The 71,257-nt window shown below is 44.4% G+C and overlaps 3 protein-coding genes and 1 long non-coding RNA gene across 6 annotated transcripts in view; 2 read left to right on the top strand and 2 right to left on the bottom strand.

Annotated features, from left to right (window-relative positions):
• Positions 1-8,028: 8,028 nt before the first annotated feature.
• Positions 8,029-37,652, top strand: itpkb (inositol-trisphosphate 3-kinase B). Of its 2 annotated transcripts, none has more exons than XM_068577022.1 (12): positions 8,029-8,526; positions 14,004-14,186; positions 14,603-14,768; positions 15,802-16,098; positions 16,943-17,911; positions 27,852-27,951; positions 28,072-28,109; positions 28,633-28,808; positions 29,332-29,536; positions 33,146-33,247; positions 33,613-33,684; positions 34,152-37,652. In XM_068577022.1, the coding sequence occupies exons 2-12, from the start codon at positions 14,140-14,142 to the stop codon at positions 34,359-34,361; spliced, it is 2,382 nt and encodes a 793-aa protein (XP_068433123.1). In that variant the 5' UTR covers positions 8,029-8,526; positions 14,004-14,139; the 3' UTR covers positions 34,362-37,652. The 2 variants fall into 2 exon arrangements, with proteins under 2 accessions (XP_068433123.1, XP_068433124.1); XM_068577023.1 differs by having other exon boundaries at positions 14,606-14,768.
• Positions 37,653-39,793: 2,141 nt separating this feature from the next.
• On the top strand, positions 39,794-55,564 carry coq8aa (coenzyme Q8A, genome duplicate a). 2 transcript variants are annotated; one of them, XM_068577218.1, is made up of 17 exons: positions 39,794-40,049; positions 44,598-44,697; positions 45,413-45,495; positions 45,624-45,916; positions 46,017-46,194; positions 46,289-46,355; positions 49,157-49,231; positions 50,003-50,128; positions 51,267-51,352; positions 51,469-51,609; positions 52,014-52,095; positions 52,236-52,329; positions 52,884-53,025; positions 53,209-53,316; positions 53,403-53,468; positions 53,593-53,679; positions 53,770-55,564. In XM_068577218.1, exons 2-17 carry the CDS (start codon positions 44,604-44,606, stop codon positions 54,064-54,066), a joined length of 2,019 nt encoding a protein of 672 aa, XP_068433319.1. In that variant the 5' UTR covers positions 39,794-40,049; positions 44,598-44,603; the 3' UTR covers positions 54,067-55,564. The 2 variants fall into 2 exon arrangements, with proteins under 2 accessions (XP_068433319.1, XP_068433320.1); XM_068577219.1 differs by lacking the exon at positions 39,794-40,049 and adding an exon at positions 40,327-40,471.
• A 2,849-nt stretch (positions 55,565-58,413) lies between these two features.
• Positions 58,414-62,990, bottom strand: LOC137785895 (uncharacterized). The gene is made up of 2 exons (XR_011077539.1): positions 62,330-62,990; positions 58,414-60,955 (listed from the first exon to the last, which is right to left on the bottom strand). It is a non-coding gene; the product is annotated as an uncharacterized lncRNA (long non-coding RNA).
• A 503-nt stretch (positions 62,991-63,493) lies between these two features.
• Positions 63,494-71,257, bottom strand: part of stum (stum, mechanosensory transduction mediator homolog) — a 9,741-nt gene continuing 1,977 nt past the window's right edge. The window contains exons 2-3 of the mRNA XM_068577511.1: positions 64,551-64,733; positions 63,494-63,549 (exon numbers count right to left, since the gene is read on the bottom strand). Coding sequence (XP_068433612.1) covers positions 63,494-63,549; positions 64,551-64,733 — 239 coding nt within the window. The remainder of the gene's footprint in view (positions 63,550-64,550; positions 64,734-71,257) is intronic.

The following is a 71,257-nucleotide window of genomic DNA, read 5'->3' on the forward strand; positions in this document are numbered from 1 at the left end:
TATTGACAGGTTAATTAAGCTGTTAGTTAGTTTTTGTCTGCTTTGACTTTGATCCTGGTATTTTCTCAGCCAGTTCAGATCTTCAAATTCCTCTCACACAGTTCACAGAACACACATCAGCGAATAATCTACAACATAAACAGTTTATCCCCAATGTGGTGCCAACACAGCATTTGAGAGACGCTGCAGTGCGGTGATATGAATATGTATGGCCGGTTGTCTGCTGAGACCCCTTGATGAAGCTACTTTTGGAAACCACTAGATAGTTCTGAAAGTCACAGTATATAGAGCAATTTTAATTGAAGGCTGATGAAAGAAAAAAAATATATGCATAATATATAAAAACGTTATAAAATAACAACTGATGCTAAAAAACTTCCTTTGAAATGCACACCTAAAATCTTTGATGACAACAGGACACATTAACTGTTCATGTTAATTACTTCTTCCACACTGCTTCTTTCTCTTCTGAACTCATTCCTACTCGCACGCAAAGGACACACTTGTCATTGCATAACATAAGGCATGGCTTCTGCCACTACACACACGCACACACACACATGCGCCTCTAACATACTGTATGCACCAACACCCCCATCCAGATTAGAGAAGCTCAAGTAATTGGCTTATAGCGTAAAGCAGCGTGGAGATTGGACATCTATGGAAGAGGAGGAGTAAACAACCGCATAGGAACGTCATCCATATACTAATACAAAGAACTGTAGGAGAGAGTGAGGGAGATACTAACAAATACAAATACTCTTTCAAATCTTTTGTGACAAAAACTGGCAACAGAAAAAGACCATTTTGACTGGAAGCTGAAAGAATCACATCGTGCAGCAGGTAGCGTGTGTTGCAGGGGACTCACCATCAGTAGAGCGGCATGGATCCAGCGGTGACGCCCAGCAGACACACAAACACAGAGAAAAAAAGAATATTAGACATCACATTGGCATGTTTCATTCATGCATCTGCTACAGTTTTAATTGAATAATGACAGATTTTGATATAATGTGATGCAATTACACGACAGAGATGAAATAGTTTGGTCACGGTTAAATGATGCCTGCATGAGTCTGAGCATCCAGACCAGTCATAAAGAGAGGAAAAACAACAAAAATATGCAGCACATCTCCTCTCTGGTACGACGGCGTTCAGGTACCAGAGGAACTTTGTTGACACAGTTAGGAGGGTGAAAGGAAACACACCCACACTGGTAGATTCAATTACGCAAATAATACAGGTCTGATTGAATTAAGGTCTCCTCCCTCTGTCCCTGAAGTCTTCGACCCTTTTTTGGCCTCACAAGTCCTGAAATTGAATTGCAACCTTCTGAGGAGGAGGCACAAAGAACGGCCTGACCTGTTATCAGTCAGTTTCATAATAAAATCAACACAGAAGGGTTGCATCATTAGCACTGAAGAACGTGAAAGCCGTTTCGAAAGCAACACCCGAGAGAACAAAGGAGACTCGAATCAAAAACGTGATAACGGACTGATTATATCAGCGACCACAGAGATTTACCTGTGGAGCACTGATGTCATCTACGAGTCAGCGAGTGCATCCTCACCAAAGCGTCTCATGCTTCTCTTTACTTTACCGCCCATTCACAAAATGTAACATTTAAAACAGTGATTATAGGACACAACAAAGACACAAATGTGCCAGAAACATGAGGCCACTAGAGAGCCATAGCATGCTTGTCTTAGATCTCTATCATGTTTGGAGAAAAAAAGCAAAGAAATTCAGAAAGGTGTACCTGATTGTCAAAAGTCCCATATTGCAGAAATAGTTCCCACACTGAGATCAAGTCTTGACCTAATCAGCCTTATCTAAGATCTCTCTCTCTCTCTCTCTCTCTCTCTCTCTCTCTCTCTCTCTCTCTCTCTCTCTCTCTCTCTCTCTCTTTCTCTCTCTCTCTCTCTCTCTCTCTCTCTGTCTCAGCACACACAAAAGTTGCCTCCTTGCCTTAATGCTGAAACCGCTTCGCAGTGTCCTCCTCGCCCTCCACCAAAAACAGATTGACCGACGCGTGGGTCAGAAACGCAGCGTCCTGTGCAGCCGGAGGAGCCTCAGTGGAGGGCCGGCTGTGCGGTTCCTCACGCAGGCATGAGATCAAGCCAGTGCAGATTCTCTGGAGGATTAGCGGCGAGCCCTTCTGAAGGGGAATTACAGCCATCTGGACAGCACAAACATTGCCCACTGGACCAACTCTACCTGCCAAGTCTGTGCCCGGGTAGAGCAGGCATATATTGCCCGGTCATTCTTCTGGCCCTGACCTGAGAACCTTGTATACCCGCTTTGAACGAAGTGACTCAAAGCTGCATTTCGTGTGTGAACTAAGCTCATTTTTGGTAATGTTTTATGTCGCTTGTACAGCCAAAAAGGGAGTTATGTCATTTTTAGTTTAGGTTTTTTTTTCTGACTAGGTCAAATTATTCACAAATGGAAGATACATAATAATTAGAATTCATAATCAGTCTGATCTCTATGATAAGATGATCTAAAGTGACTTTGGTCAAATTAATAAAGTGCACAATGTTATGTTTTTTCTGCAGTGAGGATGTTTGTGTGCAGGCATTTTGGTCTACACAGTACCTACCGACCCACACACTGTAATGTTAGACAACCTGGTCAGTATTTTGTGGGCGGCCTCGATCATGAAATGTTGTGGGATTCAACAAGTCATTCACATTTGGCTCCTAGTCCTCAGTCATTATAGCCTGAGAACTACCTTTGCAAAGGTGCGCCATATTTTTCTCGCAAGCCAATCTGAGCAGACCGGGCTTTTCCGTACCAGGCTCTTAAAGAGACAGGCTCTTAAAGAGACAGGCTCTTAAAGAGACAGGCTCTTAAAGAGACAGGCTCTTAAAGAGACAGGCTCTTAAAGAGACAGGCTCTTAAAGAGACAGGCGCCAAAACAGAGCGTTTCAGACAGAGGGTAAAAACAGCTAACCTGAAAATAAGTGTGATATGCCCTCTTTAAACTTTTGTAAAACATCAGATTTACAAGGTTCATTATTAAAGTAATGCAACCAATACATGTCACATTTTCAATCCATAAGAAGTCAGCTGAATTAAAACACAATTAGACAACTCTGCTCTTACATGAACACGACCACGCCCTCACTGCCCATTAGCCAGTTTACTGGAGTGAGGTCTATTTCTGACTTTGTGATCAGTGGATCAAAAGAGCAAAATATGTATTTTATTTCACTATCAACACTGTGGTGTGGCAAAGAGGTTTACTTTGCACAAAGAAACACATACTGTACATGTGGTTAATCATGTTCAACAGAAGCACATTTAAACTCCACATTCCTGCAGTTTGCTCCTTTTTCTGACATAACTGCAAACTGATACTAATGCATGTGCTATTATCTGAATGCATTATTACATTATGAAAAAGATCTTGCATTGCACTGCTGCCCACACAGCATTCACTGACACTCAGACACACATTACACCCCATGCCTGCCGACATGCACACACACCTTTAACCCCTGGGCTAAAAACATACATATACAACACACACTTGAAAACTGTAGTTTACCTGACAACCAATTTATAATCAGCTGGAACAAGCCGCCTGACTGGACTGAGCATTTCCTCGTTTGACTCCGCTTCCTTCTTGTGTGTCGCACAAATGCCACAGGACACTGAACAAACACTACTCTCTCAATTCACACCTGTTTGTTTTATGTAAAGTCAACCATCTCTCTCTTTCTCTCTCTCTCTCTCTCTCTCTCTCTCTCTCTCTCTCTCTCTCTCTCTCTCTCTCTCTCTCTCTCTCTCTCTCTCTTTTGTCGTAACTCTAACCTCTAGGATCAGGTGTCTACCATGACAAGAGGAAGAGAGAACATATTAAAGAGAAGCCACCCGGTCAGAAAGAGGATGAATGTTGAGAGAAGAGGTGGACGCGGAACAGAGGGAAGCGGCTCGTCTTTGCAGGGTGCACCCATGGGTGGCACCTCCTCCTTTCCCCTGGCAGCAAAAGAGACAGGGTGATACAAATGTGACTCTGAAACTACGGTTCTTCAACCATAATACACTTTGTGCCGCAAGACTATCCCCCTTCAATTGAATGTGTGTGTGTGTGTGTTTGAGTTAATCAGGTTCAGAGTAAAGCTGAAGGGAATTCATGTCAGGCAGTTCAACGTCCTCCTGTATGACAAAAACAACTGTGTGTTTGTGTGATAGAGTAAACAGTCAGAGGCGTGTCTTTACTTAAGAAAGCTTAAAATACACAAAAGTGTGTTTGTTTTGGCACGATCACATGCGTGAGTGTCCGGCACCTCAAACCAACAAACCTGTAATTGCGAGCGTCGTAAGTCTGAATCATACGATTACACGTGAATTAAGCGCCAACTAAAAGGAAGCAAACCACAAGCTGGAGCAGTTTCTCTGCCCAGTGACGTTGTGACCTGAATGCACCACAGCAGAAGAGTAGTGTACAAGTATGTAGTATAAAAGTAGTATGTAAATGCACACAAGTTTTAGCATTGAACTTTACTTAAAGTACCACAAATGCTCATTCTGACATATGGCCCATTTTGGAACAGTAGGATTAGGATTATTGATTCATTAATACATAATAATATATCCATCTATCCATTTTAATCCACTTATCCGGCATGATAATAATGATAATATATGAATTCATAAAATGGAGTTTTTTTGATTATTTACATTTGTGTTACACCTACGCCATCCAATTCAATATGGCTTCAAGTAAATTTAGCAAGTTTATAATAAATATATGTGTAGATTTAGGTCTTACTTTCGACCCTCCATCACACACAGTTGTTGTAAGAGCAAGGAATTATCAAAAAGTATCAAATATAAAATAATTAAAATATTTCCAGTACTATAATAACCAAATAATTTATAGCAACAATGTTTTAATAGCAAATTGTAATGATGAAATTATCTAATAATAATCTATTCATTACATTAAATGACGTAGATCAGTCTAACAAAGGGCCTTTAGCCATTTGGTATGTTTTATTGGATAATGTTGATTATTTTTAATGTAATAATCTTTCACTGTTTCTTTCTGTTTCCTCATACAAACAGTATAAACTATGATACCGACTGACCACTAGAGGGCAGCAGCTCCTCTTCGCAGCTTGAGCCTCATCTAAATCCATCAGGGGGGAAAATGATGATGATGTCCGTCCTGCAGAGAGCACATGATCTTCACTTTAGAAACAAAGATTTGAATTAATTTGTCTGTGAGAAGAGCCGTGTTGTGCTCAAGCGGTAGACCACTAGATGTGGTTTATGTTTCCCTTCTCTCACACAAAGTCACTCAGTCATAATCTGAGCCTTCCCAGAAAGAAATGTGAGGAATTTTGTGTATTTCATACCAAGAGAGTTCAGATGAAAACACACCTCACCCCCTGATGAACAGCTGATCCCTGCACAAGTCACAAGATGACCCAATTACTGACTTAAACTGTGGTGGAATTTAATCTGAAGAACATCGTTAAACCGATTAAATGACGCTATTATGTCACAGAGAGAGGTTCATGACTGATTACTTGACACTTCTTTGACAACACCACTGACTCACATCAGTATATGATGCATAACCTCTTCCCAGCATGCATCACTTCATTTCAACTGACATGTTTGAAGAACGTTTTTCTAAAGTTACAGTTAAAAAATTCCATTTCTCCAAAAGTTTCCATCCTAATGTCAACACATGTCGACACAATTATCACAATCTTTGCTTTGCTGATGAAGGAAAGATTAAGAATAGCTGGAGGATATTTCCAGCAGTTTTTCTAGCTTTATATTCGAGCTCTCCAGACTCGTTGTCGACACTCGGCCCCCACACGTCTCGGGCAAAGTGTTTCCTTTCTCTTCCTCCTGTGTCCATGGTTACTAGCTCGTCCAGGTTTTGCAACTTCCACAACCAGGAATGAATTTTTGTGTCTTTGGGTTTTGATATTCTGCTGAAGCGGCGGTGTGGTCTCCCGACACTTAGAAGGACATTTCTCTGACATCCTTTTATTGAAAACACAATCACCACCGCCCATATCGAGAAGCTAGAGAGTGTTTCCTTGAAGTGTTCCTGTAAGCCACAGGCCTACATCCACACCCGTGGTCAACATTTCTCCACCCTTGATAAAAAAAACACCGCCAGGACAAAGAAATAACCTCGCCTTCCTCCTGACATCCGACGGTGCGCCGGGACCTAAATGAGGCCAAAGTCCTTTTGTGTGGCCTTCCCAAAGTACCTCCAGCCATTCTTTATATACCGGTGTACAAACAGAGTACAGACGGTAAATCATGGACACGTGGCCACAGACACAGGAATTCAGTGACTTTTTGTACGTTTTTTCGGTGAATATTGTAAATGTGATTTGTAATACAACAGCTTTAAGTGTTTTCTATGTTGTTTACATTTTCGTGTTTGGATAGCTGCTGGATTAACAGTTCAAAAAAAAAAAGGGGACAGCAGATGAAAACAAGCTCCTTTAAAATCAGCCTTCCCCTTTTAAAATCTATTTTATTTCTTTTTAGCACTATTACTCCCACATTTAAGTCGTTAAACTATTTGTCTTCCCGTCGTATATTTCCTTTAATTGATGGCCTGTAACGACTTGGCCCTCGGGCAAAAAGGGAGATAATTGGAACCTGGTTAGAGGTCTAATTAGCCAAAGTGATTGAAAACACCTGTGTGACGGAAGTTTAATCACTTTTCCACAAGCAGCTCGCCAACCAGTGAAGCCGCCTAGCTTATGACGTTTGTGCAGTGTTGTCGCTTTTAGCGTTAATACACGTGTTGTTTTTTATTTTTACATTCTTGCATACGGAAAAAGTACATTTACTCAACCAGTCAAGTTGTACTAAGTATATATTTATATGAGCGTAAATGTATGTGCTACTTTCCATTTTGGATGGGGTTTATTTGATGATTAGCTTTTCAGATTATAACTTTACATGGGAAATGAATCAGTTTATAAAACATTTAATGGGGTATATTGGTGGAAATGGAACATCATATTTATTATTATCTTTTCTTTAGCGTATAATCACCTGAAAATAAGAATCGTTGTGTTTTTGTTGCCTTTGAATGAGTTGTTTGTATCCACATCGTCACGGAACCGGTCGCCATGTTTCTACAGAAGCCCAGAACGGACAAACAAAACACAATAGACCAATGCATGTTTTCACCTTAACCACAGTCTAGTTCTCCTACATGCTTGTGGCACATGGGAGAAGTTTTAGTTGGCTGCAATCTGCAACCTCACCCCTGTTTGGCGCCAAATCCACACAGTGTACCTTTAAACGACTGACAGCATATACAATAATAATAATATTAATGCATATTATTTATAGCACTTTACAAGTGCTATAATTCACTAAAACATAAAGTAGTAAACTTTTCCTCAAGCTGCTGCAACATCTAATAGTGTTACATGTTAATACATCTGTAATCCAATACATTATAAGCCTACATGCCTTTATCTAGTGATTGAACACTTGGAGGGAAGTAAATCTGCTTAATGAGCACTTTTAGATACTTACATTACATGCCTAAGTAAATTCTGCCAATAATAGCCCACTTGTAATGACGGACAATGGTGTATCCCTATAGGGGTACTCAGATCTTTTACTCAACAGCAGGTGTGTTTCAAATGTGTTTTTGTCATTGAAAAAAAATAAATAGGCTACTTAAAATACTCCAAATAAAAAGTAGGCTGCTCGTCATGTGTGACCCATTTCAGAAAGCCACGTTATAATTAACTGGAGATGCATTAACGTGCACCTGGAAAGTAGCAGACTCTTTTTTCTCTCTATACGCCAAGAAGAGCGCGCGGAGCTGTGAGGGCTTCCCCCGCACTGCACGTGCACGCTCAAACTGGCGACAAACAAAACTAGTGCGCGTGCACGGTTTTCCACACAGAGAGAGAGAGAGAGCGAGAGAGAGAGAGAGAGAGAGAGAGAGAGAGAGAGAGAGAGAGAGAGAGAGGCTGTCTGGTCGCTTCCGGCTTCAAACTCGCAGACAAACAGCGCTTTACTACGAGCACAGTGCTGTCGAGCGGCACACATGACTGACTACACAAACCTCCCGAGGAACTATGTATCCAGCGGCGGGCTTTGAAGTTGTTCTCCTTGAAATAACCTGAGAGAAAAGACTTTTTTTTTTTTTTTAAATCTCCTTCTTTTTCTTCTGTGGAAGAGGAGGAGGAGGAGGATTTTTTCTTTTTGGTTGAAAAGGTGAAGAAGCGATAGAAAAAAAAGATCCGTCGGCAGCGTCGAAGGAGTTCGTTTATGTAGAAGAAGAAGAAGAAGAAGAAGAAAGAAGAAGAAGAAAAAACAACACACACACACACACAACTCAAGAGACGGCACGTTTTGTTTCTGGTGCACAAGGAGCCGGATCGTTGCGTGTCACCGACCGAGGAGAGCCATCCTCTCGGTTTCTCGCTGTTTGTGTCCGTCTGAAACCCTCAAGACAACACAACGTGTCCCGGAGGAAAGAACCCTTGGAGAGCACGAGACAGCACGGAGGTAAGAGGGGGGGGGAGAGAGTTTATTACACTGTAGTTACACCACCACCTCCTCCGCTGGAGATGGAGAGGTAACTGAGAAAGTTGTGAGGACTGCAGGCCTCGAGTCGCCCGTTCAGTAGCTGTGGAAATCCAACTAGTGAAGTAGTTTTCATTCCTATTGTCTCGTTCAAATGTGCATGAAGTACTCGAGGTACGTGGTCTTCTTGAGACTTACTTCTGTAATATATGGGTTGTGTTTACAGATGCACTCATTTTTAAATAGCAGCTGCTTTAATGACATCTGCTGTCCTCAGATGCAACACCAGCTTCCCACGGATGGGTGTAACACAGTGTTATTTATGCAGAAGATATTAAACTCAAATATTGGCATCCATTTGTAGGCTTTCTGTCTGTACAAATTTGCCCTTCAGCTATTCCTGAATGTTTTGTGCATCACTGTTTGCTTAAGCCAGCTGGAGGCGACAACACATCCGTTACACTTGGGGCTTAATTGACTATTTTTCCAGCTTGCAACCAGATCCAGCACTCTTCGTATTAATTAGCATCATAGATCACAAGACATGCAGTTGCTCAAAGGTTATTTCTCGGGATGCGGCTTGCGTCATCTCTCAGTCTGCTGAGTATCTTCTCCGTTGATCCATTCATTGTTTGGTCAATAAAATGTCAGGTAACAGTGACAAGCTTATGTTGTTCAAACCTAAAAAAAATATTCAGGGAGCAGGTTTGTAAAAGAAAAACAAAAGAAAAACACACTGGAAATGACGTGTCTGCCAATGTTTTGCTTAGAAAAGTACTTAAAACCAATAATCTATTATCAAAATAGTTGCTAATTAATCGCTAATCGGCTAATCAACTAGTTGTTGATGCTTTACTTCTATGTAATGGTGTTTATAAGCCCCTCGAGGCCTTCTCGAGGCCACTTTCCCTTCTGGGAACCATGAAGTATTAAGTGTGCTGTGTCCCATCTGCTGTGGGATCACAGTATTGATTGTGAGAAAGCGAAGTTTCCAGAAAGCTCTGTTGAAGGATATTAAATGACAGATTGGGCGGCATGTGTTAAATACCTGACAAATAAAGTCCCATTATAATGACACAAAACGTTATATAAAAAAATCCAACCTTACCACAGACTAGTCCTGCTCGTTGATGTGTGACATTCCCCACAATGACCTCCTACAGAGATATTAAATGGATTTCAACAGCATAAATAGTAGGACTGGGTGATAATTAAATATGATAATGTATCATCCTTATTGCAAGGAAATGTCCTATATTATTATATTGTGATACACAACTACATTGTTGGTAATAACAAGCACACATTTCTCAGAAAATCTCAATATTTCTGTCCTAAAGTAAAGCTATTTATCACAGATATATATATATATATATATATATATATATATATATATATATATATATATATATATATATACAAACATGTAGATTTTTCTAATAGAATATTTAACTATTGAATTACCAGTACACATGCTATACTGTAATATATGTATATATTGTCATTGAGATATGAAATGACCTACTGTGTAATGCGACAGAAAACCTGAGAAAAATATCTGACTCATTGTATAATATCGTCATATTTCCCTCCCTCCTGCCATCTGCTTTTCTTTTGCATTTCAAGGAACCACCGGCATCAGCATCTTTGAAACTTTCCCTCGGCTGAGTGGCGCTCAGCGTTCTGTACGTGGGTTTATTGCCCACTTGTGTAGGCAAGTGGACAGTTTGAACACTCAAGCAGTCCCACTCACTCTGACACGAGGCCGCGCTGAAACACAGACACACACCGCGCTCTCCACAGCCCGCATTTCTGTGCTAAATGCTGCATTTTCTTTGCGGTGCAAAGTCATTTTTCGGTCAATAATTGTCCTGTTTCTCTGCCGACACATTCTCTGGACAGAGAGGTGGACACAAGTGGGTGTCAGAGTGGGATCCAGGAGACAAAATGTGTTGCGTAAAGGCCTTTTTTTTTCATCCCGAGAAATCTACTGCGTTTGTTTTAAGCAGGTCAGCAGGGGGATGTCCTCCGCCATATGCAGTCCTTCTGCTCGGGCCTTTTTTTCTTCTTCTCCTGAAGCCACTTTGAAAGCAAGCCCACGTCAAATACACTTAAATCAGCCCGGGGTTTTCTACCTTTTTTCATACTTTCATACGCGACTAGTCGAGCCTGCAACTGTCCTTTAGAGCAAAAAAAAATAAAGAAAGGAAAGGACAAGTCTTCGGGATGCAGCTGACCATGTTCAACATGCAGTGTGAAAATCCTTTCCGGTGCCCGGCGCCGCTTCATTACAGCAGCTGAGCCGTTTCACTGAAAGTAAATCCGCTACTTCTGCATGAAAGAGTCAGAATAGACAACTGAACCAAAATAGCCCGTAAACACCTCTTTCTTTCCATCCTCGCTCTTCTGTCTTTCTCTCTCGGTCCCTGTCCTGCACTGTGTCCTCTCTCTCTCTCTCTCTCTCTCTCTCTCTCTCCCTGTCTATGTTATCGACTCTCTGGCCTGAATCGTGCTGTTTTCACTGAAACGTTAGTGTCCAATGAGCAGAGGGAAGTGATTATACAGTGTGAGAAAGCTGCACCGGCGGTGAGTAAACTACTCGAGAGAGAGAGAAGCCATTAAGAGAGTTTCCTGCCTCTCTCTCTCTCTCTAACTGCGTCACTCCCCAACAAGGAAATCCCACGTTTGGCCCCAGCCTTCATGGCCGACGTCTCAACTTATCTGGCAACGCATCCCCGGGGCGGTTTCTGGCGGGTCAGCACACGATGGCTAGCATACCTGCGTGCTTGAATGAGACTGAACAGCTGTTTCGTCTTCCAGATGTCGGAGCTTCAGTTGGGTGTTGTTGGCCGTTCTGCAAGACAGAAGCGATCACATGGTGTGAAAAAAATGTTAGAAATGTGTTTTCGTTCTCCACGACACACGCAGATACACTACAGGTCAAAAGTTTCTTTGCAAGTTCTGGCATGTCATAGCCTTCATTTCTAAGAACGAGAACAGACCGGAGAGTTTCACATGAAAGTTCTCTTTTTCTGGCCATTTTGAGAGTTTAATGGAACCCACAAATGATGCTCCAGATACTCAACTAGCTCAAAGGAAGGCCGGTTTTATAGCGTCTCTCACAAGCAGAACTGTTTTCAGCTGTGCTAATGTACAAAGGTACTAATGCACACAGGGTTTCAAGGGTTCTCTACTCATCCATTAGTCTTCTAAGGCGATTCGCAAACACAATGTACCATCAGAACACTGGAGCGATGGCTGCTGGAAATGTAGATATTTCATTAAAAAACAGACAATTAAACCTAGAATAGTCAAATGTACCACATAAACAATGTATAGAGTGTATTTCTGATTAATTTAATGTTATCTTTATTGCTTTTCTTTCAAAAAATTAGGACATTTCTAAGTGACCCTAAAACTTTAAACATTAGTGTGTATTTATGTCATACTTTGTTAATCCTGAAGGTAGTTATTGTGCAACAGATGGATAAGGAAGTACAACAGAAGGATAAGAAAAGAACAGTAGAGTAAATGTATGAACATTTAAAATACAATATAGTCATAGATTACGTAATGCTAACACAAAGTGCTAAACCGAAGTAAGATGAATTCAGTAAAATAAATAAGCTGAAACAGTCAAGTCATATTCTGCACGATAGTTAAAACGTAATAATACGCACATTTGCACCTCATATACTGGTAATAATATAGCACAATGTTGAAAAAGTAACATTGCATGATCTCTTGATATCATTGTCCTCAGTGTCCGATGTTTCAGTCGTCCTTTCCTGCCGGTTCACTGACGTATGAAAGGAAGAATCACTTGATATTTATGTGTAAAACGATCGCTTGGCATCTAAAATGTATATAAAAAAAGGAAAAGAGGATTTGCCTGTAGTTCAGAAGCCAGTAACGACCGCTCGTGCTTATCTCACGTGGTATACAAAGCAGACTCTAAGTCCACCAATCAAACCCTCGGCGCTGGAGTTAAGGGGCGTCTCTACATTTTGCATTTTCTAGTCTTCAAAAGTGACAATAAGCACGGACACATTCCGCAAATCCGCCGTTGTGACATTGGACATTTCTGCAAGTGTTGCGCAGTTTTCCGACACGAGCAGCTCCCCCCCCCCCTTCCCCCTTCCCTCTCCTGTTGCACAGCGAGGCCTATTTGCATGCAGCTCGTTTCGGTTGTCTCTACCTGTCTGGAGCTGGACGTGAGGCGACACGCTGCGTTAAAAGGAAAGCATGATCGACATTTGGCTGCATCGTGAGTGGAAGCCCGAGGGTCCATCCAATAAATCACTCAAAACAGCCGTTCGGAGAGGAGTTCACCTCCCAGCCGTCTGGGTTCAGGAAGGAGTGCTAAACCCTTGCCGTGTTGCACGGCTGAATAAAGTTCATTTTCAATTCAAAATGATCATATTATTTTGATAGAAGCAGAGAACAACCGCTTTTTTTTATTTGGTTATACGTGTTGGAACAAATTAGTCTCCTGTGACGTCATAATCACTGTAAACACTGTCAATCAACTAGGAAAACAAGACCACAAACATGCTGCAGTAAACATGTCTGTCTTCTGCAGAGAGAGAGAGAGAGAGAGAGAGAGAGAGAGAGAGAGAGAGAGAGAGAGAGAGAGAAAAGCCCTCATTGGTTGACTCCGGGTGTCTCTCCACACGTCTCTTATCGACATCCAGAAGATCCCACAGTTGTCTTTCCTCCATGTTTCTTTCCAGCTCTCCTTCTCCGACTGTGTTTGAATCTGCTGTCTCTTTTACTCTCTCTACCTCCTCTTGCCCTTTCTTTCTCTCGCCTTTTCTGAGTATCTCTCACTCACGTCCCTCCCTGAAAGAATGTCACTTTAAAGAAGCAGATTTGGAATAAACTGCGAGCAAAATATGGTCGTCCGGCTGGACATTGGCCACCGCGCTGCTGCTTCTTTTTTACGACAAAAGACGAGTTGTGTGCGTGAACAGTTGAATATGTGAGACTCTTAAAAGGTTTTTTAAAGACATTCGAGTGTAGATTTATTTATAGACGGAGCGAGGGATTGCAATAAAACTGGTGTTTGATTCAAATTAGCCTTCTAAAAATCTCAGTTTCTGTGAAACATTAACAGAAGAAAAGGCAAACTATTTACATTCCCAATTGTCTGTCTGTCTGTCTGTCTGTCTGTCTGTCTGTCTGTCTGTCTGTCTGTCTGTCTGTCTGTCTGTCTGTCTGTCTGTCTGTCTGTCTGTCTGCCTGTCTGTCTGTCCCCTTTCCACTTTCTTTTCTTACTTTTAATCCCAGCTGGAACAATGATATATCTTGTCTTGCGTTAACAACAGCACTCCATGAATCCTTTTCTTTGTCCGTGATGACGTCGCTCGGGACGGAAAATCTAATTTCCAATGTCCCCTTTTTTTTCTTTTTTTTTTTAAACGGAGGCTTTCTTGACTCGTTTCCTTTTTCCCCGGCAGTGTGGATCTGCTTACTGCATGCGGACGAGACCCTGAGCAGACGTTCTCCGGACCTCCCTGCAGCTTTCGGAGGGGGGTGGGGGGGACGTTGTCAGATGTGTACCCGGCCCTCAGAGCCCCTGGCCCGGCCGCGGGGATGGCAGCCTCTGCCCTGAACCTGAACGGCCTCGGAGTCATGAACAGGTCGGTGTTTTCCTTTTCGCCACATTCGGGCTCGTGTTGCTTTTAAGCCGAAGCCGCTTTCCTCGAGAGTCGGAGAGGAAATGCATACTTTAAAAAAAAAAAAACGTGTTTGGTGGGTATTGTCTGTTGCAGGTGGGAACCTGTTCGACCGGACTGTTCAGATTGCTTTTTTATTTTGTCTACATTACAGAAAAATGTAATCAGATTACCTGTAATTACCTTCCAGTGCAAGTTGTTTTAGTATGTCACACTCACCTCATGTAAGTGTCTGATATATATATAGATATATATACAACCAGCTACTCAATGATATTTCTGGGTGTGTTTTTCTAACTGGAAAGAGGCCACTGAATGCAACACTTGTAACAGTTATAGCCTGAATACACACAAATCAACCAACCCTCTCCTCTCCGCAGCAGTAATCAGTTTCACTCCCAGCCAGGCTCCTCTAGTACCACCTCTCGATCTAGAACCAGTCCGGTGGGTCGACCTGTGCTGCAGGTTCCCGATCGGAGCACCTACTGTCAGCTGCTGGGTGGTGGAGCGCCGGGCGGAGGTCTCTACAGCACCACCAGCCCCACGGTAAACTACGTCTGAAAAACACTGGACATGTTTATTTGTTAAAGTTCAGTATCTACACTGGAACCTAAACAAAAAAAACACAAACATAACACTCCAGTGAGGGAGTTCTTTGTAGGGCGTTTCCAGAAAAATGTGAGTTAAATGACAAACAATGATATATTGCCCTGTCAAGCAAGCCTATCCAACGTTTGAAAGAAGAAATAGCACATATATTCTCTTGCAAACGATGCAGTTGAAGTCATTATTACATTTCGAGGTGTTGCTGGTATAACCAGTTGCTTTTTAAAGATAGTGTTATGTAACTCGTAACGTGTTAGGATTTTACGCTGGTGGGCATGTGACTTAAGCATGACTACAAAAGCACAACTAATAACTCCATCAGCTGACGGTGGACTCTGCCATCTCATAACAGATCTGTATTCAATGCGATGTCCGTGCACTATTCGTGTGGCTCCTCTGCACAGCCCTGTCTCTGCCGATATCCATCATGCCATGCAGCCTAATAACATGAGTAATGCTTATAATCAGTTATTAATCAAATAGTATAAATAGACGCATCAGAAGCATTAGAAGGCATACAGCGCGTCATTGTTGATGAACTAAAGAACTGAAAGAGGAACTTAAATGCCACAGTGTATCATTTCTTCCATCCGTGCTTTAAATAGACAACAAATGTATTCTTACACTGTTTCAGTGTGTTTGAGCGTTCATGGTAACGTGCTTATCTCTTGTGGCTAAAGTTATTAACATTAAAATATCTGGACGTATTAAGGGGGAAATAGCATTTATTTGTACTGGTCATTTTGGCTTATTTGTTTCCTCAATTAAATTGAATTCAACGCAACGCTCCATCCATCCGATCCACAAAGGCAGTTTAATTGAAAAACAGACAGGAACCAGACATGTAGGAGCTGTTTAACACCATGTTTGACTGAAATAAAAGCCATAAGTAAACAACAGAAATGTGGCTCTTCCACATGTAAATAACCCTCCCTTGATAACCCCCGACTTGTGTGTGTGTGTCTGCTCCTAGACGAGCCCTCGAACCCCGGGTCGAGCCTTCGTCTTCCCCCTTTCGCCCTCGCCGTCGTCCTCGCTCTCTCCCGGCCCCGCCCCCGGCGCTCGCTCCCCCTCCCCGCGGAGCCCCGAGCTCCTGGGGGTCAATGTGGGCCAGCGGGTCCGGCGACTGAGCTCGTCCGGCGGCGAGGAGCGAGGGGAAGGAGAGGGGCGGGAGGAGAGAGCAGGGGAGGCGGCCGAAGGAGAGAGGAGGGAGGAAAGGAGACGCCAGGCGCAGCTGCTGCAGATACACAGAGAGCTGCAGAACGTCGAGGTGACTCTCACATGTTTCTGCCTCTCGTCCGCTCTCTGTCTTTATCTGGGAACGCCAGAGCCGCCGCGCATTCAAACCCTGAAGAATTTCACTTGATTATACGTTTGCTGTGCACGTCAGAACAATGGCAGTAAGAAGTACACCAAAGTCACTCCGCTCCGTTGACCCTGAAACGTTTGCAGTTACTCAAACTGTGAAAGCCGAGCAGCGCAAAAGCAGAAGAGGGAAAGAAAAACCCTTTTTTTTTTGCTTGCATTTTGATAACGATGGAAAATTGGACTTCCAGTTATTGTCATTCTGAGAAAAGGGCTTTTAATTTGATAATATAATCTTGTAATAATGTTTCTCAGCCTCATGCAAAATTAGCGTCTCCCGCCGTCATGGTCCATCATCCCCAAACTCAGATTGTAATCTCTCCAGTAATCAAGTTTGTGAGTCCATGTGACGAGTGAGCTTTTGTTTTGCCTCGGACTGTTTGTATCTCTTAATGTAAAAAATATGCATTGATTAAACTAAAGATAGACTAAAATGTGATCATCAGCTTCAGACTACTACTGTTCTCTGCAGACGGCAGGCACTGTTTTTCCTTTCACAGTTTAGTCAGTTTAGTGCCAAAAATTGAGAAATTCTCAAAAAATCCTTCCTTTTTCCTTTTCATAACACTGGCAGGAGATTGTGATGATATTTTGTGATATTTTGTCGTCACTAAAGTGGACACCAGTGCACCTGTGAAAGGATTAGCGCCCTAAAATATGAAGAAATACATCAAAGAAACGTGCTTATAAATAAACCAAGGGAACAAACTTCACAACACTCGAGCCTTTCTGTCTTCTCTGTCTTCCAGGTGAGGGGAAAAGTGGGAATTTTTGAGGCCCACATTTCCGGAATTCGTGCCCAAGTGCTGAACACGGAGCTCCAGCGGAGCCCTCGCTCCCCGCGACGAGCAACCGGCCAAGCCCCTCCTCATCCCGGCCAAGGAAACGCAGCCCTCCAATGCCCGATGACCCACCCACGAGAGAGTAGAGCTCTCTGGGTCGTCCAAAATGGACAAGAACGGGAGGAAGAAACTACAGAGGGAGAAGGGAGAGACGGAGGGCGGAAAGAAGATGAAAGGGACAACAGCGCTACGAAAACAAACACAGAAAACAAGACTCCGGTCGGTCAAAATGGCTGCCGGTCGGAACCAACGAGGCAAACCCCCGGTTTAGACGAAGCGTCTGCCGCTCGGGGTTCCCTCGAGACATTGAACCAGAACGCAACAACAGACGGAGAGGAGAAAGGGGGAGAAAAAGACGGAGGGGAGGTAGAAAACAGACACATTTTGGGAGGTGAAAGCGAACGGACAGAGAGAGAAGTGACGGTCGAGAGAGAGGACCGGGCGTGTCTTGAGACGCCGCTGCAGACGGAGGCCGGCAGGTTGGAGGTTCACCCCGAAATCGCCGCTTCTCCTCCGACACGGAGCGCGGAGAGCCCGCCTTGTTTGCCGGACACCGATGACACCCCGAACCACGCTCCTTGCATCCCTCCCTCCATCCCCGCCGTCATCATCACCGACCACGGCCTGGAAGGCCAGCCTCAAGCTCCCGAAGGCCTCGGGTCCGACCGAGGACTCGGCTGCAGCCCGAACGCGGGTTCGAGCCCCGCCCCCGGGCTGAACTTCTCCACCCACTCCCTCAGGAAACTGTCGTCGTCCTCGGCGTCCTCAGCCGGTTTCTCCTCGTCCTGGGAGGAGTCGGAGGAGGACATCTCGAGTGATACCGAGAAAGGGGAGCAGCTTCTCAACCCGGCGGTGCTCACGTCGCAACAGAAAGCAGTAAGTGAGAGCGTCTGCTGGTGTGTGTGTGTGTGTGTGTGTGTGTGTCTCCAGTGTAGACCTTTTGCAGTTGTGAATGGCAATGACCTCCGGAAACTGCTTCAGCCCGGATTGCCGAATATCCCTCTCAAAGGGAAAGTTAGACAAATAGATGGTCTGGGAAGGTCAAGGGGCAACTGGAATTGGACAAAGTGTCACGATCCAACAAAATGTTCTTGGATTGGATCCAGTCTGAAGTAGCTGGAAAACAGGTCAAATGTTTCATCCATTCTGTGAAATATAGGTTGCAGCGGAGGCTAATTGCCCGTTGACAGCTGGGATTGGCTCCAGCGCCCCGCGACCCCAAAGAGGAGAAGCGGTTTGGATGATGGAAATATTGTATTTGCTAACACGGCGGAGGACTCAGACGGTGAACCTCGGCATGTTTAGAATTTGAAACGCTCTGAACTGGTGATTTGGCAACGAATCTCGCTCAGATCTGGGAAAGAGTCCGTCTGTGGGTCTCAGTTAACGACCGTGCCTCAAAACGTGTGTAAGTGTGATTGTGTGTGAGTGTGTGTGTGTGTGTGTGTGTGTGTGTGTTGTGTGTGCGTGTTCGAATGGGCCCGTGCATGTTGCTGGGTGCTCCTGTGTCAAATTGGCCAGAGCTCTCTGCCTTAGTAATGGTTGACATTCACAGCAACAAAGCTAGCTCTGTGCCCCGACCTGTGTGTGTGTGTGTGTGTGTGTGTGTGTGTGTGTTTGTGTGCGTGTGTGTGCAGGGGTTTTATTCGTGTGAGGGTAACATGAGGGTGTGTGTGTGTGAGAGAGAGAGAAAGAAAGAAAGAAAACAAGGGTGATTGAAAAAAGGGAAAGCGAGAGAATTTGCCAGTCACACACACTTAGGCTCTGCCTGCATTTGGACGCCGTTCAAAGAGGAGGCTGAGGCCTGTTTGTGTGTGTGTGTGTGTGTGTGTGTGTGTGTGTGTGTGTGTGTAGGTGGGTGGATGTGTTTTTGTTTGTAGCCAGGATGAGTTCACAGGGCCATTTCACTTCTGCTTTGAAAAAGCGATTTAATGAAGGATTGTGTAACTCATTACATGCCAGCTTCTCTGCAGCGATGTCCCAGAAGTGTTTTTCTTGAAGAAACTGCCAAAAAGAAAAAAAAAATTTTTTTTCCTGCGGCTTAAGGACGGTCGTGCTCGTCATGTCGACTTCGTATCAGTTGAACTGTCGTGAATCATCTGTGAGCTCTGGAGCTGAGAGGTGACCATCAATGCAGCACCTGCGCGCTTCCAGACACACTCTATAGATCCGCGAATCCTCCAAACCAAATAATCCACGTTCGCGTTCATCATGAGAGGCAGCCAGCAGAAATAAATTCAATATTCATGTCACGATGCCATCTAATCGATTGATCCCCTCCCCCCTCTCCTCCTCCTCACTAAACTAATGCATCCGGCCCTCTCAGGTGACATTGGGCTCCAAACTATTTGTTTAAATGAATTTGGCTGATTGGATTTGAATAGTGTTTGTGTTGCTCTTTGCATACTCGTGGTCATTCTTTTAAGAAAAGGGACCGAAGCTCTTGATCGAAAAGCCGACTGAGGTGCCTGAGGGCTCACTGCTGGCTGGCAAACAGTCTGGATGCCACACAAAGACGTCAACCAAGCTCTCGTCCGTAGCCTCGCGCAGTTTCTGGGGAAAAGCCGGCGCAATGTATGCAGGAGGCGAACATGCAGGGACACATACACAGCGTGCTAGCTTTGTGTGGGAGGTGTGTGGGAAAGAGGAGAGGAGTGATAGCGAGAGAGGACAAGAGCTGCAGAGTAAGACTGTCAGAGCGAGAGAGAGAGAGAGAGAGAAGAGAAGCATGGGAGGATAAATTGTGTCGCAAACTCTAGCCAGGTCCCTTTTTCTCATTGCGATTGACTGCAGGAGCGACTTGACTTTGTTTGACACTGAACTCTCCACCTAAAGGACGTCACTCACACTCAGATGTACGCTCGGACGTAGACGTGTGACTCTCGACACACTGGAGAGAAACATGAGAATAAGGACTCCCCACTCATCATTGCTTCTTTGTAGTTATTCAACCCGAGTAAGCGTGACGTTTCAATGTCCTGTATAAACACATCTGCTCTGCCGCGGTCATCAGCTTTTTGGATTATATCAACTCATTTTTTTTAAGGAGTGTTACACGCTTAACAAGTAGAGGCTGGAAGCTGAGCAGAGCCATATATAGACTCTATCTGGCTGATCTTTTGACTGCTGGGCATCTCTCCAAGGCTGGAAGGCACAAATGTACTGACAGGCTTTCCAGAGTAAATTGGCAGAAAAAGGGCACCTGCAACAGATTGGTATCTTGTTCTTTTTTTTTTTTTATTATTATTATTATTTCAGTTGAGTCCTGGGGAAAGGATCGGCCCGCGGCGGAGTTTCTTCTTCGCTGAGGTGAAACCCGGTTGTTTGCTTTCCGTTTGTACTTTTGCCTTTAAGCATCGGCTCCACGCCCATCAGAGGAGTTTCAAAGCAAACACATGAAACCTCGTGGAGATGCATGAAAAAGCTTCTTTGTCAAGAAGATATCCAGAGACTTAAAAGGGTTATGAAAAAACAACTCGCCAAGTAGCATTAACACATAAGATAATGTACACAAATACCACTGAATCCCCTTGATTTCTTACTAACAATAAGTCTTCAGCTGCAGAAGATTAATGATTAATGCAGAACTCACTTTGATAATTGGGTCAGTAGTTTGACTGGTTTATCAAACGCAAAATGCAAAACATGTGTCGGCTCTTGTCTTTGAATTATGATCATTAACTGCTTTTCTATTCTGTTTCACAATAAGATGAACGGAAAAAAGAGATCTGACGTTGTTTATATTCTAAAGATAAATACATTCGCTTATGTTCTAAAAGAAAAAAAAGATTATTTGAAGCATTTTCAACCCGCTTCGACTGCCACTTTTGAAAATGTTTTGTACTCATACTCGCTGCCAAAACTTGGCGGGAGCGGCTCTTAGGCCTGTACGTCGTATCGAAAAGAAGAAAAAAAAAACCACAATCATGTTTTCAGCTGTTCAGAAAGATTGATGAAAGAAACCCTGAGCTAGAGCAGCACGGAGGCCTCACCATGACACACACACACACACACACACACACACACACACACACACACACAGCATGTGATGCAGGAGGCACTGCGAGTAAAGCTCGGGGCCCATCTGGACACATTTTGATACACGTGTTGTTCATCATAATATGCGTCCATTATATAAACAGATTTGTCTTTTGGAATGCGGACTGCACCCGTGCTGTGAAACACACACACACACACACACACACACACATATCTGCATATAATGTAGACACACCCTCTGCACACACCACATTGCAGCACAGTCACTGTTCTCGAACTGCCGTGCTGTCACCAACGCCACACTGACTCACATCCCTTTTTCTCTCTCGGGGACCCGAACGTGAATCTTCACCTGCGCAACAAAAGCACCGCTTGTTTTGAACTGGAAGAAAACGCTTCTTTTTTTCGCTTCTTCATAATGTCCTGAACTGTAACTCGAGCGGGTCGGCGCACACACGGACACACATGCACGCACACATACCGACACACACACACATAAACACACACACACACACACACACACACACACACACACACACTGTGTTTGCGCTGCAGTGGAAAATCTTCGCTACCACAGCGGCCGGTTGCGTAGCAACTCTGTGACGTCAAACTGAGTTTCCCTCTCACAGCTGTGTGTGTTAGTGTGTGTGTGTGTGTGTGACAAAGAGTCTGTAAGTTTATGGATGTGTGTCCAAGTTTGTGAGTGTGTGTGAGCGCCTGCTTGGTTTATTGTGTAAGGGGAAACACGGGTCAATTCTGCATTTGGTGTTTCTGTGTGAGTTTTCTGGTGTATGTGCATGTTCAAGAGAGAACACACACTCTCTCTCTCTCTCTCTCTCTCTTTCTCTCTCTCTCTCTCTCTCTCTCTCTCGCCCCGGTTAATGAGGAGCGAGGTCGACCCGCAGTGGCTGAGACTGACATTTTGGGTGAAGGAGTGTCTATTACTAGCATGGCATCCAGTGCATATGTGTAAAAGTGCGGTTTCACATGGTTTCAGAGCTGTCAGAGACACGCTGGGGGAACCCTGCTCTATGCGTGCATGCAACCTGTTTGTGCAGAAACAGATAACAAATAACAACCTATATTTGTATATATATATATATATATATATATCCGAGTGGCTGCATATTAACACGACCTGGGTCCTTCTGCTCGTCGGTTTCATTTGGAGTGCTCTGACTTGCGGCTCGATCTAGTCAGACGTGCTCTTCAATGTTCCATACGGTGACCTCAATTTGGAAACACGTCCTCCTTATCATCGCACAACAGTGTGTAGCTACTGCGTGAACTGATCCGCCACATCACAAACATCTCGCCACGTCTTATTTGTTTCTTCCTTCAGGTGTCCACTGCTCTCGCCTTGACGGTAGCCATCACTTTATTTATTTATTTTTTTCCCGCGAAGCCATTCATTACTTTTCCCACTCGTCGGCCTCGGCTGCTGAGTGATTTATCGTGCGCTCTCCGAGCCTTTAATGCACCTTGTTTAGCCTGCACCACCCTAAGGGCAGCTTCATGTTGTCTGCATGCATGTGTGTGTGTGTTTGTGTGTGTGTGTGCTTGTAGACGTTGCAGACTTAAGACAGTAGCAATATTTATATCTGCAAGGGGACCTTGTGGTGAGTGATATCAGGCTTGTTGTTTCCGAAGCACTTCTCCGTTGAAAACAGAAGCCAGCATCAGTGTTTCCCCTGCTGCTGCTGCTGCTGCTGCTGCTGCTGCTGCTGCTGCACGCGACACATCTGTAACCCAGAGTCACCCTCTGCTCAACCCTCTGCATGCCGGTGCGCGATGTCTGGTTGCCTTACGTTACACTAGTTATCTCGGTGAAAGCAAAGAAGCAACAACACGTGTGCGTTTCCTCACGCGTTGGTGGCGACGCCGTAATCGCACAGTTTAGCAGACAAGTGTGCCGTTAAATGAATGAAGTCAAATAATCTGGGGATGTGGGCGCTAATATTCGGCTGGTCGATGGTAAACTCTACGCTTCAGGGCCTCCGTGCTCTCTCTCTCTCTCTCTCTCTCTCTCTCTCTCTCTCTCTCTCTCTCTCTCTCTCTCTCTCTCTCTGTTGTTTACGGAGGGCAAGGCCTTTTTTCTTTCTTTCTTTTGTTTGTAGTCAGCGGCGGCGGATGTGGAAAATACTGTCGCTGAGGCAAGCGGCACCCCCCCCCCCACTTCCTGTCTGCAAGAAGTTCCTTCTCTTACCATTTCCTCTCTCTCTCTCTCTCTCTCTCTCTCTCTCTCTCTCTCTCTCTCTCTCTCTCTCTCCCTCAATGGAAACTTTGCTGTGTTTTTTTCTGATCTCCTCTTGTCATCCGACTGGTCTGGGGACAGAGATAGGAGGGACAGAAAGAGACCGCCGGAGAGCGACGAGCCAGAAAAAGATGAGGGAGGCTGACATCGAGGGAAGTTTTTGGCAGAGACAGAGAGGTTTAAAAAACAAAATTGTATCCCAGTTTTGGGTTCATGTCAAGCTTTGCTCTTTGAAATCTTTAAGTCCATTATAACACATAAAATACAAATGAGCTACGTTACAAATAAACCAAGGTGACTGACTGATAAACACGCCAATAACTGAGATCTGAGGGAGTAACTTCTGGTGGAAAACAGTGCACACACTGATGGACAAACACACTGGCAACACCAAATGAAGGCTTATGTTTTGTTTAGACGGATCATCAAGTAAAAGCAAATTTAAATTAGTTTCATGCGTTACACATGAATAAACAGCAGCAAATGACTTCTGTAAAGTAGTCGTCGCTCCAAGAAGATATTTTGCATGGAAGTCTAGAAGATTATAAAAAACAAACATTAGTATATTCCCTTCAATTCAATCAGGTGCTCTCATTGGCTGGCTGGACTTAGCGGTGGAAGACACAGTGTAGTCTGCATTGTTGATTTCCACACATGGTTTCCTGCTTTGCATCTGTAGATATTTATGTATTATTCATATATGTATAAATGTCTGTTTTTCCATCTTTTGAGCATCCTAACCTCACAGCTTTGCACGTTCCTAAAATGCTTCCACAACCGCAAAAAAACATTTTTTTCCACACAAATCACCTCTGTTTGAACACACTTAGCGAGTGTCTGTTATCAACCTGTCACACGTCGAGACACGTTCATTTCCACAGACACACAAAAGGCCGTAGTCGCCCCGGCTGTGAAATGATTGTCTCACGAGCTAAGAATCCAGATGTGCAACGGCTCCATTTTCACTTGACAGATGTTGCATGAAGTCACCAGGAACAACGCCGTTTAGGACGTTTCCATTTCGTCTGTTTGGCTGCTTGTGTTGTAACTTCTGTCACAATATTTCTGCTTCTCACATTCACGACAAACACACACATGCAGGTTCCACAATGTAGAACAAAAGAAAAGTGTATGAAATGTACATGCTTTGTCCTCGCAGTCTGTCCATTTTCCCAGCACACGGTGTGCATTCACACTTACTCACCCACTCACTCACACAAAAGCACACAAACACACACACACACACACACACACACACACACACGCACACATATGCATGTCATGGGGACCCATGACTGATAACAGCCTGGTGGGACCCGCCCTTTCTGAAGTGTGTATAGTTATGGTTTTTACTGCTAAAATCACACACACACACACACACACACACACACACACACACACACACACACAGACACACACACACACACACACACACACAAACACATGCACACACACACTTAGCTCCATCTGAGTCTTTCGAACCCTCTCACTTGTGTGGAGATTTGCGTGTCTATATTATGTTTGTCCCCTGTTTTGCCAATCAAATGATGCACAATTGCAAACACACACACACACACATGTGTAAATCTCGTGGTGCACACGTAAAAAGAGGAGCATGCGTGCCTGAGGCGCTGCGTTCCTTAAAAGCGCCTCGGGAGAGCCGGTCGCCCCGTCTGACGGACAGAGAGCCCGTCGGCCACCATGTGGTCTGCGTGGCTGTATTCGGTGTGGAGCGTTGTTGTGTCAGCGGGAGCCATCTTTATCATCACCTTCATCCACCTCCGCACCAGCCACCTTCAGGTACTGTCGAAAAACCCACGCGGAGCAGCAGAGCGCCGCTTTCATTTCCCTCCGCGTCGCGTCGACTGAGCGCAGGAGGCTTTTCATCCCTGGATTTAGTCCTTGTTTAGGGGATGTTTGACAGCTCAACTTTCAGGAGTTTTGATTTTATTGAGCAATAATATATCCGGTAAATAGCTGGAGTCATTTTTATTTCATCGCACATAAACCAAACTTCTCCTCCTCCTCCTGATTGTGTTTTAAATGTCTCGAGCTCCTAAATCTACACACTTTGACAACGTCTGTTATTACTCACACGTGAGATAGACCAGACCTTTCTTTCTTTTCGCTCTCCATCTCTTGCCCTCAACAACTCTCTCACACACACACATGCACACACACACACACACTCACACACACACACACACACACGCCAGCTGTAAGTGGGCATTGTGGGAGATGGATGACAGCCTGAGTTGACAGAGAAAGTGCAGACCCTGGCTACTTCCCAAGCTGTAGTCTGATACTCTTGAGCTTTCTGCTAACTGGCCAAAGATGGTAGAAAAAAAGTTGAGAAGGGAGACGAGGTGGGGGTAAGAGGGGGGGGGGTCAACGTTCAGTTTGACTTTTACCTTTCTGGTGGCCTAAAAAGCTTTATCTGTATCGTGTTAATGTGTAAGGAGAAGCCGGGAGCCGCTGAGGCAGATGCCAATCTACTGACAAGTGGATCAGAGAGCAAAATGCAGCAAGACGGAGAGTTTTATTTCAAAGTTTCTGGTCGTATTCTCCGCGAAGAATCACATAACAGCGTCAGTCACTTGAGAGATCTGAGTTGAATCTTTTTTTTTGTTTTCTGAAACCGCAAAGGCAGCATTGTGTGTTTTTTTGTCCGAGCTTCAGCGAAGGACAGAAACAGTTCAAAGATTTTTGCCCCAAGAAATCAATTCAGTCGACTTCTCGAAACATTGAACTCTGCGACCGAACTTTCCATTGTTGCACTTTCGAAAAAGGCAAACAGCAATAATCCTGATTATATCCTGGTTTCAAGCTCTCTCTCTCTCTAATTTCAGATGACCTGCTGCGGCAGTTAGTTTCCACCATGTGACCTGTGTGTGTTTGTGTGTGTTTTGCTTTTTGCAGAGTTTTTTTTCTCTCTCTCTCTCTCCTTCAGTGGTGCAGAAAACCCTTCATGTGACTCTTCTCCCCTTAGACAGAAACAGAAAGAGAGAGAGAGGGGTGAGAGAGTGTGTTTCTGAAGGCGCGAGTATGTATGTGTGTGTGTGTGTGTGTGTGTGTGTCTCTAACCATAGATAGTCATGCTATCAACTGATGGATTTTCATCAGGTCCAGATTATGTGACATGGGTTATAGATCTCCTTCTATGGTCCTCTTCTCTCTTATCTTATCCATCCTCTCCTCCTCTCATCTCTCCTCTTCTCTGGTTATCTGTAGACATAATATTATTTCTCCTGGTATTTGCCGACCAGAGGAAATCTCCCGTCTGTGAGCTCACACCGTTAACGTTCACGTTGCACCTTACACACGGTCCTTTCAGAGAGGTTTCCTCGTCCGTCACAGCATGACCTGGTGTCCGTTTCCATGTAATGTGTTTTTAGGAGGACGCTCCTCAAAACATTTGGGCTTTCTCTCATATTTCTCCGTCCTGCTGCCTCCACTTGTATCTCTTTTCCGACGTTGCACAGCCGAGCATTGTTCCAACCCACGGAACGAGACATCTGGAGTTTTTCCATCTGATGTAATGCTGCAGGCAGGAAAAAAGAAATTCATAAAAAAAACACTGTGTTTTTTTTGGGATTTGATGGTATTCAATAAGAGTGATTTACTGCAGCTTCAATGAGGCGCTGCGACATGTAGCGAAATAATAAAGTGGAATCTACTGACAGGATGAATTAGGAGGATCAAGAAGTTGTGTAGTAGCTTGTTTTTTTTTTGCTCATCCCAATATTTAAACTTGTACGTATCCAGTAAACATGAAAGGTAACATTCAATTTAGAGATTTTAAAGTCAGATATTAATGTCTGAGGAGCGACAGAAAACTGCTCTGAACTTGGAAACGGTTGATGTTGAAAACAACTCGCACTGTGTGTGTGTGTGTGTGTGTGTGTGTGTGTGTGTGTGTGTGTGTGTCTGTTGGAAACAGCGTGTGTCCCAGTTTGTCAATGAGTTTGTTTGTGTGTGTGTGTGTGTGTGTGTGGCAGGATTCCCGCGGTTCAATGCCTCTGCCAGGGACAGGGAGAGCCCTTGGAGAAACTCTGTGTGTGTGTGTGTGTGTGTGTGTGTGTGTGTGTGTGTGTGTGTGTGTTACCAGGGGAAACCCCGGCCTGATCCTGCAGAGTTTGGTTAAAATGTCCTAAAACAGCAGGGCAAAAAAAAGAGTGTGTGGGAGTGGGGAGTGTCAGGGATGCCTTTATAATGTGTGTGTGTGTGTGTGTGTGTGTGTGTGTGTGTGTGCGCGTGTGTGCGCACATGTGTGCGTTTTTTAAAGACTTACAGCTACTTAACAAAAAAGCGCCGCATCAGCCAAAAAAGCTCCAGAGGAGAACTTGATCTCTGGGCGATTTTAAAGCGAAACTTCTCGCTGCCATCTGAGGCGTCGGGCGTTGAGTACGCTCGCCTAAGTTCACCTTTCAAGTTCGTGAAGCACGTCCATGGCCCAATGCTACGTAAATATCTGAAATGAAAAAACAAAAGGCGAACATCGAAATCAGCGTGTCGATGAAACCTCATTGCGAAGGATAATCACTTTGTGTTTGTGTTTCGCAGCACAAGTCATGGAAGAAGATTAAGAACATGGTCTACTGGTCGCCGTTTGTCATGTCCTACAAGAAGAAATATCCCTGGATACAACTGGCTGGGCATGCAGGTACGTGGACACATGGTCCACACACACACACACACACACACACACACACACACACGGTGTGCAGTTTGTGTTAAAAAGAAGATGCGAGCTGCCTCCCTCTCATTGTGTGTCCTTTCACAGGGAGCTTCAAGGCGGGGGCCAACGGACGCATATTAAAAGTAAGACGCCGCCTTCCCACTCGATCCCGCCGTGTCTTGTCGTTGCGGAGGAAGTCCATGTTGAAGCGTTTGGGTTTCTAGAGGCGCCGCGCGGTGTTGGCGCTGAATCAGTGCCGCTCGGGGGGTTTAAAGTGTTGCGGTGCACCGACACACACATCTGATATCAGGCCGATACTGACTGGTGTAGCTGTGTGTGTGGTATCGCTGACAATGGGGCCGATCTATTGTTTCACACGGTATTTAATACCTGTTAATCCAATTCTTAAGTTTATTTCGGTTTTGGCGAATTACCGCATTCAAACATGGTTTATCCTTGAATTGTAGTTCCTTTTTTACAAGTCGATTGATATCTATGTATTAATTTGTTACATTTTCTTTGACAAAGTTAGGAAAGCAATGTTCAAGTCCAGCCTGATGTTGTCTCACACATAAATGAATGATCCCAGTCGCTAATTGATCAAACACCCGGGAGCTGACCGATGCTCGGACGGTATTTATCGGCTTTGTCGCCTTTTCCTTTCAGAAACACTGCGACTGCGAGCAGCGCTGCTTGTCGCTCCTCATGAAGGACGTGCTGCGTCCGTACGTCCCGTGTTATCACGGCGACGTGGAGAAGGACGGCCAGAAGTACAACCAGATGGAGGACCTGCTGGCGGAGTTCGACTTCCCGTGTGTGATGGACTGCAAGATGGGAGTGAGGTGAGCAGCCACGTGACACACCGGGTTCGCTGGAGATTTTTATCCCTCGGGAAACTGTTATTTTTAACGCTTCGGCCACCATTTTTACTCGCATTTATTTTTGCAACAAACCCGAGGGTATTTGGAGTTTAAAAAAAAACGCCAAAATGTCTGCAATCATCACTCACAGTGGAGCCAGGAAGTCCTTTTCTTTACACCCACGGGTGTTTACGTCTGCCTGTTTGTGTCGTGATTTTTTCCTTTCCCCCATTTCTTTTCTCGTCCGTCTGATCGTCTCACCAGACTCCTCGCCGCCGCCGCCGCGTTCCCAGATCTTATCGCACTTAACAGCTGAAGAGACGTCTTCTTCACACCTTTCGCCGTCACCCTCTCTCCTCCTCATCTCCACTTCGTCCTCCTCCCTCTCTGTGTGCTCACGTCTGTCACCCGCACCGCCTCCTCCTTCTTCTTCCATCTCCTTCGCCGCTTCACACTCCTTCTTACTCTTCTTATTCTTCTTCTTTTCTTTTTCTTCTTTCTTCAGGACCTACCTTGAGGAAGAGCTGACCAAGGCTCGTAAGAAACCCTCCCCGAGACCCGACATGTATCAGAAAATGGTCGAGGTGGATCCTGAGGCGGCGACGCCGGAGGAAGTACTCCTGAAAGTGGTGACCAAGCCCAGATACATGCAGTGGAGGGAGACCATCAGCTCAACGGCCACCCTGGGATTCAGGATAGAGGGCGTCAAGGTAAGACTCACAAAGAGAAAGGTGTGTGCGTCTGTGTGTGCGTCTGTGTGCGTGTGTGTGGGGCCTTCCTTCCATTCTTTCTTCCAGTCATCTCTCTGTGTTTGTCTGTGTGTGTGTACGTGTGTGTGTGTGTGTGTGTGTGTGTGCGTGTGTGTGGGGCCTTCCTTCCATTCTTTCTTCCAGTCATCTCTCCGTGTTTGTCTGTGTGTGTGTGTGTACGTGTGTGTACGTGTTTGAGGGGAGTGAGGAGGGCGTCCTTCAAGGTCATGATCTAACTTCCTGTTTTGAACAGAAACTTCCTCTGATATACGTTTGTGCATCAGCTCCTTTGTCACACATGAGGTCTGTCCGTGGCAGCTCTCTACGCCTTGGCATCTGGCACTGACATTGTACACAAACACACACACACACACACACAAATCTCTGCTGTCTTTATTTGAGGGTTGTGGCTATATAAGGACATTTGCGGCCTCCCGGTGGTCTGTTGCCATGACACTGAGGGTTATCCCCAGAAACAGAGATGTGTGTGTGTGTGTGTGTGTGTGTGTGTGTGTGTGTGTGTGGGTGTGTGGGTGTGTGGGAAGAAATAAAAAGTGTGGATGTGCAGTTCATGCGGTTCATGTGCAGTTCTAGATTGTATGAGCTCGTATGTATGTGAAAAGTGTAATTGTGTGTGTGTGTGTGTGTGTGTGTGTGTGTGTGTGTGTGTGAGAGAGAGACTTAGTTTTAAGACGTGAACCTTAAAGGGTAAAGTAGTTGTGTCTCCAAATAGTATCTCGTTGCTTGGCAGCCAGCAGAGTAAGAAACGCTGATTTATTTCACTCTGGACCGACCAACCGGTTGATGACACTGCTGATACTCTGGAAGCTACTTCCCTAAAAATACAGCAAAACAAAACAAAAACAGCAACATTTAACATCATGGAAGTACAACTTCCTGGTCCGTCACGCGACGCCATGAGGCCCCATAGACTCACATTGGTAAAGAGACATCAGTAAATCTATATTTAACTCAGTAAAAACACTAACTAGCCCTTTATTAGTTGGAATGCTGCAAGCATTCCAACTATTGTTCTTCAAATCTTTATTAAACTTATTATTATTATTATTATTATTCTATTTCTTCCATCCGTATTTTGGACCTCTTCAACTCTTTCATATTTTCAGCTACAGAAAAAAGTTCAATTATAAAAATATTCAGTTACCTAAGGACACGATGGCTGAGACCTTTCATATTTCTGACTTTTCAAATCTTTGAATTATTAGGCTTTTTATGATTTTTTTTATAATGGGACCCAATGGGGAAATCTTCAAATCATCTTCAACTTCAAACGTTTACAGTTTCTTCATACGTTGAGCTTTAGACAATATTTAAAATTCCACATGTTGACAAAACCTTCAGCTATTAATCTACGCTTTTACATTTTTCATATTTCCTCAAATTTTAAAATTATTCAGCTTTTTATAAAAAAAAAATGAATGGTTTCCAATGAAGAACATCTTCAAATCCGCTTTCAACTCTTCAACTTCAAAAAGGTAAAGGCTCTGTCATGCCTCCAGCTAGAGACACCATTCCACCTTTAAAATGTTGACAAAACGTTTAGCTGTTATTGTATTACTCATCTTTTTGATATATCCTATATTGTTTTAACTGTCGGCGTTTTCGTTTTATAGTTTTTCCGCACCTTTTCTGCCTTTCTCATTATTGTGTGTTGGGCAGCTCAGAGCAGTGACGTCATACTCCAGAGCGAGGGCACCTGGCGATACACATATTTTAAACTTGCTCTCTACTCCAAACCGTATACTCTTTGGACATAATTTATAGCTCAAAACGTTGGAAATCTTGTCTTCTGCCGTAAACTGCGGTCGATAGGAATCCAACAGATAAGACGTGTTGAGGTCCGACTGAATGGGAGAGCCGGTCCGTCCCCAGCAGCAGCCCTTTGGTCTGTGCATCTACAGGCAGCAGGCACGTAAGCGGCCGCACACGCGAACGGGTGGCGCACATGAACGGCCGTGCTCGCGCGTGAATGGCAGCACACGTGAACGCCCACTAATGTGAAACGGCCGCGCGTGTAAACGCTCGCCAACGGGTGCGCCCGCGCCTCAACGGCCGCGCGCGTGCACGGCCGCGTTAACGTGTTATTATGGTCGCGTGCACGTTCGTGTGTGTGTGTGCGCGCGTGTGTGCAGGTCACTTTGGTTATAGACGTCAGGATTAACAGCGTCACTGACGTTCACGTTCTGAGGTTTAACAGATGGTTTTGTAAATACTCAATAATATCAAGTGTCTCACTAACTGCACCTGTAGATCAGTGGTTAGCAACTCCGTCTTTGGAGCAAAGGGTCAGTGGTTCAAACCCCACCTATGGCAGATTTTAATTTTTAAAAAAAACTTTTTTTTTCTTCTGTTGGACTGGACACTGTGGCGGGCCGGGTCGTATGTTTGACACCCCTGATTTAGATGATGCAGTTTTCCTTTCAACTTTTCCAATTATACATTTAAACGACAAGAATTTTCAACAGTTCAATTAAATGACTTTGAACTGTAAAATTTTAGCAGGTATTTTGCCTTTTCTATATTTTCAATAATGATTTGCTATTTATTTATATATTCATCTATTCCGCTATTTTCAGCTATATTAATATATTCATCTATTTTTACATATATTCAGCTATTCTTTCATTTTCAAATATATTTAGCTATATTTAGCTAATTTAAGCTATATTCCACTATGTTCAGCTATATTCAGCTATTTCTTTCAAATATTTCAGCTATAAGCTTCAGCTTTTAGCATTCCAACGCATTTTCAGCAGGAAATGCTCTTTCTAGTTTGCTCTAAAAGTTGTATTTTTTTAAAGTAGTTTCTACCGTTACTTTCTGTTAAAGGAAACACTTTCATTATGTGTCCATTTATGTGAAAGACCGCCTGAAGATCTCCGGGTCGTTTTTTTTAAATCTTTTTCACGGAAGTCCAAGACTTTTTCGGTTTTGTGCACCAACTAGAAACTTTCATAGGAATTGAAAGAGGTCGCGCCTCCAACGCTGTATCCAGTTCTCTCTATGTACTATTGTTACTACTGTACGGTTTGAGTACTCCAGTACATTACATGTGCTATGCTAAACTATGCTAGTTTGCTCGATTATTTGCTTTTTGTGACGCCTCCCAAAACAAGTAACTCTGAGAAACTGCGATGGCCATTTTTTTTTTTTTCTGCTGTATTTTCAGAAAATGCAAGAATAGAATAAATCAAAAGTGTTTCTTTAAATGGCTCTGCTTAGCAAAACAGTCGAAGACCTTTCCCTGCTTTAACTCACAGCTAAACCTCTAAAAATACCTTCCCTTCCTTTCCTCCCCTCATTGTTTGTTCCTCTCCTCGGCTCCTTCCACTTCCTCGCTTCCCGTCCTCTGCTTCGCTCCTGGCCCTTCCTTCTTCCACAAACTAAATAGTAACATGTATTTACGGGCTGAACATCCCTTAAATTATCGCTCGTCTCCTAATACCAGCGGTGCTGTAGTACACGCCAGTACAAATAAACCTAACGTTAAGCTCCTTTCCTCTCCTTTTCCTCTCCTCCTCCTCTCCTCTCCTCTCCTCTCCTCTCTAGAAGGAGGACGGGACGGTGAACAGAGATTTTAAAAAGACAAAGACAAGAGAACAAGTCACCGCAGCCTTCCATGACTTCGTCAAAGGAGATAAGGACATCCTGGTGAGTGTGTGCGAGTCAAAGCTGTTGAGTCAACAGCTGAACGGGACTCAAAAAACACCTGAGGAATTCAATTTCAAGGTGTTTTTTTCCTGCGATGCTAACTGGGGCGGGGGGGAGGATCTGATTTGAGCTGAAATGACAACTGACAGCAGCAGAGAGGACAATATTGTATCACATAAGTTTGAGAGCAAAGATGTGATTGGCTTAAGGAATCTGGTGCAGATTCTGGTTACTTTAAAGTGAACGCCCCACAATCAGCTGATAATCTAACATGAGTAATCACAGAGAGAGAGAGAGAGAAAGTGGGTGAAACTGGCTGAACAAAAACAGAAACGCTTGTGTTTTTTTGCTTGTTCTCTCCTCAGAAGAGTTATCTAAGCAGGCTGAAGGAAATCAAAGACACTCTGGAGATCTCCCCGTTCTTCAAAACCCACGAGGTAATGTTCACTCTGCAACTGGTTTATGTCTGTGCTGCAGTGCCGGGCCCAGCTCGGGACGTGGGAACGTCCACGTTTTCTAAACAGCGCAGCACATCCTCTGAATGAAGTCCCAATTAAAGAAATGACCTAACGTGTGACTTAAAGTACACGTCACAGTCCTGGTTGCTGTGTACTTTGCGCTATTGTCACTTATTGACTGAGCAATTAAGTGTAATTTGGTGGCACCAACTCACTCAAGCAAACACGGAAATTAGACAACACATGCACACCGCGTCACACACGTACACATTAACATACCAGCAGGCGTAAATTCAAGAAGTCGTTGCAAGAAGTTGTAACAAAACAGGAAGTGAGATCATGTTTTTTCTTTTTTGTTAAGGGACACAAAGACAAGAGTAATGTTGAGTAAAACGACTGTTTCCTGTTTTCTTATCCATCCCCATTGTCTCGCTGTGTCTCCGCAGGTGATTGGCAGCTCCTTGTTGTTTGTTCACGACAGTAAGGGAAGGGCCAAAGTCTGGATGATTGACTTCGGGAAAACCACGCCCCTCGCCGACGGGGACGAGCTGACGCACCGCGCGTTGTGGGCCGAGGGCAACAGGGAAGACGGTTACCTCTGTGGACTCGATAGTTTGCTGGACATTATTTTAACCATGTTGAACTCTGAGACTTGAGCTCCGAGGGGTTCAAAAAGGAAAAAAGAAAAATGTCCGAGTGAACATTTTGGACACACAGGAACCCACTTCCATTCGTTCTTCCTTCCTCCAGGATTCATTCACAGACGCTTGTCGGAGCGGCGGAGCGGCACGTCGTCACATACCGTTTGCGTTGGCCGAATCCGTTCGTGGATGCGACCTCGCTATTAATATTCAGGTTCTCTCTCCTTCACGATTATTTCCTACCGTTTTACTAAAGTGAAAACAGCAGATCGCTTCATCCAAACTGAAGTCAAAAAGTGATATTTCATATTTTTCTTATGAAACAGATTCTTTAAAAAAAAAAAAAAAAAAAAAAGACCCCAAAAACAGCGATGTGTTCATTTGTCTCAGTCTGTCTGTGGCCGAATTTTTTCCCACTGAAGACGTAAATTATTTAAAGATGGATTATGAATATATGAATATACAAAAGTGTTTTCCAAAACAGCTGGGCACTGTTGTTTTTGCCAAACATTACTCAGACGGGAGAGAATAGTGTGTTCTGTTCAGGAGTATTTTTCAGAAGCGGATTAATACACGTCCGGTGTGCTCGTGAACGTTTCGGAAAAATAATACCTGATACCCATCAGAGCCCACAGCGATCGTAATGAATGAACAGTGCAACAGGAACAGGGTGACTCATTAGGACATTAGGACACGATGACAGCATGAATCAAGCTTCAGACACACAGACGGTCAACGCAGGATACAATTATTGTTGGTTTTGGTCTTTTTTTGCGGGATTTGTTGATATTCAAAATACAGAGGTGAAGAAAATATCTCCAGAATTGTCATTTAAAGCCACTATGTGTGAAATTTAAACATTTCTGACTAAAAATAAGAAGAAAAAAACAGCTAGGGCCTCATCAGACAGAGGACATTTTCTTAAAGTTAAAAAAAAAAAAAAATGTGAGGAGGAAACCGTCGAATAAGTGCTAACGTTAGCCTAGCACAAACCATGAACCGTACGCTACCTGACAGTTTAAAGCATTTTACAACATCCAAGCCTCTATCCAGCAAATCACCACAATAAGACACAACCTTAACGGCGTTAAACGTTTCTTTTTAACTCAACTAAATGTGAAAGCTTCACTTTCATTGAAAACACTTGTGCAAAAAGCTGCTAAAACGCCGTCTGTCTGCTCAGGGCCTGAAGACGCTGTCACCACGTCAGCAGTGTACACGTAGTGGCTTTAAAACACGCACGTTCAAACGTCCATATTTGACTTTAAATGTCTTGTTAAACAGTTATTCTCATTTGTTACTTTCTCCTTTAAATCACAGCTAGATTGCATATCTTCCCAAGTATATATGAACTCCATTTTATTGGATTTTTTAAAACGTTTTGACCACGATTTCGACACATTTCCCCTTTTCTTTTCCAAACAATAATCTGCACTTGATACTATTTCCACTGCTAGAGGTCGTTCGGGTGAGTGTGTTCACAGTGGGAAGCAAAACTAGTCTTTTATCTGTTTTTAACCTCATTTAAACCGGTCGTAGCTAGAACGCAGACACTGTAAGTCGGTCAGTGAGGTTTTTCGGTGGCAGCCATGTTTTCCTCCACAATAACCCGGCAATTATGTAGAGCTAAATTATTCAGGTCGGAGTAGTTTCACTATGTAAAGGAGGGCATCGTTTCATAATCTAACATATTTTGCAGCCAACATGGCGTCCGTGGTCGTCACCTAGACAAACACTTCCCACCCTTCTCACACTTTTGTTGGGATTATTCACAATGTACAATGAGATTTATTGTGGTTGATGTAGTTTTTCTGTAACATTATTTTTAGTGTACTCCGAACACTTACAACAATGAACAATCGTATTTAAGCTATACAGTGCCTTGACATTACAAAGCCAAGTCAGACAGCTGAAAATGTGTTCTTATTTTAAATGTTATGACGGATTTTCCTCTTCGTCTTAACCGTTTCAGTGCGTAGTCTCGGGTGCATGTTTAATATCCTCTTAAAGTTTGGGCTTAACTTGTATTTCATCCTGTTTTTATTTATAACATTATATTATGTTTTGTTTTATTAATGGAATACTGTGACATTTTGAATTTTGGGCTGTTATGTTGCTTCATCTTCAAGCATATGTGTTACAGTATGAGTGAAAGTCAAACAAAGCATTGGATACGTCGATAGAAAAGATATCCCCATTTATTTAAATGGAGAACGCCAACATTCGTTTAGAAAGTGGTCCAGCGGATAAAGGAGAAAAACACGTCTGTAACAGGTTCTTGATGAACAATAAAAACTACACATAGTATGTAGAATTCAGTCTGCCAGATATTTAAAATGCAACGGTTTCCATTAATGTTTGCAGTGACAGTAGACGCAGAAAGAGACTGATTATAATTCCATGCAGTGCCTTTTTAAAGGAGTAGTTCAACATTTTGGGAAATGTGTACGTTTATTCGCTTTTTGTGCATTAAACAAGATGATTGATACCTCCCTCGTGCCTCTGCGCTAAATATGAAGCATTCGCCAGCAGCTGGTTCACTTAGCTTAGCATTAGGACCGATGGATTGAGTAAATATTCAAGATATAATGTGATATGATATAATCTGCGCTTCATTACATTTCCGTTGGTAGAGATTGTAGAGATTGTTGAGTGTGTTCTCACAGGGGAAAGTTGAGGTTTAACGCTGTCATACTTGGTCAGCAAGATTTTCCGTGACGGTCGTGTTTCCTCCACAGTGACAAGGCAATTATGTTGAGCTAAATTATACCGATCACAATAGTTTCAGTACGTTATGGAGGGCTTTGTGTTGAATTGTGGGTAGATATGTATGCTAATTAGCTTCATTGCAGAGAGTCAGATGAGATGATCGACACCTCTCTCATGCCTGTACTCTCGAAATGAAACGCTCGCCAGCACCTGGTGAGCTTAGCACCTGGTTAGCTTAGCTTTGCATAAACACTGGCAACAGGGAAAGAAAGTTTCTTGATTAAACATTCAAGATATAACGTGTTAAGTAGTGAACTTTAACTTTTTGGTGTCAGCATATTCCAATACCTTTGCTTATGGGCTAGCTATTTCAAGGCTTTATGCTAAGCTATAAGCTAACCAGCTGCTGTAGTGGACACATATGACCGTTGTATCGCCTTTCCCGAAATGTAAAACTATTCCTTTAAGACCTACCGTCTTAGCTATTGCTTTTGCTCCTTAATGTGCACGTATAGGGTTGTTTGCTAGTGAATATATTGTTCTGGTTTGTGTATTTATTTGGATTGTTCCTTTAAAAAAAAGTGTGTGAATACCGTTTTCATGTGTGACTTCCGTGAATTTCAGGGATCATCGAGGTCGGAGCTTGTAAATGGCTCAAACGACGAGGTTCAGAGTATTTCATGAGGACTCGACCTCTGGTCCTGACCTGAGGAAGCCCTCAGGGAGCCGCACTGCTGCTGCTTCTCGGCCACATCGATTAATCTGTTTGCATGCGGCTCATTTGCCTTTCAAATCACACCCGTCCACAACAGCAGCGGCATCCGGAGCTGGTGGGAAAAAAAGAAATGACATGATTCAGCAGCCGAGAGGTTGTGAATGGGAGACACTGCAGGGATGTGATTTATTTATTTATTTTTTATAGATGGAGGGCGCAGTGGAAGGTGACCCATTTAGTAATTTCTGAGCATGCGGCACCTACTTTACACATTTGTTTGCATTTTTCTTACTCATTCTTTTGTTTGAAGTGATCATTTCTTATTGATGTTATGACTAAAACGTTCCACGAACAATACTCTTTGCATTTGGAAAATCCCCACATGAGAAAAGTTTGTATCATCCTTGAGCCTTACAGCGAGGGCTCACTCTTCATCGCTTGTAGTTCAGATCCCTTTGTGGAACAAAACCTTGTTAAAATAGACTATTATTGACTATTTCCACTCTGCAGGCAGTTTGACAGACATGTAATCACTTAAGAGGGCCATTGTTAAAAAATGATAACCTCCTTAAGCACAAAGTAAGCTGCGTTTGTGGATCTGTGGTGCACTCTGCTGCCACTTTAATGTCACTGCAGATGGATGAGCGCCTATAAAAGATCAAGTCAGAACCCAAATTTGCATTAGGAGAGGATTTTAGAAGACATTTGTGCAACACAATTATCATGACGTCCATTTACCATGGACTAATAATGCGCTATAGTCTTCTTATATCATTGTGTATTTAAAGTTATGAGCACTGATACAAATTAGTTATGCTTTGTAAAAATGATAATACCACATTATCATGCACTATATAATTACTCATAATGGTTTCACAATAATTTATAATCGCTGGTCTCTCACAGACTTTTTTTGCTTGGATCATAGGGTATCATAATTCTCATTGTTGCAATGTAGCATAATATTTTTTTTGTAATGTCTTATAATCACTTTTATTCTTTATTATAGTGAGTATAACTTTCTCTAAGTGGTCATTGTTTGCTTTAAGCATTGTAAATATGCATGGATATAATCATATTTTTTCATTTTACTTAACACAAACTCATAATCACAGTATAATGTATTATCAACACTTTAAAGTATTACTATGGGAATTAAAATACACTATGATCCTTGCAAAACGACTTACCAGAAATGATGACTTATTATGATACATTAATTATACAATTATTTATTATTTATAGTTATAAAGCATTATGAGGGACGATTATAAAGTTATAACTGTAAGAACATTATAATGCATTATGTCTATAATGCAGAAGTGAAATTATAAACATATATTGCAGTGGTTCCTTTACGTGCACATTTTATTACAGTTGTTATTATAACTGCCTCGTTGTAAAGTACGGTAATGAATGATATTTCAAACACATTGTGAAATCATACATGACGAATAGCAATAACAATCAATCTGGGGTTATGTTTGGGGTTATGTCCCCGTGCCGACGCGCAGCAGATGGCATCAGAGGCCCATTTCAAAGCCGAGGAACATTTTTTTTTCTGGGGCTGGCACGTGCGTGGTGGTAGTGTGACCACGTGTACCTTGTAAAACCTGAATTTATTCACAATAACACGCTCTCGGGCTTTGGGACGCTGCACAAACGTGCGCCTTGTTTTTCTCGCACGATGAACCAATGAGAAGCCGCGTTTCAGTCCTTACCTCCTGTCAACAGACGACGAGGACCAATGGGAGCAGAGCGTGACGCGAGGGCGGGGTGACGGACCAGAGCCGTGTAAAGATAAAGTCGGGCGAAGCAGCTGTAACTGTCTCGTGGCCTTTTTTTATCATTTTTTTTATATCATCTGTATCATTACAATGCATGTACATGTATGGATGCTGTTTAAATATATGTATGAACACGGAAATGTGTGCTGAACCAAAGTGGGCGTGTCCAAGCAGCGTAATGCCACGCATGCGTGGGTTGCGTCAACAGCACGGCTCTGGTTGCTGGTTGGTAAATAAGGTTTGACCTCGTGGTGGAGACATACTGGATTAAACACTACTGCCTGCAGCAGCAGCAACAACAAGAGGAGGAGGCCGAGTAGACACCTGCAAGAAAACAGACCCCCGCCCCACGCCCCTCACCCCACGCGTGAACGTCCTGGTTGTCCGCACGTTTATGCAAATTAGACAGAAGGGTCGTTTTAGTTGGACTCGCGCGCGCCGCTGACCTCGTCCGACAAGAGTTAGAAAGACAAGCGGAGACGACGTTTACTGGTGAGTGTCCACTATCACGAATGCTTCCTAAATATTAAACATGCTTTTAAAAATATATGTATGTAAATAGATATATTTGTTATTATATTATGTTCCTGGTTTGTGCCGTTTACAGCTGGTTCAACAAATCCTGCACAGCTTGCGGACGTGCCCGTCGTCCCTCTTGTAAACTTTACCGAGCTTACGTGATTTAATTCCTGGTCCGTTACTTTTACAACAAGCTCACTCATTTTTTTGTCTTCTTATTCTTTAATTTCAGTCGTTTAAAGCAGCTTTAATGACGACCAGTTCAACAGGGTGGCTCGTCTTTTTCCTTGTGTTGTGGCAGTGAGTCTCGGGGCTACACGCCCACGAGGAAGTTTCTAACCACAGGTTTGGGCCACGTTAGTTGGTTTGAGGGATTTATCTGCGTCGCACGTGAGGTAAGAGGTTTAAACCTGAAGCATATGCTGAGCGAATCCCTTTGAATGTCATTCCTATTAGTACACTTGCATTCATCTTAGTACTTTTGATCTTTTATTTCAAATCAATCTTTAACATTGTTTCAAGTACTACGAAATGTATACGAGTGGTACCTTTTTTAATGTGTGTAAAATCTTCCTATAATGTAAAAAAAAACTTACTTAACTCTGACACATATTCAATATTTGTAATGTGAGCAACCTCGTACATTCAGTACATGTACTCTGCATGTGCGTAAAGAGTATTTAGATCACTTCAAATGAGAGGTGTGTAATGTGATCCTTGACTCCTTTGCCCTCTGATAGCGTAGAAGTCTTAGTAGAGGTTTTATATCACAGCCAAGAGGTTGCAGCACAGAAATGCCAACGACACAAAATGTCTGAGGTCATTTCCTTTTTTGAGATAGTTTGTCCATCAAATGGCACTGACAGGTTTATTCAGAACAGGCTGAACTTTGTCACGACGCTTTCAAACGGGATCCTTATCCGAAAGGTTTGTTTATGTTACGTTGGGCGACGAAGAAAAATAGTTTTTCATGCTTTTCATGACTTTATGAGCTCACCTCTAGTAAACAGGAGATTTAAAGTGGTGCTATTGTGTTGATTAAGTGTTACTGATTTGTCCATTCAATCGAATAATACGCTAGTAGACTAGAGTAGAATTTCTTTCTTTGCCTTTTTTGTTTTTTAACTCTCAAATAATGGTAATAACTTCACATATCCAGTATTTATCACGCAATTAGCTGATAATTACCACTGTGTTGAGGCCAATGCCGGTGCAACACCTCTCCAAATGATTCTATTCGAAGCCGTCCTGTAAATAAATAAGTAATTTACTTAACTAAATAAAGAAATGACTGAAACCGATGAATAGTTGGCCATTTATTTAATAGTTAACAGCCAATGGATCTATCACTCTGGACTCCCCTTGTGTATTGCCGTCTTTCAGGAAACGTAGTTTTCCTCACGTTTCACCCCGTCAGCGGTGGCGAAGCGGCCGCTGCGGTGGTTGAATAACGTGGGGTAAATATTCCCGGCGCTTGGATCCGGATCAGCGGTTGAAGGGCAGCGGCTGGAGGCCGCCGGTAAGCCGCGAGATGTACGGCGCTCAGATATAGACGCATACTGCTGCGACGCCCGGCTATTTCCATAGCAGTGAGTCAACGGCTCGCTGAGGGCAGAGGAGCCCAGACAACAACTGAGGCTTAGCTGTGTGTGTGTGTGTGTGTGTGTGTGTGTGTGTGTGTGTGTGTGTGTGTGTGTATTAGCCATACAATACCATGTACCAACACAAGCCGGGCCTCACAAATACCTTGTCATGACCTCTTGTCGTGGCCTTTTTTTAGTTCTCCCCTCATTTTAATTCAGGTTATACAACGATCAGGTGTCCCTTCTCTTTTAGTTTACCTTTTCTTCTTTAGTATGCAGAGGAAGAAAAGCAGCGTGTAAACACAGACCGAGGCAACACACCCACATTGACAGATGGGAAGTTGCTCAATCTTTTTTTTTTTCTTTTTTTTTGCAATGAACAGCAACTTCTTCCTCATAGTATCAGATTTTGCAAGTTGAATTTGCTTCGACAGTGTTTGCAGCTCTGAGTCCTGCAGAAATGCACACACGTTTGTAGATAAACATTTGCCTTCTGCAGCCCTGTGTTGCTGCTTTGTGTGAAAGGTAATCTTCTTGAAAAACATATTCGCCCATTTCTCGTTTCTCATCACATCCCAAATCAATTAATGAAATGCTCAACGGAAAAAAAGATTTGAACACACCTGGGACTGTGATAGAGCCGCCCGATCATTTCATTCGGTAATGATTGGACGGGCTTCCCTGTCCAACAGCTGGGTGTGCTAACAATAGCCACGCTCATTGTTTACATTCATAATTATATGGTTAGGTTCATAAAGATCAATTCGGGGGAGTGGCTTTGGAGAAAGGCCTGAAGGGACAACGAGTGTCGCTGGATTTAGCATCTTTTGGGACTAATGCTGCTTTAATTGGAGTTAAAGGCGTTGCAACACCAGGCTGCTTTATTAATTATTTTTTTTACTAGTTTCTCAAGGTTACTAATCCTAATCTTAACGGGTTCCTTTGCCTCATTATCGACTCCATAGCTTTATTCCCAGCCAATGAGGAGCTCGTGCAGGATCTCGCTGCATTGTTGAGCTGACTCAGCTTAGCGCCGTGATAATTGCTTTGACAATAAAGTACAAAGCACCTTTTCTTTCATTATATATGTCATTGATCTGTAAATCATGCCGTAACCTGCAGTATAACCGCTTCTACTCTGTCTGCTGAAGTCGGTCTTCTCAGTTTTTCCTTTTGTGTAACTGGAGAAATGTTGGGACATCAAATCATGAATTTGTGCACTTACTCAGCGCTTGTGTGGAACCGTAGTCGCCCGATGACATCGCTGTGTGTCATCTGTGAGATATTTTGTTGGTTGGCGTGAACTACGCTAGTGAGAGCACGTAGCTGCTGGACAGAGGAGAAAGGAGCCTCAAATGTTAAGCCCCTTAGAGGCGGTCTCGCCCGGCGTTCGGCCCTCATTGTGTGCGAGAGTCGTCACACGCTGAGTCAGTCCGTGGTTTCCCAGAATACAACGCAGGTCTTTTGTGCTGCTGTCTTCCGAGCGGCCAACATTACTAATCAGAAATAACTCCAGACGGCACTTAATCCAGGAAAAAAACATCTTTGGACAATATTTAGGTGGCCCGTGGATGTTGAAGAAAGAACTAACGAGCAACTTTCACTGTTAAATTAGTTCTAGTGGAGTATTGTTCTGTTTCTTTCTAATTTACGCTTTATACTTTCTCAAGTTGGGGTTTGCTTTTGATCCTTCACCTTTTTTCAGGGACCCGGCTAAAGTCAAAAACTAAAGCTTGTCGAAGAGTCTTTCTGTTAATTACGGTCCGGTGTTTAATTAACGATAACAGAAAAACACGATCGTCCAATAATTAGAATACGATGCAGATCAGTGTTTTCTCCCGTCCAGCGTCTGAAAACACAAGTGTGGCCCTGAAGCAGGACAGATGACCCACTTTCTGACTCGGTGTGTGTGTGTGTGTGTGTGTGTGCCGCTACACGCACAAACACACACTGCTTTTGAAGCGGCTTTTTCCGTTGGCCCGAATCCCAGCTGAGCTGTGTTGAAGCATGTCGTCACACACCCACCGAAGAACAAGAAAAAAACACACTCAAAAAACACACACTCGGGAATACTGCGTCTCGGGAGGAGAGGAATGCAGTCGCAGCTCCGTTGAGAAGAGAGACGGACAGGTGAGAGAAGTGACTTGAACTTCAAACGGACCTCGAGATTTGTTCACATGCTCGTTATCGCAGCGTCAGCTGTTTTGAACTTGAACTTTGTTGAACAAAAAGATACGCCGCGTAGATACTTCGGAAAGGAATTGAATACTTTGAGATGAAACCTTTTTGTTTTCCATGAAAAAAAACCCCACTCTGGCAGGTGCAGAGAGAAACCTGGAGAGGTGAAGGGTGACAGCAATCCTTGTGCACGGAGGGAACCGTGCACACACATTCACTCATGCACAGAAATAGCTGGTTGCAGGCCGCCGCCAGCAGCCCTTCCCAACGCCTCCCTCCTAGTTTCCAGTGACACAGCCAGTCTTCAACCTCATGCACATTTCTGCGCCGCACACATGCATGCACGGCATACCGCCTTTCCTTTCTTGTGAGTGTGTGTGTGCGAGTGTGTGCGTGTGTGTGTGAGTGTGGTGCTCACCCAGGGGTTGGAGGTCCTGAGTATTTATAGACAAAGTGATAAAGTCATGGTCACCTCAAGATGTGACAGCTGTGTGTTCGCCTCCAGTGTTTGGCAACAGAACGCTTGTTGACGACAGGTTTTATGCCTTCCAGTCCACCTCTACGTCTTTGTCTTTGCGTTGTCACGCATTTTGACATCTTACCTGATTTTTTTTGTTTTGTTTGTCTTCACTCTGGTCGAACAGAATGTATTCCTCCAGGCTTCCAGGTCTACTGTGTTCAGAGAGAGAGATGCTGCATATTTAACAGGGATATTTGTAATTCTGTTCTTATTTCCCTGTCCTCGTCTCTGTCTCTGTAGTCCGTGATGGCCGGTGACATGATGCTAGTGATGCGAGGCTTGGCTAAGTTGAGCCAGGCGGTCGTGGAGACCCAGAGCAGCACCTTGCGCAGTGGAGCCGGTAAGTTCAACACACCTGTTGTTGTTTGTAAGGAACCCATAAAAGAGGGAAGGGTCACATTGACACCTAGCCGATAATACTCTCCATGGATTTGATTGTAATAAAGCTTCTTTGTTATCAGTGACTAAGTCGTTTATGCCTCCATGGAGACACAAAGTCCCTTCTCTTCTCTTGTCCCTCATGGGATCATTTTTTTAAACAGAAATATGAATCGTAGTCAACGGCAAGAGTCAAATATTTGTTTAACCTGTTTAATTGTGCCACGAGTTATACACATTACATTTGTCAATTTTAAAAGATCATTTGGCGACACAAGAAGCTTGTAGTTTATAACCGCTCGACATCTCTCGTGTACGTCACCGACACAACATGGACGTCGCTCGCTAGCTGTTCCACGCACACGTGTACTATTATCTTACCCGATGTGTTTTATCCAGCAGCTTTTTTTCAATCAGCCTGGAGATTATCTTCTGAAATGTACAAACATCTTAATTCACAATTTAAAAAAGGATAATAAGAAAAGAAAAAACCCATTGAGCATATCATTTACTTGACTTTGTTTTCTTTCTTTTGTAAATTCCCCCCACACGTTTAATTCCTAAATTTGACTCTGACCAATACCAGTGACATATAATGTTGCTGTATGTTTAGTTTGTAGTGTACCGAAGAGCTAACGAAGCTAACAACATGATTCATTTTGTTACTTGTATCTCAGGGCTCCCGGGCGTTGGCGCCGCCGTCCAGAGCGTCCAATCGGCTGCCGAGCAAGGCCTCTCTGCCGCCATGATGACGATGCAGGTGTGTGCGTGTGTCAATACTGCTGTGCAAATCGGCTGCATACGTTCAGCATTGACAACAACAACAACAAAAGAATGCTACGAGTGTGTTTTCTTCTTCTGAGAGTCTGCACGTGTGCGTCCGTCCAGGCGCTGACCGGCCAGCAGCAGCAGCAGCAGACGTCTTCATCGGAGTCCGAGTACGACTTCCCCCAGGACGACGGCGCATTCGCAGAGTTCAAGGAGGACGGCGTGGACTTTGCGGCGGATCAAACGGGAAGCGGTTACAATTTTGCGGCCGATCACAGCGCAGCAGCAGCAGCAGCAGCAGCAGCAGCAGCAGCGGGGAGCCATGTCGGCGGCAAACAGTCGCTGTTTGACGGGTACAAAGACCCGAGCAAGCAGTTCAGTGGACACACCAGGTCCCACCACCAAGACGCCAGGTAGGAGCCGTCTCCGTTGCACTCGAGCGTACACGCGCTCGTGCTGCTGTTTTTGGAGACTGGAGGTAAATGACTTTTTTTTTCTTTTTGGGCGCGGCAGGCACTTCTACAACCGCAGTCTGAACAGGCATCTGTGGGGACAGCTGTACTGTCGGCATCAGGCCGGTCAGCTCAGGAGCTACCACCAGGACCCGTCCACGGTCGGAGGGCTGACCGCCGAAGACATCGAGAAAGCGCGACAGGGCAAGAAGGTCGGGATGAAGTCCCACAAACAGATGGTGAGTCTTGATCCTGTCTTTTGAAACTCCAAACACCAGTGATGTGGAGAGAAAAGGGTCTTTACTGGGTATTTATTGGGTCTTTCTTCTTTAGTTGAGTGACAGTGCCAGAGAGAGGAAAGTGCCAGTGACTCGGCTCAGCAGACTGGCCAACTTTGGAGGTACAGTAATACTCTTTGTTACTCTGTGTCGAGCACGTCTGCAAGTGTGACTTTTTTTTTTCCCGTGGATACACACATTTCAGTCTGTGCAGTCGGTAAAACAATGATTTTAGTATCTAGAGAAGCGTCTTCACGGGGTTAATATGTCCAGGGTGCAAAATACCCGGTGGCCAAGTTAAAGTCCAAGATGAAAAAAAGACATTTTAGTGACGGTTGCAAGTGACAAATAAATGTCTTTTGGGATTTTAGAGGCCCAGCTGGAATTGTGCTATTGAGACTATCAGGGTGTCTGAAGTGTCAATCAAAGGGTCCTGGACATCCTATATTTCTGGAAAGACAACACAAGAATAAAATGATGAGGCTTCTCTCTGGTTGGTTTAATAACAAACATTGTGTTCTTGCTAGTTCTGCAAACCCGTCCCTGTCATCGAGTGCAGTGATTTTCAACCAGTGTGCCACGCGAGAGATCGATAAATTTGACTTAAACGGTCCAAAAATATGTATAATTTAGTTTCCACAAATCATGTTTCCACTGTTGAGCGTCTGAGACTGCAAGTTAGTGGCTGGACTAGTGATTTAAATACTCCTTATTAACCACATATATGCTGTATCATGCTACAATGGGACATTTTGTAACTTTGTTTGGTTGTGGGAAGCTGGAAAACACCGCTCTGGTGTGACTGGAACCAGCCTCCTCCTCATGGAGCTGGGGGCCTCTGGGATCCGGGCTGTCGGTGTTGTGTCAGCAGCACACGTCCTTCCCACAGTCTGTACTGTCCATAATGTCAAAACAACGCCACTGAATGCACAGCCGAGCGTTGAGGGGAAATAAGACAAAAGGTAAACGTGCAGGAACGTCAGTTCCTCAAAGTGTGTTGAGTCTTAGGACGCACCTTTTTGGATTTGAATGACCCGATGACCTCCACCCGAGACGCAACCCTGCTTGAAACCGCCAGCTTTAACACATAATATCTATAATACTGTAAACATAACTTGCTTGATAACTCCTGCCTCCCACAGAAGGGCAACATGACACTGGACTTGCCTTTTTAAACACTACAGAGTAATTGGGTCAAGCGTTTGTAACCCCTATCAGTGGACGTTGGTTATTGCCGAGATAAAAAACCTTGATAGTCAACGACAGGAAGAGAGTCCAGCATCATAAAATCTGTGAGAGTTTGTGTCGCAGATTGTTGTGCGTTAGTTAATCTTCTGTCCAACCATGTTGCCTGTTGTCTAAGCCTATTAGCTGTGACACAAAGCACAAACATGACTGCCGAGGGTATCTCTAGAAATCTGAGATTTAAATGATTTAAAGCTACGAAATCAATTCTCGAAAAAGTAATTGAAAAGGTCGCGTTATCACATACATGCAGAGGTCTGAGTCTCCAAGTCCAATGCACACAGGATGTTACTTCATTCAAAAGCTCACTTCATTCACACGAGGCGCTCTGAAACCGGCACAACCGGCAGCACACAGTTGGACGTGTGAGTCGGCAGCTCGCAGCTTCACGGCGGATGACGGATCAGCGAGCAGGTGGCTCAGGAGGTGGCGCGGAGCAGCCGGGGTAAACAAAACCGCGCTCGACCCAGAGCGGCGTCTCCAGCGCGCGGCAGAGTTCAGCCGCTGCTCGTTCCAAACCAACGTGACTCGTACAATGTGCTGTGTTGACACTGGGAACATTTAGGAGGAGGGGGTCGGCCTCTGGCTGTCCTTCACTCTCCCGCAGTGTTTGTTGACAAAGTCGGGCTCGACTCGCAGGCTCGCAGAGCGAGTGGAGATAATAAATGCAGGTTTTAGGCAGTTCAGGTGAGAAAACAAGCAGCATTTATGTGGAATTACAAGTCTGTTTGCATGTTTTCTGGTGACGGCGACTACAGCAGCTGCTTGGACGTCTCCATCTCCATCTGTTGCATGTTTGAACGGTTTTTGGGAGGAAACAGGAATATACATTAAGTGTAGTATATTAAAGTATCAAATGAACGAACAGAAATACTTTCCAGCGTGTTTAAAACGCTGCAGCAGCGTTTTAACTGGCACTAAACGCAGAGATCATATCGCCCATATCTGCACAGATTATCAGTGAGATCCTGATTTAATTTGAAGAGTTTTTTTGAGACCCAAAGGTCTAGTTATGGTGCTGACTTTTTAAAGAAACTCCTTATGCGCTGGAATACAGCCTTGGATCTCCAGGATAATCGTTTCAAAAACTCTTGTGAGTCGCTTGCTTGTGAGTCGCACTCAGCCGTCGGCCTGTAAACGCGCCCAAAAGTGAGATGACCCCGATTAACGCAGAGTTCACATGTTTGGCGAAGGCCCGCTCGTAATCAAGTGACGAGTCCTCGTTTGTCCGCCCGTCGTTCTTTAGATGTCAGATCTGTCGCCGGAGAAGCCGACTAACCGATTATGTAACGCTGCGTTATGTAAAGTGCCGAGCTCGGAGGAACTGGCTCCCAAACAACCCGACCGTGACTCGCTAGAATAAACCTTTTCAGAGGATTAAGTTTGTCCGGAGCTTAATTGTGAATATATTTAGACGACCACGTCCTCTGTTGGGTCATCCGGCCGTGTTTTGTTTTGTCTCGTGTGTCCGGTTCCGCGTGTCGTTCTCATGAGAGTGACATTCCTCACAGGCGACGACCACAACACTGGTGACATATTCTGACAGGTTCGGGGTGAAAGTCGTACCGCTGGCTCACGAAAAGGATGTTTTTCACGGCGCCGCAGCACGACAAGGAACACTATCATCATGTCTATTTTGTCATGTCACTCAACTTGTGTCGCGTTGTGTCTCCGTCAGGTCTCGCTGTCGGTTTGGGGATCGGCGCCCTGGCAGAAGTCGCAAAGAAAACCATGAGACACAATGGTACAGCAGGTAACACTAACCCACTAACGCACTCGCACTCGCTCACACGGACCGGCTGAGCTGCACGTGTTGCACTCCTTTTGTGTCGTTGCACTCCTTTGTGTCGTTACCCACACTGTGCGGTGTTTAAATGCCCTGATAGAGTACACGTCTGAGAGTCCTGTGCCTGTAAGGACAGGTATTTCTGCTTATTTACAACTGCATTTTTTTCAGTACCCATCCTTTTTTTTTGCGCATGTCGCGACACGCAGAGCACAATTGGCGATTTGTCTTGCCGCCTCTCACAGCAACCCGCCGCCTAAACGAACCTTCCCGCCGCTCTGCACGGGGAACCCGCTCGTGCCGAAACACAGCGAGTCTGAAGCGGCGTAGGAGAGTAAATATGTGGCGCTTGTGTGCGTGTGCGTGCGTTAATCCTAGCAGGGAAGCTAAGAGCTCCTGTGTGTTTGTTGTTAGTCTGTGTGTGTGGGTGTGTGTGTGTGTGTGTGTGTGTTAAATCGATGTGTAAGCCTCTCAAGGCAGCTTCAGACGCACTAAAACGCACTACCTGGTGACCTACTGACACATATACTCACACACTTCTGCAAACACATGCACATATTGTACTTTAAACTATTGATGCGTATCAATCTCCTGCACACAAAACAATTGTTTTACATTGCTACAGGATATAACACGTAATAAAAAGATGTGGCTCCGTGGTTTGACTCTAGTCCTGAGACACTGGTGAAAGGAGACGAGGACCGACCCCCCCCCCCTCTCTGTTTCGTGCTCCCGCAGGTGAGAAGAAAGGCGTCCTGGACTCCAGCCCCTTCCTGTCCGAGGCCAACGCCGAACGCATCGTCAGGACCCTGTGCAAAGTGCGAGGAGCCGCGCTGAAGCTGGGACAGATGCTCAGCATTCAAGGTGCGCGGCGGTTATTTCGGACCGGGGTTGTGACATTGCACCGTTGCCGCACGCCGGCGTAAACACGCAGGTAGCGGCGGCTGAGAATAAGTTGTGATGCAATTCAAAGCCGGTTTGTTATTCGCAGCCACGTCAAGCCAAAGTTCAAGGGCACGAAGCCGGCGTCGATAAACCCGCTGGCAGAGAGCCGCCGGGGCCGGATCGGGTGACGCGGCTTCTTGTTTATCGCCGTTTTCAACACAGGCTGCTGACTTTTCGCCGTCTTCTGGCAGAGTTCAGAAAACGTTAGCGTGTACTTTACACACACACACACACACGCTGCAGTGTAGGAAATTTTTTTTTTTTAAAAAGCCACAAACGCAGTAGGAGGAGGGAAAAGGACGTCGGCTGCCCAGTGTTTGCTAAACAGGCTCCAGCACAGTGGGGTGACCTTCGTGCGGTTATTTACAGAACGGGCAGAGCTTCGCTCCGTCTCCGAGGTGCTGACAGGTTGATTCTTCAAACTAAAAAGGTTGATTTGGAAAATGGACGGAAATGTCAAAGTCTTTTGTAGCTGAACAAACAAGCCGCTTCCTGCGAAGAGGTCGAAAAATGACTTTTAAAGTCTCACTTGACTTGGACCACTGAAACTGGAGTAAGTGAATCTGCAGGAGAACAATCCTGACAATGCCACGTTTGTGCTTCCAACCATTGTACCCTTTACTCTTTGTATCCAGTAAATAACAACCTTGAGAGGTCAGGAGCTATTTTAAGTTTGTAACACTGATTCCTCACATCATCAGCAATGTCCTTGTACTTTTTATTTATTGTACGGGATCTTGGTGATTTCCTTTTTGGCTTATTGCGATTCTTTGGCTTTCACTGTCAAGTCAACTCGGCTGAAAGATGAAGTTTCAGGTTTGGGAAAATGCCCAGACCGTCAGTATTGTTCACGTAACCCATGTTCAAGGTGCCCAAAGCAACGACCACACCCGCAGTTGACGCGCCGCCGGCTGCTCGTACCGCCGTGTCCGACGGCGGCGTTTCAGCATCGAGGAAACGAGCCGCGTCATCAGTTCAGCCGGGCCGTCGCCTCCGAAGCGGCCAGCCCCTCCCGTCCACTGCAGACAACGGACTCACGTGCGTTTCTGCATTTCAGACGACGCCTTCATCAACCCCGAACTCGCCAAGATCTTCGAGCGCGTGAGGCAGAGCGCCGACTTCATGCCGATCAAGCAAATGACGGTACGCGTCGCCTCGGGCGTCGACGTTGTCGTCGAGCCGGCTGTGAACTCCCCTCTACCTCCACCGGGTGAACACAGTACCCTGATAGTAAAAAAACATGGTGTCCGTCCCCACAGAAAGCGCTGAACAGCGACCTGGGTCCGAACTGGAGAGACAAGCTGGAGTCCTTCGAGGAGCGTCCGTTCGCGGCCGCGTCCATCGGACAAGTTCACCTGGCGAGGATGAAGGACGGCAGGGAGGTGGCCATGAAAATACAGGTACACTGGGAACGTCTGTGTGTGTGTCTGTGTGTGTGTGTGTAGTACATTCTCACCTTTACAGATCAGAATTGCGTCGGTAATGAGGTGTCGAAATGAGATTGTTATTTTATGCTTTTTCAGCCTTTACAGATTATCTGTCTAATTGCCGCCTTCAAGGTTTAATATAAATGCTTTTTAAATTAGGGAAGCGATTTGACGGCGACATTACAATCTCCCGATGGAGAATAAATGCAGTCGCCGTACAGGCTGTAATTAAATTATACTACAAAGATGCATGAACGGTATTTCAAAGTGAGATTCTGAATAATAAAAAAAAGACTCGCACAAAAGATGCTTTTCCCTCCAGTAATGATCCAATCAAAGTAAACCAAACTCTTTCCGTCTGTTCGTTTTGTTGCCAGTACCCCGGCGTGGCGCAGAGTATCAACAGTGACGTCAACAACTTGATGACGGTGCTGAGTATCAGCAACGCCTTGCCCGAAGGTACACATTCACAAACCCCACAGGCGCGCTCGCCCTCTTCAGTCACGCAGCGGCGGCGCGAACGGGCACAGCGTCACGCTTCATTTCTCCGTCTGCGGGCTCGTTTCCCGCGGCGTGCTGTTGTCTTCGTCTCCCCGCAGGTCTGTTTCCAGAGCACCTGATAGACGTGATGAGGAAAGAGCTCGCGCTCGAGTGCGACTACATCCGAGAGGCCGAGTGCGCGAGGAAATTCAAGTGAGTCTTCAGTAGAGTCGTTTGTGCATGTTTCTGCGTAATTGCACCCACAAACCTTTCGTTTCCTTTCTGTATTGATGACGTACATATTCATAATCGTTCAGGAGCAGCCGGTGGCAAGTGGGTTACTCGCAGTTATATTATCTTAATACTGTGTTGGATTAATTCATTCAAAAGCAAGAGTTGGATGCGATTTTAAGGTGTCACACTGCTTGTGCTGCTTAAAATACGAGCATATGGATTAAAATGAAATATCAAAGATCGAGATTCAAGCTTAAAAAATGATGAAGGCCAGTTTGGAGCTTGTTTTTGTCGTTGTGCCGGGAATTAATCACCAAATTAATCAATCAATTAATCACAAAAGCCTTCTGAACGCATGGTCGACTTGCAGAAGAGAGCCTCCTGTCACACAAACGCATCTCTCTGGCTCAAGGTCATCCGAACCACTGCCACTGCCAGCTGCGCGTGCCAGCTAAATATGAAAATATATAGATATGACATGCCTCGCGTCACCCGGATCAACGTCTTTGTACCTCTTCGTCGTTGTGACCCAGGGAGCTGTTGAAGGACCATCCCTTCTTCTACGTGCCGGAGGTGATAGACGAGCTGTGCAGCAGCCGCGTCCTGACCACAGAGCTCGTGCCCGGGTTTCCCCTCGACCAGGCCGAGAGCCTCACGCAGGATCTGAAGAACGAGGTGCGGCTGCTGGGCGTTCAGCCGAGTGGCGTGCGCGTTCAGAGGGATGTGTGTGTTTGTCTGCGTGCGTGTGTGTGGGAGACATAACTAGTTTCTTTCTAGTCCCGCTCCCCCCCCCCCCCACCCCTTCTTTCATACCTCAGTGCAGTAAACGTCTCCTCCTCCTCCTCCTCTTCGTCTCAGATCTGCTACAACATCTTGCTGCTGTGCCTCCGAGAGCTGTTTGAGTTCAGGTACATGCAGACTGACCCCAACTGGTCCAACTTCTTCTACGATCCGCAGACGCACAGGGTGAGTCCGTCTGCAGGCCGGAGGCGACTGTCACTGAGCGGTGAGGGTCGAGGGTGATGAAAGTGATCTCTGGATTGTCTCTCCAGGTGGCGCTGTTGGACTTTGGCGCCACGAGAGGATTCGACCTGAGCTTCACAGACATCTACATAGAGGTCAGACGGTTTATTGGCTGAATCAAACGTAAAGCTGCAGTTTACTCGTGCCGGACGTTTGTGCGGCGGTTTAACTCGCGGTGACCGGCGATGGGGAAGTGATTTGTGCGTTGTGTGATTGTAGATAATCCGTTCAGCCGCCGAGGGCGACAGAGAGGGAGTCCTGAAGAAATCTATCGATATGAAGTTCCTGACCGGATACGAGTCCAAGGTAATATTCCTTCTTTCTGCGTCAAAAGTGACCCGTATTCCTGCGCAGGACGGTCCATTTCATTATTTTTCTGCCCCTTCATGTCCGCAGGCGATGATGAGCGCCCACGTGGACGCGGTGATGATCCTCGGCGAGGCCTTCGCCTCCACGGGCGACTTTGAGTTCGGCTCCCAGTCCACCACGCAGAGGATCCACAACCTCATCCCCGTGATGCTCAAACACCGGCTGACGCCGCCGCCCGAGGAGACGTACTCGCTCCACCGCAAGATGGGCGGCTCGTTCCTCATCTGCGCCCGGCTCAACGCGCAGCTGCAGTGCAAGGACATGTTCCACACGGCGTACCAGAAGTACTGGGAAGGCCGCACGCCGCCCTCTCCCTCGGCCTGAGCCGGCCGCCGCCGCCGCCGGGGCCGCTAAGGCGGTTTGGGTCGGACAGATCGGAGGGGCCAACGGGCGAGGGGCACGTCGGTCGAGGAGGGGTGAAAGCAGCAACTTATGTCCCACTTTGGGACGCCCCCTACCACTAGCACTTACTCGTAATTACAGACATCTTTTTCTTTTTCTTCTTTTGTTTGAGAGCGAGACGCCGACGCGGCGTTTAAGAGCGAACTCTCTCCACGTGGCCCCCGAGAGGACGGAGAGGACGGAGAGGACTTGAGGACGGACGGACGGGACAAAACGGCCTCGCGCGTAGTCGTTGAGGTGTAGAAAAACAAATTTAATTTTGGAATTTTATCTCTTCACTGATGATTATGCGATATTTTTATTTTATTTTTTTTTTGCTTTGCTGTGTTTTGTCGAGCTTTTTTGGGGGGGGGGGAAATCGGAAAAGTCACGTGTCGCTTAATAAAAATGTATTAAGCCAGAGGACTGAACTCTAAATTGAAAAGCGGCAGTCATGTGGTCACAACCGGGAAGATTGATTAGATTGATCGATACATATCGATCACATCGCTTCGTCTAAATGGAGACGGCAAAATAAAAGGGACAGTTTTTTGATCAGAGCTAAATTCTTTGTCAAGAGGTTCAGGTTGCTGTATTAATTTGTGTAAAGTGTGACAAACTGTAATTTGTCAGCGTTCACACACAAGAAGGGCTGACTTTTACCGTGTGTATTTACTGTATCGGTGTGTCCTTTCCTATGATTTCTGTTGCCGTTTATGACTTTTAGCTTTTTAGGGACACTTGTAGGATCGACGTGTTGAACGATCCTCTGGGTTAAAGAGCGATTTTACCAAGATTGTGTTAAAAAAAAAAAAAAAAATCTATATAGAGCATCTGCTGTAGATTTCTCTTCAAACTTTGAGCATCATGAATCCAGTTGATTACCAACATGTTGGCAGGAAGGCTCCGAGCTTTATTTCACGTTTAGCTCTCGTCTCTTAAACCACACGAATCCACGTCGCTCGCTGTCGTAAAAGCCGAGCGCGTCGACCTGCGCTCAGTCGTGAACGCTAATGAGCCGGCGAGATGGAAGGAGCTCGTCCCGATGTCGCCTCGCGGGCTCACCTGGCTCCCTCCGGGCGGTAATCTCTCTCCGCTCGGCGGCGGGTGTGAAATCCTCGCCGTCACCTGGCTGCTGTGCGACTGTGAAAAACATCTCTGCTTCTGCTGTGTGTGTGTGTGTGTGTGTGTGTGTGTGTGTGTGTGTGTGTGAAACTCAGTCGTGACGGCCTCTGGTGTTGAAACCGGGAAAAAAGGAGAAGGGAAAAAAAATGGGAATAACAACACGGTGCCTGTCGTCTCCAGTGGAAGGCTTTTTATCTTTTAAAATATCGACTTTGTATTTCATATCGAGACTCTGAGAGAAGTTTAAATGTCCCAAATCAAACTGAAAGTTGTGATCCCCGATGTTGAATGAAAAGAGTAAATGTTTGATACGCTGGTCTCGTGGCTCTGTGTTGTCTTTTCTCTGTTTGATACGAGGCTTTAAAGGACTGCCGCCCTTTTTAAGAAACATTAAATAATGTCAGCTGAGTTAAATAAACATGGAGCTTCATGTAAATCACCCAGATTTTGAGATAAAATACAGTAGAGAGGGAGGGAGGGAGGGAGAGAGAGACTGTCTTCCTTATTTAGCAATGTCTGGCCAGCAACTGGGGGGGGAAACTGGCAGAGAGCCTGGGAAATGAGAACACACAGATATTCACAAAATATACACATGTACGTAAACATACAGGCAAAGGAGGCGAGCCAGCCGTCCCACAGAGTGAGTGCATGTTGGTAAACCTCCCCGACGCCTTTTCCTCTCTGATTCTACGATACGTGTTGCATATTCTCACTTTTTCCAAACGACTGCGACGCTGAAAGAGTTCAGCCCGTTGCACATGAAGGTGGATTTGTTTGATTTTTATGCGAGCAAATTTGTTGTTTGTAATGAAATTATCTCCAAATCTTTGCTCTCAATTCTAAAAAATTGTGTTTTAAAAAAAAAAAAAAAACCCTCAAAACGCAAATTTGCTCCAAAAAAAATAAAATAAAAAAACCCTCTCCAAAAAAAATTGCTAAAAAAATGCTCTCAAAACAAAAAAAACAAAAAAAAATTGCTCTAAAAAAAACGCTCTAAAAAACAAAAATGCTCTCAAAAAACCTGCGCTCTTAATCCAAAAAGTTACTTCTTTTTTTTTTGAGAGCAAAGGTTGTTTTTTTTAGCGTTTTTTTTTTTTTATAGCTATTTTTTTAATTGAGAGCAAAGATTTGGAGATAATTTACTTACAAACAAGAAATTAGCTCGGGAAAAAAAAGACACATCTACCTTCATAGTTGTAGTTCACCTCGGCATCCAGCACGCGGCGCTGTTGTGTGTGTGTGTGTCCACATGTATCGACTACTAATGCAACAAAAAAAGCTCCCATCGGTTCCTGAGTTACCGACATCAGCCCCAATAAAAGAGCACAACACAAGCAGCCTGAAGCCAGCCGGGTAATCTTATGAAGCTTATGAATCTGGCAGTGAGCGTAATTGCTGCTTTATTAAACAATATCCTGTGAGCAGAGGCGGGAGCGGGAAACGATTGCACAAAGCAGCAGCGGTCATTAGATGCTCGTGGACTCCAATATATCACATTGATGTGACTGTGTCTAAATAATCCCATCCTCACGAGCGGATGATGTAACTACAGGATTGAGGCAGAACGCGCTAATCACAGAACGCTCTCATTTTGTAGGCCGCCAACCTGACGATCTTCAGCATTAATTAAGTATATTTTTCACTGCGAAGGGTTTAATATTCTTCTGGAAGCACAAGCTTGCCAAGAGATCCGTGCATTTGCTCTAATCCCAGTCAAACGCCATCTGCTGTTTTCCCAGAATACGTGATCTGAAACGGTTTTCTGGAGGCCACGTTTGACTCCCATGCCGCCAGAGAGTCTGAACCGCGGGGTCGTGACCCCCGAGATGGTTTGCAAAAGCAAGCCGTGCTGTGAATATGTCGTGATTAGAAGGTTTTTTTTTTATAATAACGGGGCCCCCGGGGGGGTTTGTCGCCTGCACTTTGGGCGTCGGCGTCGTCGCTGCGTTGCATCTCCGTGACCTGAATGTGTTGTGACATCGCGGCCGGCTCATGAGCCGAGATGGAAACAACTCCACACAGGGTGTGTTTACACTTTGAGAGAGGAGTGTTGTGCACCTCGGCGTTGGGTCAGGAAGAGCGAGCAGTGAGCGGTCCTTATACGGTGAGAGGGGCCTCTCAGAAAGTCTATACGATCCTCAGAGGAAAACCCTCTGTCGTGATGCGCGAGTCCAAGTTAAAGCGCTGTGGTAGTGAAGAGTGAAATATCCCTTTAATGATGACAGCGTCTCTTCAGGTTCAACAAGCTTATGGCCCAAAATAATGTGCAGGTCTCACAATAAATATCACAATACAAAAGTGCCCTTTTGGACGCGTTGAGTGTTTCATTGAATGCAACAGCGAAATGGAGGAAGTCAGGAAGTGTGCTCAGTGGACCTCTGGGACTTTTCCTCCACAGCCATTCAGTCGGGCCTCAGGATTTCCTAAAGGCACAAGCTGCCCGATGACATGGAGAAACCAGAAGCAGGGGAAAGGGAAAAGACAGTTACATCTCAGGAAACCCCCCGAAAAACAGAGAAAGCCAGACGGAGGTGATTACAAGAGAGAGAGAGAGAGAGATGAATCCGTATCGATCGAGTAAATGAGTCATCTCTGAATTAAAGAAGTAATATTAACTGTTACCGCTCGTCTCTCCGGCTCCTCGGCGGGTTTCCATGAGAGCTTTTCTTCTTTGTCGCTAAGGTAACCTGGACGGCTCGGGAGGCGGAGGAAGAGAAGAAAAGGATAAATAATGTTGAGATAAAATATGCAATTCACTGACGGAGGACCAGTTTCTGCAAAAATAATGTGTTATTTTCTGAGTCTCTGTATGTTTTCCGCTTATTCTAAGTGATTCTTCTTTAATCCCATTGGATGAGCATCTCTATATGGACATAGTAAGAATACAATAACACACATTTCCTACTTTCTCTTTACATTATAGATTATATTTAAGTCACCGTTTCCATGTCAGAAGCTCTAATTTACCTTCTTCGTCCGCAGTGAACAGCTCAGGTGGATTAGGATTAAAGTGTGATCACAGTTTGGCTTGTGTAAAAAAAGACGTCACATTTAGCTCTAAAATGATTAAATTCACTGCAGCATCAACAATGACGTGTCAAATATATGTAAAAAAAATAAAAAATCCAAACAGTTTTCTTCATGATCTCCATTAAAGGCATCAACCATGTTCAGAAAGATGTTTATTCATGAGTCAGCCAATTTAGCAAAGTCACAGAGTCAAGCTACAATTTTACAATAGTTAGTCTGCGTGTGTGTGTGTGTGTGTGTGTGTGTGTGTGTGTGTGTGTGTGTGTGTCTACAGCGACTTGACAACAGAGGCATGCATGCAGAAAACTGTACATGGCGGTTTCTTCATCTAAAGTCCAAAGAGCTCGCACAACACCACCATCGATATGATCAAGTGTCTAAACAACAATTATTTCAGATCTTTAAAGTTTCACCCAAACAAGCAAATAAACTCCAGCACCACTGCTACAGAAACACCTCTGGGAAAATGTGTAAGGCATAGAATATCATCACCATCACGGACATCATCATCATCATCATCATCTGGACAGCATATACACAGAAACACATTGGAAGTTGTCATCCAACAGTCATCATCCTGCAGTAGTACTCTTAAAAGGCATTTGGCTAAGAGGATGAAGATCCTTAAAACCGACACGGAAAACACAAACAAAATCAAAGAGTAGTGGACAACAATGAAGAACGGGGTAAAACTGTGAACGATGCACATGAAGTGTGATGTTTTTCAGGCGCAACCAAGATGGGAATGTGTCTCTTCTTCCTCCCGGAGAAGCTGCAGGACATTTTCTGAATCTGTCCCATATTACGAGAGAGGTAATAATCTGCATTTCTGTGTGTTTTTATGGTGTACTAGTAGTATTTTGGGTCCGACTGGAGTACGTAACGGACGCTCGCAGCAATTTGGATCCCCTTTCCGTCATCGCTGCGGCTGATGAAGCTGAGCTGGTTTAATTATCTTCAGTTTGAGGCTCTTTGACTTTTAAAACTCTTGTCTACGTTTTCAGAGACGTGATCTGTTGACGCCGCTGCGTCTGGATCAACACTTCCAAAGCAAGTTTAGTTCAACACAACAACTTGTTTGATCGCGTCTCGCACGTGATACAACTCTCCATCTTTACTTGTGACCTTCGCACGTTCCCTCAAGGTCAAACTGAGGCCATATTGTGTATTCTCCAATCTCCATTTCCACTATTGCATCACTCACTCACACAAACATATATGATTATAATACTACGATCTATATATACACAATGTACACAGACGACAGGGATTGAACAACCTATTTTCTTCTCGTTTTCTAATTTATGTGAATTTTGGGACTTTTGGGATGTATGTCCTTTACAGACCCTTTGACTTTTTTAAACAATCATGATATGATGTAAGTGTGCGCACGCAGAAGCGGTCCAGTACTCGCGTGACACCAGCGGACAACTACGAGCACACGAGTCCCTACATTCTCACGTGGTAACGTGCAGGACGCGTCGAGCGTCTAAAGTTTTTAAAAGTGGTAAAGTGGGCTCTGTGGAAAAGGGTCTATGTATACGATGTGCAATAAAAATGTTCAAATAAAGTTGAATAAACTTAATTGACATCTTAATGGATCTTCGTCATGAAGTGACGGAGCGGGGCGGAGACGATGGTTCCCCAGAGTGTCGTACTGTTAATTGGATACATGTTCTAATAACGTGTAATATCCATCTGACACTGATTTACACATTGAAGAGGCAACACAATTAAAACAATTAAAATACAATAAGTGACACGAGGCGGGATCCTGTTTTTTTTTCTTTTTTTTCTTTCACACAGCTCTGTAATTTTTGGATGGCACGCATCTCATGAGCAGTGACTTTGGTTCTGGCCGTGAGCAGTAACGCTGAAGATGGAGAAGATGGAGAAGATAAAGGAGATGGAGAAGGTGGAGGAGATAGAGAAGATGGAGGAGATAGAGAAGATGGAGGAGGTGTAGAAAATAGAGGAGATGGAGAAGATGGAGAAGATGAAGGAGATGGAGAAGATGGAGAAGATGGAGGAGATAAAGAAGATAGAAAAGATGGAGGAGATGGAGCGGTACCAATATCCAGAAGAAAAGGCCACCGAAATAAACGTCTTTGCGTGGAGAGACTATATTTCATTATATTGTTATTGTTGGTATGAGCCAAATGTCGATATTGTTTTTGTCATTTTTTCATCTGGGAAAATGGAAATCAATATCTTCATTTTCTCACACGGTCCTTCCTTCTTTATTTCCGCCGTCATGTCCGAAACATGACGCCGGCTCTCTTTCATAGATTTATAGTTTTTAGACAACATTAAAAAAATATCAAAAAAATCACCGTCATACCAAATCACCAAAATACAAACACACAGCTTTTCTCGTGACTGTACAGTTTTGAAGTCTCCTCTTCGTCGTCCTCGTTCCTTTTCTAAACTAAACGTAAATGTGGTCTCGACCAATCAGGAGCGCTCGGGACAGAAGCGGTCATCTGATTGGTTCCTTCTCCTCTCAAAGTCTCTGCTCCTCTCTGTGGTCCAGCGGTCGATGGCCGTCACACAGAGAGGTTTTCCCACGAGGCATCAGGCGGGTCAAAGAGGTCAAACTGGTCACGTGATCCACCGGCAGGAAACACGAGAGCGACCTTTACTCAGACGTCCTGAGGAAGACTCTGGTCTCTGTAGCCTGAGGAGGAAAGGAGACGAGGAAGACTTGTAGAGTCTGAATGCTCGCAGAAATAATGGTGAAATCTGTAATCTGGCTTTTAGAGCTCCGGTTATGAGGGTTTTAAAAGCGCTGCGTGTAATCACCAAGTGTTTATTTTGAACTTTTGACCATAATTGCTTTTCTCCATTTCATTTAATTGAGAGAAATGAAAGCAACAAGCGAACCGGAGCTCGGCTGGAGCTTCATCAAGTGAAGCCCATTGGCTGGAAACCCATCACCCCAAAGCAGGAATCATGCCTTGAAATTGAGTAGTCTTGGATTGAAATGGATTATTTCTAATGGAAACTAATTCCATCAGCGAATAACACACTTATCTTCTCCATGAGCCCACATTTTGAAAAACAGACGCGTTCACACTCGTTGTGGTCTGGGGAGGATCACCGGGCGAGGATCGGTGTTGTTGGACAAGTGATCCTGTAACTTAAACACCAAGAGGAACCCGTCCTATTAATCTGCACCTTGTGTTTGTAAAGAGTACAAAGAGAGACATGTTTTTAAGAGTTGGCCTCGTTTTGTTAGCATCACATAAAATATACGGCGCCGGGATTTAGAGTAGTTTGCCGACTTTTGACAGTTTCCAACTGCTGATCTCACTAAATCTGAAATTAAGGACATCATGCTGGAGAAGGTTACTGGTTAATTATGACTTTTATGACTGAATTTTTTTTATTTTCCTGCAACCATTTGTAGGTTATTCCTTGATTATTTATTGCTGAGGATCGTGCAGAACAATGCATCCGTTGACTTAGCACACCAGTGTTTTAAATACATTGAAGGATATAACATTTATTTGTGTGTATTTGTGTGTGTGTTTTCTAATGTTTATGCTCAGTTTGGTTGTACAAACCTCTCCAGTGTATTTTTACACCAGTATGAACAAGATAAACTTCTTTTACTTGAGTACAAAACTTGATTTCCACCTCGGCTTTTGACCCAGGCACGCTCCTTCATCAGCGGATTGGTCAGTTGTCCCGGAGCTTTCAACCGCCTGACATGGTCTTCATCATCAGATCATCACTGCTGATCAAGACTGTGACTGATACAAGCTCAAATACTTGCTTTGATAGATTTATTTATTTTCTTAAGACTTCATTTACTGCGGTCATGAAGGAACTTAAATGCTTCACTGGGTTCATCATTCGTGTTCATGTATTTTTTTCTGAGCCTGGGAAATGTCCTTATTTATTTTAGTTCAGAATCAATGTTATATTTAGCAATAGCTGACTATTATTTATTTGACGTGCTTCTACACATTACTCCGCTCTTTTTTTTTCATCATCAACTCTCCGGGGGGATTGTTAAGCGAAGAGGAAACAAAATAGAAACACTTACCATCAGAAACTTGAGTTCATGAAGCGGGGGAGAGAAAGAGAGACAGTTAGTGACGACAACGATGAGCTTCATTGTTAAATACTTTTCAACATTTACTCCATCAAAGAAAGACTAAACAGGGGGGCGGGAGGATTGTCGAGGAAGAGAAATTCCCACAGAGCATTCTGGCAACTTTCTAGGGATTAAGGGGAAAAAAAAACATCTTTTAACGTGAGCTGACCTCACTTTAAACCAAATGACTACACACAAACAGTAACACAACCCCGGTGTGTTGGATCGATGAGCAGAGACGTGGAGGGAAGAAGAAGAAGAAGAAGAAGAAGAAGAAGAAGAACGGGTGAGGCAGAGAGGGAGACTGGGGAAAGGGGGGCAGAGAGTGGGAGGAATAATGTGAGCGAGATCAAATAGGAACAATCATTAGAAAGGGAAAGAGGCAGATCTTCCTCCCACTGATCGCCTGTAGGAAGGGCGATCAGTGGGAGGAAGATAATACCACGATCATCAGACAGATAGCGAGGCGGAACAGTGGAGGACAGAAAGACTCCATTGATCAGTTTTGATTTCTAGCAGCAACAATTGAATAAGACTTGTGCCCAGAGGCCTGGAAACAGTGGGGAGCAGTGAAAGAGAAGCTCACCAGGGGGGGTCGCTCACTCCTACACACACACACACACACACACACACACACACACACACACACAGAAAAACACACACTGGGTTGCACATGCGGGCAGCAATTACCTCGTATACACACAAAAGAGAGAGTGCCGTGGCAATCCAAAGACTGCCTCTGTGCAGAGAGAGAATTGTGACTCTTTGCATGCGCATGTGTGTGTGTGTGTGTGTGTCTGTGTATATGTGTGTGTGTTTGACTTGTTCATGCATCCATGCCTGAAGAGAACACACTACTTTCTAGTAGAGTAGGCGGTAAAATTACCCAACCTCCCATCTTTGTTCTCTGCATTAACCTCTTTCTTTCTGTCTGTCTTTCTTTTTTTCTGCAACTATTTGCTGGCATTACTCCATATTTGTTCTTATTTTGTGGCAACACTATGACTGCCTCCTAGCAGAGGCAGTCTTATAATGGATGCCCACATTTTAACAATTATAAACACTTTTGATTGGACGTCTTATTAGCTTTGATGGACTAAAACTTGTCGCCTCTTATTGCTTTCCGATGTCCCCAACCTGTCCCAGCCCGTTGGTTCCTACTGAACATGCTTTAAACACGAGGTCACAAACATTTTGTTTCCCTTTTCTAACGGCTAAGAGTTCCCTTAAACTGCTGGACCTAATACAGGAGTAAATAGTGTGTTTGTAGGGGCGGCATGACGGGGTGTGTGTGTGTGTGTGTGTGTGTGTGTGTGTGTGTGTGTGTGTGAGCGAATGTAACCCAACACAATACAAGTTGAGCATCATTGGTGTCTTTTCATAGTTTTTCCCAAAAAAAATAGAGCTCTATGACCCCAATGAATACGTTTTATCAGACTTCTCGCAGACACAACTTGTAACGCTGTGTTTATACTCGTGCTCGGCTCGGTTGGAGCCAGATGGCGCGTGAGCTCCGAGCATGCACGGAGGCGTTCGTGCTCAGCGAGCTCTCGTTGTTGTTGTTAGTTGCATTATTGTTCCGAAAAACGCCAGAGGGCGTACAAGCAAAATGAACTGTGAAGAATCAAAAAAGACAAACGCAACCAGCAAAAAGCCATAAGCCAACCTCCACAATCCTGAGGAGGGATTGTAGTTATCTAAGTCCTGTGAAGACATTGTGAACTATTTGGATTTAGCCACCAAAAATATACACTAAAATTAAGATTATTAAGCATTTCTGGAAGCAAAGATTCAGAGGGGATCGATCACGTGCTGCTACCGCCCGCGGACCCTGCGCTTACTCTGTGATTGCGCAATTTTCTGGCGCGCACGCCTCGTGCCGCCATCGTGACGAGTACAAACTAAAATGGATAATTAAAAAAAACACACACAGCTAGACATGTCGTTTAAATGGCAAACAATTTGGAAAGCAAACTTTACAAAAATAATGTGAGGAATACATCTGCCGTAGCTCATAGAACATGTCAATGGTCACTTTGGATAGTTGTTTGAATGAACTCCACCTACTGCATGTCATGTGCCAGGCAGACAAACAAAAAAGCAAAGGAAACAAGACGAAAATACAAAATAAAAAAAAAGAGAGTTGAAGAGAAGAAAGACGGGCACTGACTTGCCAGGATGACCATGTCCATTCCCCAGAAGATGCTCATGATCCATCCAACCATGACGACCGCCGTCAGTATCTGGATGAGGGCCGCCGCCACGTTGAGCCAGAACACACAACAGACGCCTCGCTCCGAGACCAGCTCGTTGCGAGCTCCACACAGCACGGCGAACGCCGAGATGAAGGTACCTGTGGGACAAAAACAGCACACAGACACACACACACGTCCTGTTAGCGGCGATGCATCTGGCTCGTGATGAGTTTAGCCCGACGGGATGCTAAACTCTGTCCACGTCTTTGCAACTGCAAAGACGTGGACAGAGTTTTTGATTAACTTCCCTTTGAAGGATACCACATAGCAAACCAGAGGCTTGCTCGTGCACGCCTCGCCTGGAAAAACACGACACAAGCGAATACAATGTGACTGTAGCTAAGTGCTAACTTCAGAATATGCTCACGACGACAGCGCGCTAACATGTCGATGTTTAGCTTATGCTAACCACCATCTTAGGTAGGCGTGTTAGCATTAGCCAATTAGCACAGAGCACGACGGATGAAACCGTCATTACAAATCAAGCCCGTGAAAAGTGTGGCTTCACTCGAGGAGAGCTCCATGCGCTGAAATAAAAACACGAGACATAAAACAAAGCTCTCCTCCGCTCAGAGGAAATAACTGTTTGGGCTCAGCGATAGCTCACAGCGGCCTCTGGGTCCCTGAGTAAACGGCGGCAGTGGATCTATGCCCGGGAAAAGAGCACAGAACAACACAGACACGTCGTCGCTCTCGTCCAAAAGGATTTACAACAGGAATAAATCTCCCTGGACGACCCTTGTCTGCCTGAATGAAATCCAATATCACTTCATATCTTGTTATCTGGAGACCTAGACCTCCACGTGTACAGCACTGTGTGTGTGTGTGTGTGTGTGTGTGTGTGTGTGTGTGTGTGTGTGTGTGTGTCTCCGTGCACGAGACTCCGATCATTTCATCACAGGATGTTTCCATGACAACCTTCCCTCAGGAATAGGATATATGAATCTTACTATTGGTTTAACGGCTCCACCGCATGTTATCAACGGCGTGCAGATTTGCCAACTATAAGCTATCGTTGTTCCAACCTGCAGTGTTTTTCTTTGGCATTATTTTAGTATTGTTTGTTGCAAGCTTCCTGCAGCCATTGTTTTGTGATTGTAACATCACCAGACAGCAACATCTGGACAGTGAAGGCCACGCTGAAGTGATTTTATTCTTGCTAAAGGCCATCAGAGGGCGACTCCTCCCGTAAACAATAAGTTTGATTGTGTAGAAGTCTACTCCTCACCTGATTTATTACCTCAGTAAACATTGTAGACATGCGTTTATATTCTCAAACACTAGTTTCAAGACATTTTTTCAATACAGCATGATGATCATTCAGAAAATTATGGTCCCATTTTGAGTAAAATAGACCATAACACCAGGGGATGCTTTAGGGCGGGGCTTCCTTGTGATTGACAGGTCGCTATCTCATCTTTCTTTGGCTTGGGAGACAACTTTAACCCTTTTAAAGTGTGTTTTCAGTTGTTGAATATTTACTGTAACTGCTTTGGTTGTCTACGAATGTCATTTGGTTTCACATAACTCCGCCCTTTAAAAAAAAAAAGATGCCATTGACTACACAATGCCACTGACTACACAATGCCAAACTCAAGGCTTCAAAACGGCAGTCCACTTCTTATACACAGTCTATGTACGTAACATGACATAGTTTCAACTTCCTGCCTTGAAGGCAGTTCCTAAAAACTAGAAGCACTTAAAAGGCACTTACATAAAGCACTTTGTAGTTTAACTTTGTTGGAGAAATCGTACTTTCTCGATTCTTGTTGTTCTGAGTTTGTACTCATGGTTGAATGCACTTATTGTAACTTATCGCTTTGGATAAAGGCATCAGCTAAATTAAATGTAATGTAAGAATGTAATGTAATATTTGCCATCCAATCATTTTTCCATCAGTGAATGATTGCAGAAAAACATACAACACCTCCTAAAATATGAATTTTTGGACCTCCCTGACATCTCCAGAGAAATGTCTTTGATTTTATCCCATTTGTCATCGAACACCTTACATCAGCTGACGTTTGGACCGTCTCCCTGCAGGCATTTTGAACTCTTTTTGCAAAAACTGAACTGAACTCTGTGAAGAGTGAAATGCCTCGTGGGCGTTGTGTGCGTCGTGTGCGTTGTGTGCGGTGTGTGCGTCGTGTGCGTCGTGGCCTTGGCCCTGCTCTTTCTGTTCGCCCCGTTGCTTGTCACATTCGAGGAATTCAAAAACCAGGGAAAACGAACAGGTTGGGGAGGAAAAGAACGACCGGGCGGCCAGCTGCGTCTCGTCCGCCTGGAGCGAGGAAAAGGCCAAAGTTGACTCATGTAAAAGTCTCTTATCACTTTTTTCAGTTTTTCTCTCTGTTTCTTTTTGATTAAGCAATCACGCAACAATAATAACTGAGGGCTCTGTCACAAGGAATCTGTCTAAAGAAACACAGACGCACAAATTTGATTCATAATCTCTTCCAAATATAAATGTACACCATAATATTTACTTTCGCATGCCCTGCGCTGCCTTATTTGGAACGGTCAGACTCTGGTACAAGCAACAATCCCAGAATAGTAAACCGCCGAGCGAAAAGAAAACAAAGGAGAAATGGAGATATGTTCTTTTCCTTTCAAGCTTTTAACCGATTCTCGTCTCAAATGCATCTCCCGGAAAGAGCAACTGTGGGCTCGATTGGGAAACCGATCCATCTGATCGGAGAGGAAAATGTTCAGGTCGCAGAGGCCCCGCCCACCAGCAGATGCTCTGGCTCCTGGCGAAGCTGCCCACCTCCACACATGAGCTTTGATTGACAGCAAGCTGGTGACTGAACGGTGACACGTCACATCCATCCTTGACATGTCGAACAGGGTTTACACCGTCCGTTTATTTTTATTCTCGTCGTGTGTGTTGCGTTTACTGAACAGTAAGTTCGAAGAAATGAACATTTGCTGTAGCTGCCGAAACGATCGCCTGTGTATGTCCATTAGGTCTAATTATGTTCATTAATATATATGAAATATGAATAGTAATAAAGCAATTTCCTTTGGGTTAAGTTAGTTTGTTATCACCTGTCATTAGTTGCAGACCCTGATGTCATAATACAGCACTGTAAAACAGGTTACAGTTATTATTGGATGCCTAATATTGTTTATATTAGATGCAATATGTTCCTGTCCCCCTGAGTAACATTAGGCTGTATTCATTTCTAGAGGCAAAATACAGTTATTAACTTAAAAAGGACATTCTTTTCCATATTAAATCACAATAACTTGTTTAAAGTGATCACATACAAAAAAATAATCAATGCTGGCAGTGTAATCGATAAAGGAGAGATGATGCAATACATGGATGGATATATATGTATATATAGGCATTTAAGTTCATGAATATAAGGGTAGAAATAATTGTAACTATTAGCACTATAGCTTTAATTTAGAGTCGTATGTCTGTCCATCTGATGATAGTAATGTAAGTCCAATATTCTGCCTCCACCTGAAGGAAACATCTGGCTCTTTAGCTGCTAAATGCTTCTCTATGTTCACCAGCTCGTCGCTATCTCTGTGTGGTGACACGCAGAGTGTAAAAGGATGCAAGGATTGAATTAACGCAGAGCCACGTTGCTTTAAATCCACGTACAAGTTGCAGAGATGCGAGTCACAATAACAATGCATCGCTTTATCGCCTAAAAAATATATTTGATTGATTGCTGATATGAAAAAAAAAATGTTTTTATTCACTGTCAAATTTGAAAATCCTCTTTTTTTGAAGATCGCCCTGGTAGGTGTCTAATCTGTAGCGCGTTTGCAGAGCGAAGCTCGTTCCAGCTATTGCGTCCCAGCATCCTCTCTTTGCTTTCTCGTCATCCCATCATCGTCTCTTTGTCTCACGAGCAAAAGTTAATGAAACAAACGTTTATTCGTGGACTCAAACACGGCAGCTGTCATTTGAAAGAAACGTTCTGTCAATGAAAGAATAGTTCGACACCACGGGAGAAATCAAAGCAGTCCAAAAAAATAATTAGCTCTCTGTTCCACATGTTGCAGCTGCTGACCTCATACGGCGCCTTTCAAACGACACCATAATTGATGTGAACAAAGCGAGGGAATAGCTTGCTGTGTGTGAATGTGTACAGTCGGATAAAACAAAACTGAACATGCTGTATGTGTGCTCAACAGCCCTCCGCCAGACTAATAAAGGTTAATGAAACATTTCATCTTCTCTGTTTGAGAAATCTACTCTTAATAATCCACCGTGTGTGGCGAGGGCATAGAAAGCCTGTATGTTGCATGTGGGAGATGTGTGTGTGTGCGTGTGCGTGTGCATGGATACGTATTACCCAGACTAATGACTATAATTACACAGAGAACACCACAGAGCACCCACTGGTAGTGTGGGAGGTTAATGGTGGAGTGTAAAAGACATAAGATAGACAAAGACATTTAGGGAGGGATAAATAAAGAAAACAGAGGTAGAAAGGAAAGAAAGAATACAAAATAAAAGAGAAAGAAGGTGGACTGTAAAACTGTGCGAAGCGAGTCACTTAAACTTGGACTTCTTTTCATTTTTATGGGACCAGAAGGATCACATTCAGATTTTACAATCATTTCAAGGGAGTTTGTGGTACCGAGAAAAAAATATTTAACATATCATTATATATTCCTTGTGTTATTGTTCTCTAAAGTCTTTTGGGCCAGTGACCGTTATGTGCAGTGGCAAAATGGCCACACAGCCTTGGACTATCTCTGGTTTGTAACAGTAACAACCAGGGAGTTATTTATGCATTTTACCCAGACGCCATAGTCTCACCCTCAGATCCTGTGCTTAGATAACTTGTTCCAGAGGAATCAGGTCAAGTGGCACGCGAGAATCACAACCAGGTTTGTGCGGAGCAGAAGTGCAATGATGTGGAAACCCATTTCCGCCACAGTGATGAAAACATAATAATAACATTCATATCCTCGCTCAATGATACTTGCAGCCAGGGACTGGTACTTGATCACTTTATAGTGTTGGAGATGTTGCGTAACATACACGAGAGACAATAAACCATCCTGATGAGCTGAACTGATGCGGCGTCTCCAGCGTCACATACTATCAATCACATGATCAATGATCACACACTCACTCACACACTCACTCACACACACACACCTATAGACGTGACCCCTGTACCCGCTCCCACTGAGGAATTTAATCATATATTCACTCTTTCTTAGTCGAAAGCCTCACACAGTCTCTTCCACTTATGGCAAAGAAGGTACACAACTAGAGCGGCGAGCTGTTGCTTCCTTCACCATAAGTACGTGTAATTATTTAGAAGCCGACAGCTCTTTAGTCGGTCAACACTAACAGCTTCTCTGGTACTCAGTATACATATTTACTCAGTCTCCAGGGGCAATCTTCATGATGCTGGCTGGATAAAGTCAGGCAGGATTAATGGAAAGTTAAAACAAGCGGCCTCGAGAGAAGGAAGTTGTGCGATTGAATCCTGCAAATCGATGTCATGCACACCTTTTCGTCACATTTGAAGCTCAATCAGGAAAACGTCAAACTCCTGTGTCTGTGTGTGTCTACCTGGCTGCGTCCGAAGCACAAAGATACGCTTCCTGGACCAACAACTGTTGACCTCTCTGTTCGATTGCTGGTCCCAGCTGTTGTAGTTACAGCACTTAAAGTCCACAACCACAACTTGACTACAGATTAAACACACAAGATATGAGGTTACCAGCTGGTTCTCATTCCCAGAGCGGCAAAGACAGACGTCCGGCTCTTTCGCGTCCCACAGCGTCTGATACCGACGCACAACACGATGGCATATGATGGCACTGGACTGCGTCATTAAAAGACACTCAGAGAAAGTGTGTGATCCGGCGTGGTACAAAGGCGTTAGAAAGCCTGACAAAATGTCAGCATGTGACCACACATTAGCTTTGGACGGGGCTAGGCTAGCTGTTTCCAGTCCTTATGCTAACGCATAATGTGAACGCGTAAACATGAGCCTTGTACCTCTCTTCTCATCGAACTCAGAGAGAAAGAGCTTTTCCTTCGTCTCCTACCAACCTTCAACCATAATTTATTTTTCAATGAGAAGAATTAAGCTATAACGTGCAGCCACTTCCTGTCGCCTAGCTTGGTGCGAATGGAGAAAAACAAAGCCAAGCTAGCTTGACCGCTACTAGATAAACAGTGTCTCCAGCGCAGCGGCAAAGCTGCTATCACTCTTGATGGTGGACAGGTTCAGCCCTCCGTGCATGCCATCTTATTAATGTGATCTTCAGGAAATGTGACTTGAGATTTTAAAGGTCAAAAGAGCGTCTGAGTTTTAGTCACGCTGGCTGTGTTTTTGCCGGAAAACACATTTTTTTCCCCCCTGTGATGCACTAAATGCGTGCGAGCATTTCACAGCACGAGGTTGAATAGAAGAAGAAGAAGCTGCTGTCGTCCGTCACTCAGACCCAAGCGGCATTGACTCACACGCGCCGCCGCACACGGCGCACGCACACAACAGCGCACGCACACAACAAGCGCACGCATTGTGTTCATTTCAGCCAGCGCTGTCATGGCAACTAAGCGCAGCTGCTCAATGAAATGTCAAGGCATTCAGGCCGACCTGCATACACACTCGTACTGGACACACTCGCA

The sequence above is a fragment of the Clinocottus analis genome, unplaced genomic scaffold (assembly GCF_023055335.1).
Source record: "Clinocottus analis isolate CAN_PGR_092001 unplaced genomic scaffold, fCliAna1.0.p SCAF_15, whole genome shotgun sequence".
Classification (NCBI taxonomy): domain Eukaryota; kingdom Metazoa; phylum Chordata; class Actinopteri; order Perciformes; family Cottidae; genus Clinocottus; species Clinocottus analis.

Bases quoted from the DNA above. Each gene is read 5' to 3' on its own strand.
- itpkb (XM_068577022.1), top strand. From the start codon at position 14,140: ATGGCAGCCTCTGCCCTGAACCTGAACGGCCTCGGAGTCATGAACAG. The intron at 17,912-27,851 runs GTAAGTGAGAGC...TGTGTTTCGCAG, and splicing joins TCACGTCGCAACAGAAAGCA to CACAAGTCATGGAAGAAGAT. The intron at 33,685-34,151 runs GTAATGTTCACT...GTGTCTCCGCAG, and splicing joins CGTTCTTCAAAACCCACGAG to GTGATTGGCAGCTCCTTGTT.
- coq8aa (XM_068577218.1), top strand. From the start codon at position 44,604: ATGGCCGGTGACATGATGCTAGTGATGCGAGGCTTGGCTAAGTTGAGC. The intron at 46,195-46,288 runs GTGAGTCTTGAT...TTTCTTCTTTAG, and splicing joins TGAAGTCCCACAAACAGATG to TTGAGTGACAGTGCCAGAGA. The intron at 53,026-53,208 runs GTGCGGCTGCTG...TCTTCGTCTCAG, and splicing joins CGCAGGATCTGAAGAACGAG to ATCTGCTACAACATCTTGCT.